This window comes from Terrapene carolina, unplaced genomic scaffold (genome assembly GCF_002925995.2).
Source record: "Terrapene carolina triunguis isolate 2854851 unplaced genomic scaffold, T_m_triunguis-2.0 Scaffold68, whole genome shotgun sequence".
Lineage (NCBI taxonomy): Eukaryota > Metazoa > Chordata > Testudines > Emydidae > Terrapene > Terrapene triunguis.
The window spans coordinates 42,030,816-42,102,904 of record NW_020664419.1 but is presented as its reverse complement, the minus strand read 5'-3'; the positions used below and the strand labels follow the sequence as shown (position 1 = coordinate 42,102,904).

Here is a 72,089-nt window from a genome sequence, read left to right as displayed (position 1 = left end):
ATATGAAATAAACTACTTACAAGAAAATGACTAACACTGCATGAGTTTTCACTGATAGAGGGATGTGTATAAGACATCGACATAAAAAATAAATCAGCTTTGACTTCAATTATTAAGCGCTAAAAGTAGCATTCTCTGATAGAAAAGGGTGGGTTTCCTGCTTTTTAATGATAAATATGTATGAAAAGAGAAATGTCACCATGGAAACCAAGTCTTGCCATAGTTTTTCATACAGGCAAATGTTATAATGGAAACCTGTGATCACTGCAAAAACAAACAACTAGAAACTACATTGGAAGTGGTATTACAGCTTTGTCAACTTCTTTAACTCTAGCCCTCTTTGCAGTTCATTTTCTTTTATGCATGTCAATGGGTATTTCCCATCTGGATTGCGCTATCATGCCTCAAACTCCATTCTAAGGTGAAGAGTTTAATTTTTTAAAAAGTTTTAATAAAGATGAAAGGAAACTATGTATCTAAAATCTCTTCTCCTCACCTGTATTTAATCACAATGAAGAAAACTTCTGAATTCAGTTTTAAATATTAAACAGTAAAAATAGGAAATTAAGGCCCTCAACTTGAAAAAAACTTACATGTGTGAGTAACTTTACATGTTTGAGTAGTGTCTTTGTGGTCAATGGGACTAGTTGTGTGCATAAAGTTCTCACATAAGTAAAAGTTCACAGACTCAGGGCCTAAGTGTATGAAAAAAGGAAAATCATATATATGTTAAATGCAAAAATGTGGGTTTATCTAACATCAGACTCCACTCCAGCAAACATTTAAGTATGTGTGTAAATGGCACTGCTAAGATATATAAGTTATGCACATCTATAAACGTCTGCAGGACCAGGGCTACAGTTTGATGCACTTGTTGCATTTAAGAAAAACTGTCTATTAGGTAAGTATGGATTTTGGAACATGTGCTAATTTAGAGGAGGCATACTGGAGTGGCTGTATTTTAAAAGGTCAGCATTTGCCAATGCTTATCACATAATCACTACAATTGGAGAGTGCTATTCTGCAAATCCTTAATCAATTGGAGCTAGATCAGGAACCCTTTACCTACACAGGAGAACCGTTACTCATACAAGGAGTCTCTTCTACTTTAAAGGGACTATCTGTGTACCTGCTGAGCAATGTGAGTGATGGGTTCATAATCTGGTCTTTGAGCAATCCTTATGAAAGCCAACAGGATTATTTGTGTGACTGAGGACCACTGCATGAGTAAAGGTTGTAGTACAAGGCATTTATTCCCTATTTAAGTATCTGGCTCTACTCTGGTATGTCCAGGTATCTCTATGTGATATGTGATAACTGTTGGCAAATGCTGAATTTTTACTGTCAACTACTGTAGTTAGCTTGTTGCCAACTTTCTAATCGCACAAAACTGAACACGCTTGCCCCACCCCTGCCACACCCCTTCCCCGAGGCCCCGCCCCTTCTCCGAGGCCCTACCCCCGCTCACTCCATCCCTCTCCCTCTGTCGCTTGCTCTCCCCCACCCTCACTCACTCGTTCATTTTCACCGGGCTGGGGCATGAGGTTGGGGTGTGGGTAGGGGTGAGGGCTCCGGCTGGGGGTGCGGGCTCTTGGGTGGGGCCAGGGATGAGGGGTTTGGGGTGCAGTCAGGGGCTCCAGGCTGGGACTGAGGGGTTTGGAATGCGGGAGGGGGTTCCAAGCTGGGGCAAAGGATTAGGGCACAGGAGGGGGTGCAGGTTCTGGGGTGAGGGTGCAGGCTCTGGAGTGGGGCCAGAAATAAGGGGTTCAGGGTGGGGGAAGGGGTCCGGGCAGGGGCAGGTGGTTGGGATGTGGAGGGAGGTGAGGGCTCTGGCTGGGGGTGCGGGCTCTGGGGTGGGGCCAGAGATGAGGGGTTTGGGGTACAGGAGGGGGCTCAGGACTGGGAAATGGGGTTGGGGTGCAGGAGGGGGTGCAGGCTCTGGGAAGGAGCTTGGGTGCGGGAGGGGGTTTGGGGCAGGGGGATGGAATACAGGAGGGGGTTTGGGTGTGGGAGGGGACTCAGGGCTAGGTCAGGGGGTTGGGGGGGTTGCGGGTGTGGGCTGCAGGAGGTGCTTACCTCAGGTGGCTCTGAGGAAGCTGCAGGCATATCCCTAGGCAGAGGCGCAGCCAGGCGGCTCTGCACACTGCCTCTGCCTGTAGGTGCCAGCCCTGCAGCTCTCATTGGCCGCGGTTCCCAGGCAATAGGAGCTGCGGATCCGGCACTCAGGGTGGGGGCAGCACACAGAGTCCCCCTGGTAGCGCCTCTGCCTAGGAGCCACAGGGACATATCCCCGCTTCTGAGGAGTCATGCGGAGCCAGGTTGGGAGCCTGCCAGCCCCATGCCAACTGGACTTTTAATGGCCTGGTCTGTGGCTGTGTGTGTGTGAACATGACCAGTTAATTATTTTTTTTTATCATAGAATTTCAAACTACCCTTGAATATCCGTCTGCCTTTTGAAGACTAATGACCTGCAAAATTTCATTTAAAATATTTATTTAAAATTTCATAAGATAAAAAAAGCATTTAAAAATCACATCATTTCTATATTTTGCACTTATATGACTTAATAACACCCAAAACAAATTGTTTCCAATTTTCTCAAAATCATTTGCTTTTGATCAAAGACCCAGAAGATCAAGTTTCATCCCAAAGCAAACTTTGGCCCTGATCCTGCACAGACTTAGGCATGTCCTTAATTTTACACACTGGGAGGAGTCCCGCTGAGGCTAGTGGGATTACTCACACGAATAAGGCCTCAATCCTGCAAACATTACAAACATGCTTAATTTGACTACCGGGACTTCTTGCACTTGTAAAATTAAGAACATGTATAAGTGTTTCCAGGATTGGGGTCTAAGTCTTTGCAGGACCAGGCTCCTAAATGGCTCCTTCATAAAAATCTGAAATAAGGAGCTATAAATGAAAAATATGACATGAATGTAGCCGTAGTGGCACAAATGGCACCATCACAGTAATCATTTTGGAGACTTTCAGGGAGCAAAACAATATAAAATAATTCAAATCTTTCTACTGAGGAGAGAAAAAAAGTTAATTGAATACAGGACTTTAGAGGATTGTAGTCCACTTATGTTTTCATTTAAATACACATTAAGATTTTCTAAAAAGGCAAAAGATAGTTTTAGTAAAGCCACATATGGATGTCAGAAATGTATGTAAAATGAAGACAGAACAGTTCATTCTCATTAGGTTTAGTGACATATTTTTCTAGGTAAGATCAGCTGTAATAGTGCTATTTCATTGTGATTTTGAGCCATTTAATTTGATCAATAAAAAGTGCTGGATTTTTAATAAGTGGAAACCTCCAAGTATGTGTATGTTCATGGTCAAGTGCCAAGGCATGATTTAAAGGAGGCTATTGTAATTCTACTTATATTATTCCTTGTAGCCCACCATGGTTAAATTGTGTGTGGCCTACAAAGAAATCAGAAATTTTAGAAAGGATCCTTTACTAGGATGGCACATTTAATAACAAAAGAAAATCCTAGTTGTGAACAGCAAACACTCAAGGAAAGCATCTGTGCTACAATAATGTGGTCTTTATTGTCAGGAAGATAGCAGACTATTTATAATATAAAATCTGTTGCTGCTTTGCAATTTTCTCCTGGCTTTGTAATCAATGGTAATATTATTTTGTACATTAATGACAGCTTGTATCTGGCCCTACAGCTGGTTTGCAATGGAGGGAGGATTTAAGGAGCCGTCCCTGCCTGCTCTCCTCTCTGCACAAGAAGGCAAGGCACAACTGACTTGTGGCCAAGATCCCATCCCCTTCCACCAGAGCTACATTATCCTAAGGCGAAGCTACCGCATATGCACTCACACTGTGCATCAGTGAACTCTGGGAGGCAGTTTGTCTTGGGCACTGTCTGCAATGCCACCCAAAGCTGACTCCTTAGGGCACCTCTATGTTGCCTCCAAAGCAGTCTTTTCCCTTAAACGCACAATCTAGACCCACTTGAGAAATTCATCCCAACAGAGAAGGCTAGTTCACCACTAAAGCCCAATCCTAGGGGACAAAATAGCCAAGCTTATACACTCCCCACATACTGTGGAAGTTGGTGCAGTATAGGTTCAGAATAGGCTACTACTGAGGGATGTTTGGGAGTGAGTTGTTAATAGGGGCTCTGCCTCTCTCCTCCGCAGCATGAAACCCCTGGCTCCCCACTCCCATCCCCCAAATAAAAGAAAGGAGAATCGCAGCTTTCTATTTTTGTTCTTGTTTTCAAATATTTCTATTCTTTGTGAATCTGGCCTTGAAACCTAATCTGATGTAACACCATTCAAACCAATCGTTCAATTTACACCAGTTGAGAATCTGGCAAATCATCCAGATTCGAAAGGATGAAAGCTAGAAACTGAGAGGAATATTATGATCAGAATAAATAATTGGAAGGTACAGTGGTTTGAAAAATGAATGCAAGCTGAAAAATCTGTGTGCTTTAAATAATTTGTTTACGTTCATCTGACTTTAACAGAAAGTAACACTTAGGTCAGATTGGAGCGGGTGTAAATCTGTGTAGCTTCACTGGCTTCAATAAAACTATTCTGATTTACACAAGCTGGAGATCTAGTGCAACATATTGTCAAAGAACAAAACATTGTCAGTGTTTGTCTGATTACTCTGACCAATATGTTGGCTTCCTCACATATTCACAGTTGAAATATTTTCTTTTTTGAAAATTTCCAGAAACACAAAATGTAACTTGTAAATAATTTTGGCTTGGCAAGCTCTCCTGTGCACTAACAGTTTACATATTGTTCTGATTAGACAAGCCAAACATGGTACTAAATATGCAGACGTGTTTCAAGTCGTGATGACAGCTTGTGTATGATTTACAGTGCTGGCTGCTGAAGGCAATTGTTTTGATATTCCTATTTATTTATGCCACCATTTTGCTGTAAACAAAGCCATTTACTTTATGCATGAGCTACCGACAAAGAACTTTTTAAAGTTCAGCATGAACACACGCGCAGACACATAAGCACATAGGCACTTCAGAATTCATATAAATATATTGGCATTCCATATATCTTTTGTGTTGAAAGCTAACTAGGGAGGTTTCTACGCTAATTCAAGGATTGTTTTGGTGTGATTCTCTACTCTGATAAATGTAACCAGCTCCAACCAACCACACTGGTAATCTTCAAAACTGGAAACCAGGGCAAAAGTAGTAGATATAGGATCTCCTTAGAATAATTCAAATCAGGAAAGAGTTCATATCATAATATTTCTTTAAAGACAAAATGATTATTATGGCAAAATTTTGTTCCCTGAGTCTCACAGTAGAACTCAACTGCAACAGTCTGCTCTTACTACGTATATGCAGAGCTCTACTTAACCTGACTGGCGAATGGGGAGTCACCGTATAGCACGGATACTGCATGAGCTCAAAAGCCTTATCACTAGCTGTAAATCACTCTGTTATCAAACTCATTGGTGAAAATCCTAACCAACAGAACAGTAATACAGTATTTCAAAGGAAAACTGGGAACACTTTTAAGGCCTGCTCAGAAGGTCAATGGTGTAGGCTGCATAAGCAGAAAGTTTAGCCTTCTGTGGGGAAAAAAAAAAAAAAAAAACAGATCCTTTGAAGCAAGTTGTGAAGCTCCCTAAGGGGGTGGGGTAAAGAGCTGATGGAAATGAGCTCGCTTCCTGCCTCTTATGTTCCACAGTTCCTGACTCTTAGATTTATAGCACCTACACTTGGTCTATTTCACCTCACTCCTGCCATGCAAAGGAATTACTACCAACCTAGAGCTTTTCTCCTTTACGTGCTGGGAAAGGTGAAGGAGGAAGGAGATAACTGGAGAATGCCTGATTTGATATGGCACAGCCATGGGGGTCAGGGGAGTAGCAGGTAATCTCCCCTTCAAATAGGAAGTAGCCTAGGTTCAGAAAACACCTAACTCCATTGCAGGGCAGTTTGTTTGTATTAGTGCCTTTGGAAAAGATGTTTTCTGGCACCCTATCCTTCAAATCAGCCAAGAGACGGATCTTCTCTTTTCCTTCCTCATTTCCTAGGTTGCTTTTCTTTCCCCTACATTACTCTCCTTTAGCCTCTGGCCTCCAAATTTTTCTTCCTCCTCCTTGCTAAAGCAGGACTTGTCTCCTGGCCATCTTCCTTCCTTTCACAGCCTATGCTCCCTGGATGGAATTCCAGAGCCAGGAAGCCTTGTCTTATTATCCCTAGTTAAACAATGTTCTCCTCTAGCGCAGAAGCCCTCTCACGAGAAATCATCCTCCTGCAGTGGAATTCTTCCAAGAGATGGTGATGCCCCCGTGAAACATCCACCTTTGGTGGTCTCCTATCCAGCCAAAAGTCACCCCTCACTCTAGACTCTATAGTAAAGCCCATTAAATAAGTGATGTCAGCTATATTAAAGACCTGGTTGGCACAGTTATTAAAGATTTGTCACCCATAAAACCTCCCAAACTGGCAGCTTTTTTTTTTTTTTTTTTTGGTCCTAGTAAATGTTAAAAACAGTGCACATCACAGGAACAGGCTAACTGAAAACCCTAATGATTACTGACACCATGTGAAGGGTCTGAAGAACAAGGGCACATCCAGAGATAATAAAGCTCTCTCCCACTTTCCTAATTTATAGCATTAGCCTAATTAGAATCCAGTTAAAAATGTGGGGGCCATGGCTGTACCTTATGCAGCAATGAGGGGTGTGGTTAGCCCCTTATCAGTGGTTAAAGTAGATTGAAAGAGGAGTGGGGAATCTAACTGCAATAATAAGGATCAGGCGGAGTTGTAGGCAGGTACTGCTGCCCCAAACTAGGGGAAACAAGTGTGTGTGTGGCAGGGGGGGTCCCCTCTGCTTTTAGCTGAGAAGAGCTAAGTACCTTCCATACTATTTCCCCCCCTTCTCCCGCCCCCCTGGTCCCTCTTACTTTAGCCCCTGTCCTTGCTGCAGCATATTCTGGTCCTGCATTAAGCAAACCAGCCGTACAAATCATCCCACCTGCAAGAAGGCGGTGGGTGGTGCAAAGCTACTCAAAGGGGCCAACTTCAGTCTTAGTCTATGTCAGGCAGACAAGCAGGAGTCTACCCTCCACACTGACTCGGGAAGGCACTGGGCATGCTTTTTTCATGCCCCCAGAACAAAACCTCCACAGACCCTGTGAATGGCAGCATGGTCAGGGGGTAGGGCAGGAGATCTGAGTGTGACTACTTCACCTCTCTGAGGCTGTTTCCCCTCCCATCTTCTGTTTGTATTGTCTACTTACATATAAGCTTGTTGGGTCAGGGACTGTCTCTTACTTAGTGTTGCACGGAGCCTAACACAACGGGGCTATGATCTCAATTGGGGCCTCTCAGGGCTACTGTCATAATATAGAACACTACAAAGGATGAATAATAATCCTGGGCCTTCTCTCCCTTTCCTGGAACCATAGGGAGGACTGCAGCCCTGAGGCCACAATGGAATTGCTCAAGGAGGTGGAGAGATGGACTGAACAGGGTCCCTAACAGTGCTTCAAAATAAAATGGTCTCCTGATGCAAGAGGGGTGGATTAGGAAAGTTGCTATGTCCTCCTACCTTGATGGCCACACGATGGGAAGATTGATCTGCCAGGGTCCCAGCCTGCATACCTGTTAGCGCTCACAGGCAGGAGTTCTCTGTGGGCTGCACCTTCAGTCTCTCTGTCTGTCAGGCAAATGAGCAGGAGTTTACCCACCACATTAAAGCAGGGAGGCACTGGGTATGCTCAGGCCTCCTTCCATCACACACGCAGTCGTTCCTCTTTGCAAACTGCTACTCTGTATTCAGTAGGGTCACCAACAGCCCCAACAGCTCCCTTGCCCAGCTCCCAGGCTGCTGTCTCTGGCTTGCTGCTCCTGCTCTCAGGGAGAGTCTGACTCTAGGACACTACTTCCATTTCCTGTAGGAGCCCTCTACTGGCTGGCTGCTGAACTGGGTAACACAACTCCCTCCACTGATTGGATCCTTTCTCTGCAGCACTGCAGAAACAAAGCGAAGGTATCCTGTCTGGGGCCAGTGTGATATGACAGGATGTAGGTAGCCTCAGAATAAACGCAGGCCTGTGTGAGTGTGGAGTCCAGCAGGGATGTTCAGATCTGTGCCTGTCACTCTTTGGATGTGCCATGGTCCGAGATTTGGGCCATTATATATTTTAACAATAAAAATATCACTGAAAAATAATTACACTGCCCTGCAGTGCAAAGTGTGTACAAAATGCTGCAAAATCAGAATTGTAGCATCTTTACACCCATTTTGGAAAGATGGGAATGACATGGCAGTGGAAAGTCTGGCCCTTAAAAATCTTAAAGGAAGTATTTTCTGTAGTTCAGCATGATCCTGAACAAATACTTTGGCGTTATAAAAGATATGCAAAGAAGCCTTTGCTTTTTAAGCATCTGAGTGTGATCTCAATGGGTTGAAAATCAAAAGTATCTCCACTGAGACCATCCAGTTACACCAGTGTGAAAATGATATAAGAGATAGAATCAGGACCTATATAACCTTTTAGCAATCCCAATAAGATATTGTGGTGTGCATATATTTGCACAGTAACTGTACTTTCCAGTTAGTTACAGGAAATAGGCTTCTTCTTAAAATCTTTCAGCACAGCCTGAATTCTGTGGTTTTGGAATCATACACCCCTTAAAATGCTGTCTTGTTCAATTCACAACACTGTTACAGTGTATCTTCCTCCAGAACTTCATGACTTTTTCTTCTGATTTTGGCCAGGTTGTGTCATATTACTGCTATTCATTCAAATCTCTTTGTTTCCCCACACTGTTATACAATGCCTACCTCTGTGTTTAGCTGTGGAATCTGTTCACTTACACTGACTCTTCCTCCAGCATAACATTGGAATTGATTTGCTACAGTATGTCCTTCTTTGCCTCTTACATGCAACTCCCTGTGCTGAGAAAGATGCAACTGTCTCTCCACCTTTCTCCTCCACTGTCCTCAGAAATCTGAAAATTCTTTATACCCAATGAATATTTATATAGTCTTTCAGTTGATATCAGTGTGCTTTTCCATACTTTATTCAAACGTGGTTTGCATTGTTTATGGGGCGGGGGTTCTTTTTCATTTCTTTTCATTTTCTTCATCTCTTTTGTTTTTTAAGAATCACAATAATGCATCCCTATTTTAAGTTAGTTAATTGTTGTGTTTAAGTTGTTAATTGTTGTGTTTCATCCAGGTAGGAGGTTCCTTGGGGGCACCACCTACAAGAATTTTTTAAAAATGAAATATTGTATCTAAATAGTTTATAATCATTTATTATATTTCATAATGAGAATACAATGAAAAGAGAATCTCTCTAAGCTAATATTCCCATTTTCTAAAAAAGAATAGATGCAGGATTAGAAAGAGTAAAATACTAAACATTTAGGGCCAACTCAAGTGGGAAAACACACTTTCTTTTCTTCTAAAAAGAAATAGAAATATATGTGAAAGGGTTCATGCTTGCAATTATGGGATCTAAGTATATACCAGCTCCTAGGTGTCCTTAGGAGAGTTTGAAGTATCATGCTGCCTGTCTCTCAATGGTAAGGCACTTTTTACTGTAGCATATTGTTTTATCTGGTCAAATTTTCAACCTTTCGGAAGCCAAGGTGAAAGCTCAAACTTCTTTGCTAAAGTATATCCATTGTGTATTAAAATATCCAAGATGATTCATTCAGTCAACCCAACATCTACTCATCAGCAGGAGAACAAGCTAAGGAGGCATTATATCTTTCTCTAGCATAATACTTAAAGTGAGGCATTCCAATCTAAAAGGTAGAATTGTTCCTTTGAGTAAAATAATTAATGATCCCAGCAGAAGGAAAGCTGTTACGAGAGAGACCTCTAGTGGCATAAAATGTGTGTAACTAAAAACGGTTTTATTGTTTTTGCCTAGCTTGTACAGTCTTAACTTTGCTTTACTAAATGGTGAGCATATTGTTTTTGTTCCTTCTAAATTTGGATAATTAAGGGGACCAGTCGTCTCTCTAGATACACAAACCTTCCATTCATGATAATGAAAGTTACATCCAGGAAATTGAAGAATTACTGTAATGCTTAATTTACTGTGCATACAGTACACTATGATACAAAATCAGGGCTGATACGTGAAAATGGAGGCCCAGGGAGACAGATATTATGACAAGAAGGGTGAAATCTGGATAAAAGATGTATGTAAAGGTATAGGGCTATATGCTCAGTTAGAGCAAATTGGTGTAACTCCACTGATTTCAATGGAGCCATGCCAGGATCTAGCCCAAAGTTGTTAAGGGATATAACAATCTGACAAATTAAAATACTGCTACTGCTACATGCGAGTTTTTAAAAATAATATTTAATATTTCAAGCTACAGGGGCATTTAGTCTGAAAATCTTGTTTATTTTACAAAGGCCTGTTCATGGAGCCCTGACACAGATGAACACTCATGGAGGTGACTAATCCCACAGGGGAACCAAAGACTGGGACTGCTCATGTGAGTAAGTCACCAGCAATCCTGCTGCCTTTATCATTTAGTAAGGGTTTGCCAACTGCTATTATTCTTAATTTGTAATTATTTATTTATTTGTGTGTTTATTTGTACAACACCATCAAAGTGCCATTACTTAGCAGACAAAAATGACAGGTTCCTGCCTCAAGGAGTTTGCAGTTACAATTACTATTCAAAGCCTGAATCCTGCAACCCCTTCTTTCTTCCTGGGTATAATGCTATTATGAGTGGTCCCATTGGCATCATGGAAGTTAGCCCAAAGTGCTGTCCATGGGACAGTTCACAGTAACAAGCACTACACCCAGGGTTTACACAATCAGGCCCTGTGTGTGTGAAAACCAGCAAATTAATGATAATCATGATTTTTTATGAACAGGTACGAAATATGCAGAGACAGAGATATGGGACATGCAGTGTGTATCAAGGACAGGTTATCAAAAAGAAACTGTCTCTAGATTATGTACAGTTTCACTTGACTGAAGCTTCATGGAAGATTAAGCTTCTTTTGTTCTCTGTGCTATTTCACATAGATCAGTTGACGATGTGCAGAATAATTTTAACCACATATTAAACAGTGGTTAGTCTAAGCTAAGGATATGAGCAAATATGAATAGTAAATAGTGTTTATTAGTGTTAATGCTAATTAGAGGTGGAGTAAGCAGTTCATCAGAGATTTAAACCTTCAGAGTAGGAAGCCCTGCAAAAATTATTGGGCCCATTTACTGTAGTACTGTTTACCAGCTAGTCTCCTGTGTGGTACATAATTTAAAAAGGAATCTGTAATTCCTGTCTGAATTGTAAAGAATAATTTCATAATTATGACTTCTCTGGTGACTGACTTCTGGAACTGCTGAGACATGGGAAAAAATGGTCAGAAAGTGTTAAAACCCTAGGATATTGTATCAATGAGTTGCATGTAATTGAGTATGATTTTTAACAGGAGAGTGAGGTGGAGTTGTGCGGTTCTGTAGCACATAAAAATAACATTGTTTTGTCCTTAAATTATGGCATTTTCAAAATATCACACTTTAGACTTTTGTTGGCCCCAAAGGAATGCTTAAAGTGCCTTTTCTCTTGTTAAGATTTTATTGATCTCTTTTGAGACCAAGGGAGATCTAATATTTTGCAGATCTATTTTTATTTTCAGCTTCTGCCCTAATTTTTCCACTCACCTCTAATTTTCTTAATTTGCATTAATTAAACTCTCCTCAGACATGGGAGGATGATGGCATTTATAAAGTCTTTTCACCAGGCAAGTTATTCATATTTCTCCTAGGTCTTATACCAATAGTTCTCAGCTAATGATGAAGGGGAACTGACGGTTACCTAAGTCTGAGCATTTTCTAAAACTGGGCACTCTGATTCGGAGGATGGACACCTTGGGGTGGCAGCTGGTTTTGTGTGAAATAAATACCAGTAGGTCAAAATACCTGTACACGTAGCTTTGTTTTCTGGATGACAATGAGATCATTGGAGAAAGGAAAAATAGATTGTTATATTTAGAACCAATTAGATCAGTGGTGGGCAACCTGCAGCCCGCGGGCCGCACACTGCCCGCCAGGGTAATCCGCTGGCAGGCTGCGAGACAGTTTGTTTACATTGACCATCCGCAGGAACGGCGAACCACAGCCACTGGGAGCTGTGGGTGGCCATGCCTGTGGACGGTCAATGTAAACAAACTGTCTCGCGGCCCACCAGCAGATTACCCTGATGGGCCGCAGGTTGCCCACCACTGAACTAGATTATAAAAGTGGAGAATCAGGAAATGGAAAAGCTTCTTCCCAGAAGAGATCTAATTCCTTCTTTACAATTGTACTATTTTTTTCCTTCATGGAAGGCTATGGTAATGTACAGATTATATGACATATTCTCTCTGACCACCTACTTATTTTTGTGCTCCCATCAGGCTAATACAATTCTAGGATGCATCAGGTGAGGTACAGTATTTTCAGTAGAGATAGGGAAGTGTTATTGCCATTATACAAGGCACTGGTGAGACCTCATCTGGAATACTGTGTTCAGTTCTGGTTCCCCATGTTTAAGAAAGATGAATACAGAATTGAACAGGTGCAGAGAAAGGCTACTATGATGATCAGAGGAATGGAAAACCTACCTTACGAGAGGAGCTTGTCTTGGTTAGCCTAACCAAATGAAGGCAGAGTGGAGATACGCTTGTCTCTATAAATATATCAGGGGGATAAATACCAGGGAGGGAGAGGAGTTATTTAAGTTAAGGGCCAATGCTGGCACAAGAACAGATAGATATAAACTGGCCATCAACAAGTTTAGGCTTGAAATCAGACAAATGTTTCTAACCATCAGAGGAGTGAAGTTCTGGAACAGCCTTCCAAGGGGAGCAAAGAGGGCAAAAAACTTGACTGGCTTCAAGACTGAGCTTGATAAGTTTATGGAGGGGATGGTATGTGGCTCATCTGCCACTGCTAGCAGCAAAAATCCCCAATGACCAGAGCTGTGGCACTAGATGGGGCGGGTTCTGATTTATTACAGAAAATTCTTTCTCAGATGTCTGGCTGGTGGGTTTTGCCCACATGCTCAGGGTTCAACTGATTACCATATTTGGGGGTGTGAAGGAATTTTCCCCTAGGTCAGACTGGCAGAGACTGGGAGGTTTTCACCTTCCTCTGCAGCATGGGGCTTGGGTCGGAGGTCACTTGCTGGTTTAAACTAGAAGAAAGGGTGGATTCTCTGTAACTTGAAGTCTTTTAAATCATGATTCGAGGACTTCAGTAACTCAGCCAGAGGTTATAGGTCAATTACAGGAAGAGGTGGGTGAGGTTCGGTGGCCTGTGATGTGCAGGAGGTCAGGCTAGATTATCATAATGGTCCCATCTGGGCTTAAAGTCTAAGAGTATAGGAATGGAGAATAGGCACAGCAACATTATTTTTAACTTAATGTAAGTTACCATCTGTATCCTTTAGAGACAATTTACTGTGTTTTATTGTTTGTTTTTTGTTTTCCCTGGTGATATTTAATTACTGGTTTGGGTCAGATGGATTATGTCAAACTACTTCATACATGCCCATGTAAAACCCCCTTCTGTCCCCTTTCACCATCAAGAAACAACATGAGAAAGAATGGTAAGTGGTGGGACACAGGGATTTGTTATGTGAATATGTAGCCACAGATCAGAGATCTTAGAACAATGGTGCTGCTACAGACTATTTGCCCTGCCGTATTTCTTAGATTTACTCATATTACACTGCATGCTCAGATCTTGTTACCTCTAATGGGGATGTTTCTTTTATCTCCCCAGTTTTCTGTTCCCCACAAAACAAACAGCTTTGACCTTTGTACATTTCACTGTCTCTTTTTAAAAAAGCCCTGGTTTTACTACTTTTAAGGGCTTTAGTTAAACATCTGTGTAGCCAAACAAACTGCCCATATACCACTCACAAGCCAGGCATGTATTTAGAAGTGTATTTTCTACTTAGAGTCATTTGGGTTCCTTTGTAAACTTGATTTATAACTGGTATAGAAGGCCAGATTCTGAGCTCAGTTACCTGAATGTAAATCTGAAGCCACTGAATTTACATCAGTATAACTGCAAACCTAATCACCCAGTGTCTTAATCAAATGTCAGCTGTCTCAGATGTCTCTGTGCAATTAGTACTGTGGCCTTAAGAGGAAATTGCCAGCACCCTCTAGTTGTGAGCTATATAGGTGAGTAAATCAGAAGGTTCTGGAAGAACAGTCAGCTGAGAACAGTAAGCACTGGGACTTCTTGGTATTGATGAGGAAGACTTAACCAGCTTGTGATGTTACACCCTCATGCCAGCTTTCCTCAGGGCTCAGGTAAGAAACAAGACATTCTTCCCTTCCTTTGTTAACCTGTCACGGCCAACTAGATCAAAGGGTTATGGGGTCAAGGCAGTACTGGGATTCCAAAACAAGATAACGTTGTTCTGATGCATATCCACAGGCACAGTAGGCCACAAATATTGTAGAACCACAGAATTGCAGTTACACCTAAAAGGCATGCTGTTTATATTAATCCCTTGTATTCATTCTATATTCATTCATTCTATGTATTCTATATATTAACCGTCCGTAAAGCATAATACAATAGCTATTGTCATATGCTCTAAGCCAGGGCCCAAAGACTATGAGGGGAGTAAAAAAGTGTAACACAGACATGGGTGATAAAAACTAGAGCTGGAAGGAAACTACAAACACAAGTTTCACAAACATGCGTTCTGATTCTGAATAACTGTTTGTTTTGACCATATCTGTGCCCTGCATTAATTGTTATTCATCAACATCTGTATGAATAACTTTTTGTTCCTATGCTGGGAAGCGGCTGATTAATAACGTTCACTCATCCAATCAGAGAGCAGGAATGATACCACAAGATCTGGACCAACAGTCAAATCCTTCAAATAAGAAATGCCAAATAGCTTAGGCAAAAGTTTGTGAATACCCTATAGGCTGAAATATATTTTGAAACATTCTTCAATACTTGTACATAACAAATACATTTGTGGAAATCTATCAGGATTGGCAAAAATTCACAAAGGGCTAATGTCATCTGATAATATATTCATAACTAATCATTTGACTGGTTCTAATAAGTACTATCATTCTTCTAGGTCACTTTCAAGGTGTGAAAATCTGAATAAGATGACCCTATCAACAGCATATATTGCTCTAAAACAACCAATAACATTTGTTATGTGTTTAAATGTACCAAAACACCTCAGTAACAAAAAATGCCACAGAATTCCAATGATGCTGTGTGGTATCGTTTCCCAGGGGTTAACTGTTCTGGATGAGGGGCTTGAGGGTATATAAACTGAAAGTAGGAGAGAGAATAAAGAAAAGAGGTGTTGTGGATCTAGGCTGTCAAGCAGATTCCTAGCCCACAGCAGGTCTTGTTGGCTCTATGAGCTATTGCTGTCACCGTAATGCTTTATAAAGCAGGCTAACCCTGAATGGATTCTGTGTGCCAGAGAGCATATAGTCTGTGTTTTGGGCTATCAAAAGCTATTCTTTAAAAAGTGATAGAAAATATTTTCTTGTCCTTTACTAGAAAACAGAAATCCTTGGTGTCTTTTATTTCTACTGATTTTCTCCATTGATTGAAAATAGATAGTAGAACTATACATTGCTCATAAAGGCACATTTCTAAAACATCCATTTTTGTTTTATAAATTATAAACAATCTCTGAAGTAGCAGAAAATATTTTTTTCTATAAATATACATTATCCTATATAATTTCACTGAAAATTTGAACCCTTGATCATATATACTTGCTAATCCCTGTAGAATAAAATAAGCAAGGCTTTTGTGTGTTTTCTTAAATTTTCATGGAGAGATTATTATTAATTTCAGCCAGCCACATTTTCTGTAGAAATTTCTAAATCTAAATGTGCCTTGAAACTTCATAAATCCCCACACTGGATTGCACCTGGTGTAAATCAGGGCAGTATTTGGCCCCACAGTTTTGTTTATGCATCATAAGGCCCTTCATAATTTGTGATATTGCAGAAATTGCTAATCCCGCAATATTAGGCTTCCACCAGAATTTTAATTTTAATTAGCTTACTTTGCACAGCCCACAATTTTGCATACCTTTTGAAGTTTGTTACACACACTTTTTCCCCATTAGTACAGAAGAACTCCATTTATGCAAGCTGACAGTAGTGGGGCTCCGGCTGTCAGCTGCGGGGCAGCGGGGCTCCTGCTGTCAGCCTCACACATTAATGACTGCAATAGAGTTGCAGCAAAATGTCTGTTTATCAAAACAATTAGCAGGCATAACATAATACTTGAGTGTTTAGAGTGGTCCCACAATTTTTTCTTAAACAAATAGGGTCTTCTCTGGCTTTTCCAAATTTAGGTCCATTATTATTTTTCCAGTTTTACATGTCTTGTCCGCAACTCATCTGCAATTATTTGACAATCATCCCGCCATTCAAGTTGGGCCTCAATCATAAAGAAAATGATACAAAAAAATAAGGTCAGGGTGTGATCTGTTTAAAATCGGTCTTCCAGACTGACCCAAAACAGAGGAAGTTCTGCTCCAGGATGAGGAAAACTGCTACTTGCATATCATAAATACACAAGTATTTCATATTTTCCAGCAGTTATAGGCTTGTTTAAGATAGTCATGAGCTGTTTTGGCAGATACTTATTAATGCATTTTAAGCCTTTTGTTAGCTATAGTCTTCAGTCATTTTAGTACATTGAGAACTAATCTTCAACTCTGTCAGTCCCATTTTGCATTACAAATCATTTGTAGTTTTATAACTGTCATTTCCAAGGACATCTGGAAAAGATGGATTTATGAAAGGTTACCATGCATTCTAAGAAGGCCAGGAATTAGCATGACTTTGTAAAGGTTCTTGTAAATTGAGCAGCAGCCATCACTGGCAATAAGCTGTTTTCTGCTCTAGTCAAGTATCTTTATTTAAATATTAAGGGAGAGATATGACCTTTGACCTCAAAGATCACTATGATACAGCAATAGCACAATCTATTAGCTGTCAATGAAGTATTATGGCCCGGGCTCTCTCAAGACACCTATTTGCGGACAGTGTTATAATAACCCTTCCATTAGGCATCCCCAAGGCAAATAACCTTGGCTTTAACAGAGTCAGTTTAAAATTCCTTGGAGTAACATTAAGAGAATATCTGGTTTGTGTCAGTTTAGGATCAACTGCCGGCATTGGTCCCATTCTGTAAACTGTAAGTAGCTGCAGTTTTATTAGAATTATTTCATACATGACCACAGCTAAATATTAAATACAAAGAATGTAAAAACTCATATTGCTTTCTACTTCCTACATAGAATATATCTATAGTTTAATGGACACTTGACAGGTCTGAACATTTTAAAACACAACTCATTTTCTACTGTATACATTTCATTTCATTTGTTGATGGAAAATACACAATGTAATCAGAATTAAGTTCCACAAAAAAAGAATTTGCTAAATAAAATCCTGGGGCAATACACAGTAAATGTGATAAAAGGCAGTATAGATAACATTCCCATGAGCTGGCAGGTTATCCTATATAAATAGTGAGGTGCATCTACAATAAGATTAGTGTAAGAACTGTATAAAAAGCCTATAAATTTTCAAGTGCGGTGTCTCATTTGTCTCAAAGTTACATTTTCATACAATATGACCAAGACCAAAAGTTTAGGTCCACAAGTTTAGGTTTTTCAAAGTTGTGGGATGTTTAGAACAAGCCTTTTAGATTTTTTCAGGTAAGTAAATCTGCTCAGACAATACCAATCACACAGATTTTGAAACTACAACAGGTTCCCTAGATCTATAAAATAAATTGCAGTTGTTTTTGCTCCTTTTACAAGAGAAAAGCTCAAGTCTAAAGTCATTTTCCCTCAGCGGTAACAATCAAGGTCAAACTCCATTAAAATGCTTTGAAAAATCATAGCTGTCACTATCAACTACTAAGGATCCTATTAACATTTCAAATATTTTGGCCAGTATAGTGGGTTTAGTGTCTCTTCTGAATCTCACTTTGATTCCTTAATACACATGACTTTCATCATTGAAATATAGCAAACAATCAAATGCACTAACTGTCAGGAAATTATCACAACATAAAATTAAACATGGTCATTGAGGAGTTCTGGTGGCTTTGCAAGTGTAATTTGTGCCACACAATCCTACACATTATTTCCTAATGCTTTTAATAATTGAAGGCTAGCCATCCCTTATGCGGGACAAAACCAGCCATGGGATACAAAACTGCATGAGTTTCCGCACCTCCACACTGCTTCCCAGTCCGTCAGGCAGAACCCTCACTGCAGAATGGCTTTGTTGGAGCCAACATGCCAGGACATCCTCCTCCAGCTACTGCCCCCAGGACTGCCCCCAAAGGAGGGCTTACACACTGCAGAGGAAGAAAGCACCTGAATTAAAGCTAACACAGTCAGCACTAACTTGGGGAGTTTTCTCTGCAGAGTTGCGAAGAGTCCATTGCCCACCTCCTCACCATCTGCAGCTCTTGACCTTCTTACAGGGGGTTCTAGGTGACAGGTGACAAGAAGAAATGCTGCCAACCCTTCTGTGGTCCACCCTCAACTGGATTCACTAGGATTTGCCCTCTGCACCCACAAAACCAGAAGAAACAAATTCAGTTTGTTTCAGTTAGAGATATTCAAAACAACTGGCATATAAATCTGAATTAGATTATAACATCATCTCATCTGTTATCAGGATCTTCCATCATACTATGGTCCCTGCATGATGCCCCAGCATACAGGCGCCATGAAAGTCCCATCACCACTGGAGAGAGACTATTCCTGGTGCAGGCATTTTGTAGGGCCACCATAAGGGTCCTTCTGCTGACCCCCCACTAGCCCCAGCACAGGGACCACACCAGTGACAGCAAGTGGCAGGCCTGTACCCCATCTAGGGATGCTGGGCAGGAACTCCCGCAGAGGCAGGCAGCTATTACTTAGGGTATGTCTGCATTTCACCCTACATGTGCTTGCCAATGGTGTATGTGAGCTACATGCTGCAGTGAAAGACAAGCTATGTCCACACTGTAGTGAAAGGCTCTGGCATGGGGGAGGTAGCAGGTAAAATCTCTGGTAGTGGGATGCTAAAAAAGCAGCGTAGACAGGGGGAGGCACTGCTTGGGCATGTAATGAACTGTGTAGGGTATATACCCTAAGGTTCTGGCGTGTCTTTACTCACCTAAACACTGCCTCACCATCTACACTGCTATTTGTACCTGTGCTACAGGGCCATGCAGAGTATGTACTCTACACACAACTTATGAGTGTGCAGTGTAGATATACCCTTAACACAGCCCCCTATTTTAGCCCCTGGAACAGCTAGAGTTAGGACGGTACAAAGAGGTGCAGTCTCTCACCCAGAGTTACATAATCCTTGCAAGCTTATCTGGAAAACAAAATGTACTTCAGAAGCAAATAATTAAGTTGTGTATTATATTTATTTTTTTCAAGCTTACAGTTGCCTTATACCCTATCACGTGCGGTAACTTGCATCCTCAATAAAGGACACTTGACTTTTGGCTCATTCTGCCTTTAATGCTGCTCTTACAATCATATTGGATACAACCCATTTTGTTTCATAGGGCAATACATGGCAGAATATAGGATGTAATTTAAGGGGTTCTATTGATATAATAAATTACAAGAGGTCTGCTGAAGCAGTTTATGAATGGTAGTAAAAACCTGAAACTCAATTACATCATTAGAATCATGTACCACATACACGTATTATTATTTATAATACAGACTGAGGGTCCCAAGATGGGGAAGATGCCCTAGGACTTGGTGCTAAAAGCTGCTAAAACTTCCTCATCCCCCTTGCTCGCAGATGTGCCTCAGGAATGGAATAGGAGAACAATGCTTACAAATTTTCTGCCACAAAGGAGGAAAATATTACTGATATGCCTGTCATGTTTTATTTAGGGCTAGATCCTTATACTCTTATACATTTTGAAGAGCACCTTATTCCACATATAGACCCATTTGTGGACAAAGGCACTGCTCAGTGTGAATAAAGGAGGCAGAATCTGGCACTTAGATTTCAAAATACAGCCATGAAAAGAATCTGTCCCAAACTATAGGACCTGACCAGAGAATTTAAAGTACAATCAGAGACAAAAATAGCAAACCTATTGCTTTTTTCTTCACAAAACCAGCTCATCTACAACCCCCAACTTCTTTGCCCACAGTTCTCACCAAATTCTAGCCCTCCCTCCCCCCCCAAAAATAGCTCACATCCCCTATTCAGACCCCAAAACACCTGCCCAAATAAATGGGTTTTACGGAGGCAAAAGCCCAAAGAAAGGCAAAAGCATTTTGCTGCAAAATGTACTAGTTTGTTTGTATACTACATTTACAGAAATGTGAAATAAGGCAGTTAGCTACACAGAAAAACTTATTTTTACTGTCCTGCGGATAGGTACCAGACAGGAGCCAATTGCCTGGGGTGGTTAACATGACAATTTCTCTCCAGTCTATCTTTCCCTGCTCTTCCACTTTTTGAACCCTTCCAAGTGTCTGAGTGGGGGTACATGTACATTCAAATATGTGTATGTCCAACCATCTTGTTAATTTTATAAGGGCCAAATTCTCCTCTCCTTTACAACTTAGTTAATCTCAATAGAGTCAATATACATACTGCTAAGGATGAGATAATTGCTTTGCATAAAATAAGAACTGACCCTACTTCTTCCTGAATTGAGAATAAGGTTGAATGGTTTTTACCACAATACATTTTTTCATTTTCACATTCTTCTGCTCTACCTGTTGAATCTGAAAACTTGACTTTGCAAAACCTTACTGCAAGAGAAGGCGCCGTAAAGTCAATAGGGCAGCTCCCATAATCAGGGAATATGCGTGAGAATAAATTTATTCAATGACATCTAAGATGTCTGGAGCTAACATAATGGAGTCCTGGTCCATGACTGGGGCTGCTAAGCACTATGGTAATACAAATATATACAGGTCTGTCGCATCTTACGCGCATTTAACATGTGCAAATTCAGCTTTACGCGGTTGGCAAAAACAAAAACAAAAAAAAGAGAAAAATAACAATTTAAATACTGTTCCTGTAGTGCGGGCGATTGCTCAATGTAATTTTGACTATACGCGGTTTTCGCTTTATGCGCTGACCGTGGAACATAACCCCAGCGTAAGATGAGACAGACCTGTAATACTAATACAGTGGGTTTTTCAGAGGGCTAAGGGAGTGAGGTAGCCAATTCCCATTGGATCCCAGTAAAATTTGGGTACCCTGAGGACCCTTGGAAAATCACAGCTTTAAAGTGAGTGTGTGTGTGTGTGTGTGTGTGTGTGTGTGTGTGTGTGTGTGTATATATATATATATATATATATATATATATATATATATATATATATATATATATATATATATATATATATATAAATATAAATATAAAACTGTCTATGACATTTCATAAAAATGAGGGCCAGGATTAGTAAATAGCTCATCTTGATCTTTTAAAAATATGAATAATTATTATTCATGCAGTGGCACTAATTTACCTTTACTGGCCCCTGCTGACCCTCTCCGCCAGGCCCAGCTGGTACAGCAGCCCTCAAACAACTGCAAATGAGGGAAAGTGGGGAAAAGTACATCTTTACTCCCTCCATCTGGGAGCAGCTTCCCCCTGGGGAGGAGAGCCCAGACAGAACGGGGGGTGGGGGGGCAGAGAGAGAGACAGCAGAGGGGTGTCCGGGATCAAATGCACCTTCCTCCTCCAGGAATGCAGTTCTGTTTGAAAAGGGTAAGAGGAGAGACAGCTGTAGGGGTCTGGGAAGAAGCACTTGTAACCCCACCCTATGGAAGCTGAGGAAGTCCTGAGAGTAGAAGGAAATGAGCCCCCGTCTTTCTCTTTCAAAAAAAATGAAGACAAAAAGAACGTTGGATTGTGGATCCATTTTGGGAACCTGGTTACCAAGCCCAGCCATGAGCTCTCAGCTCTCTGTTCTTCCGATCTCTGTCTGATCGAGAGCTGCCATTGGCCCCTCAGTGCCCCTTTCCTAGCAGCCCTTTCAGTTGCCACTGAGCAAGGTATCCCCCCTCCCCTTTAAAGGTGCAACAGATTCCAATTTGGCAGTTGGGGGAACAAAAATGCACCTTCTTCCACACTCCTTGCCCTCAGATGTGTTGGGCTTTGTCTTCACTGATGCCAAGGTTTTTTGTTTGTTTGTTTTTTACACTGAGTTAACAAGCCCCGATAGTTATCGCACTGTAAAATCCTAAGTGTAGCCAAGGCATTTGTAGTGCATACTGTGAGGAAGCGAGGTGGGGTTTGCACTATACTCCCCGCCAGTTGTTGGCTGCGCCTAGCTTACCTCACAGCAAAACTAAGTGCCTTGTCTCTACTATGACTTTACAGTGGGATGGCTAATGTGTTAATTACCCCTCACAGCTTTTTTGTCAACACATTTGAATGGTGTTATTGCAGCTTTCTCAGGCGCCTGTTGCTGTCCCAGTTTACCACAGCCCTGCAGTGATGTAGGAATCTACCTAGGTGGGGCTTCTACTCACAGTCAGGAGGAAAAAAGCAAGACCATAAGAACAGCCATACAGGGTCAGACCAATGGTCCACCTAGCCCAGTATCCTGCCTTCCGACAATAGGGTGCCCTGATGTCCCGATTTTATAGAGACAGTCCCGATTTTTGCGTCTTTTTCTTATATAGGCTCCTATTACCCCCCACCCCTGTCCCGATTTTTCACACTTGCTGTCTGGTCACCCTATCCGACAATGGCCAATGCCAGGTGCCCCAGAAGGAATGAACAGAACAGGTAAACATCAAGTGATCCATCCGCTGTTGCCTGTCAGAATACATCTACACTGCAGTGTAAGCCCAGGGTTAGCAGAACTCAAGTTAGCAGACCCTGGGTTTGTTAACATAGAGCCTGAGCATCTACACTCATTTGTAACCCCAGGTTAGGAATTGTTTAACTCTGGGTCCCAATTTGGGGCTCCAGCATCTACACTGCATTATAGGTGCCCAAGTCCAACCACCCATATCCACTTCTTAGCGCCCTTCCAAAATGCGGCCGCTCTAGGCCCTTGTTCATGGTACAGTGTGGGTAAACTTCACTGTCCACCAAACCTGACAGTGCAGAGGACAAAAAGTCAGCCCATGGGATTGTGGGATACTTTTGGCGGACTCCCAGAGCACAAGTCCAGTGGGGCTGCATCTACACTGCAAAGCAATAGAGCTTGAACCCCTGACTCTGAGGTTGACCCCTCGGTTAGCATGATTTGTATGTAGAAGGAAGTGGGAGACGGATTGAGCCTGAGTTTGAACTCTGGGATTACATTGGAGTGTAGACATACCCATAGTGGCTCCTGAGGGTATGTCTACTCTGCAATTAAAACCTGTGGCTGGCCCATATCAGTAGGCTCAGGCTGCGAGGCTGTAGATGTCCAGGCTCTGGGACCCTCCCCCCTAATGGGGTCCCACAGCCTAGGCTTCAGCCCAAGCCAGGGGTGAAAGTAATTTAAAGGACTTATTGGTACGCTGGAGTCCTGAGTGGGGGCATGGCCTCAACCAGAACAGGTGTGGCCTCAACCAGAAGGGGCGGGGCCTTTCAAAATTTAAAGGCCTTGGGGCTCCGGCTTTGACTGGGAGCCCCAGGGCCTTTAAATCACCCCAGAGCTACCAGCTGCAGAGGCAGCTGGGAGCCCCAGGGCTCAGCGGCAAATTAAAGGGCCCAGGGCTCCGGCCACCACGGAGTTCCAGGCCCTTTAAATCACCTCGGGAGCCCTGCCGCTGCTACCCGGGGTGGCAGGGCTTGGGCAGAGATGTAAAGGGCCCAGTGCTCCTGTCACTGCAGGGAGCCCCGGGCCCTTTAAAGTGCTGCCGGAGCTCCGGGCCTTTTAAATCCCCGCCCGAGCCCGGCTGCCAGAGCTCCGGCGATGATTTAAAGGGCCCGGGGCTCCACGTAGCAGCGGGAGCCCTGGGCCCTTTAAATCACCCCCGGAGAAGCCGGTCCAGTCTGGCACGGCGTACCGGACCATACCGGCTTACTTTCACCTCTGGGCCAAGCCCAGATATCTACACTGCAATTTTATAGTTCTGCAGCCCAAGCCAAGTGTGCCCGAGTCAGCTGATGTGGGCCAGCTCTGCATGTTTAATTGAAATGTAGACATATTTAATATTTTTTTACATCTAGTGTAACAATAAGTAACAGTAAAAAAGACTAATGTTGGCCATTCACTCGCCCTGATGCTTAGTTTTATGGTCAGTTGTATCAGTGAGTTGTACCACACTTTCAAGCACATCTAGCTGGTATGGATAACGTGCTGAACCAAATCATCGGCCAAAAACCTCCTCTAAAGTACCCGCCACAATTGTGCTTCTTTGGTAGTTCCAATGCACTTTCCATTGGATCTACACTGTCACAAGCAAACAACTTTAGAGATTAAAGTGAATGCATAGTTGTAAACAAAATGACATCTGAATGATAGATAGCTAAACACCGTATAGCAACTCAGCCTATGCAGTGAATGGGAATGATGGTTTCATTCAGAGGAAGCATGACATTCTTATACCAAAACACGGAGCTGAAGAAAAGGTGGCATTAAAAGCCACTTACATCTTCTCTTCAATAGGCAGTTTATTGGCGTGCGTCCCCCAATCCATCTGATTCCACCAGACTCCTTGACTGGGACTCATTACACTTTTTGCTATAGAATAGGACTGGTGGAAACGTATCAATCAATTTCAGTGAAAAATTGGAAAGGAAATTAACATTTTTCATTTGCTTCAAATTTTGTGGCAATTTTCAATGAACGTTTTTTTAATTAAATGAAAATTTGTTTTGTTTAGTTTTGAATGTAAGAAATTTTTCATAACCATTGAAAATTACTAATTATTTCTTAAGATTTGGGACATTTTCCCCTCTCCTACAAACATAGAGTTACTCATCACATAGACAAGCATAGGAGTCTGCAACGTTGACTATAGTATTGTTTTCAGCAATCTGCCTTTTCCTAACATAGCCTCTTATTCCATTATAATGCTTGAATGATTCACAGGCAATGTTTCCAATCCACTTTTCCTAGCTCGTGAAACTTTTTAACGAAATGTTAGCATTAGCAGGCACCAGATGTTTTGACATAAGGAGAAGCAATATGTAAATTTTAATCCATGCTAGGAACAATAGCCCGCAGGCACCTTTTTCTTATTACATGAATCATATACTTAACCACAATGTGGTGGATTATATCAAAATCATCATCATCCGGAATATAGTACACTTGTCTTGTGGTTGCCAATTAATGAAACTGATATATATTTAACTTGATGGGTATCAGTGATTTAACCAATAAGCCTTAGCATACTTCACTATTGTACCTCCCCCCATATAATTAGATTTTTGGCCCTGCAACTGATTAGTATCAAAACTTCTGGGTTTTCCTTTAATCTCCCATCGGTTGTCAATACAAGTGATGCTTACATCGAACCTGATTGGCTATCATTTGCTAACATCACCATTTTTAATCAAGCAGTCTAACACAGTGTCTTTCCTAATCTTTTTAATAACTTCTGATTGGATTTCCTGATGCTATTTATTTAACCATTAGGAGCTTGATTCTGCAAGATGCCGAGCACCTCCATTCTTCAAATGGAATTGAGAGCTCTCAGCACTGCATAGAGAATCTTTCACAATCAGATTTGTGTATAATGTATGCACAAGCAAAGTTTCCTTCCTTTTGGCTAATCACAGAACTTTAGTATGCAAGTAATAATTAGCCTGTTCAGTTTTTAACATTAATTAGGGAAATCTTAATGAATGGACTAATGGAATAATAATAATAAAGATGACAATACTATCTTCATTTCAAATAAAATGTTTATCTAGTGCTGTATAAAACAACGAAAATCCTTATTTTCAAAGAAATAAACAAAAATGCTACCAAAATCCTAGAAATATATATTCCTGTTTAACAATATTTGTACTATTCATGTACATAAATGCCAGCTATATTCTTGAGATGGCACTTCTGATATTAGTAATTCAAAATGTTCAACCCAAATCCTAACCTAATTCAAAATGTTGCCTAATTATCAGCTTTAAAAATGTTTTACATCTTAAAACACAATATTCTGTTTATCCTAGGTTGTCTGGGGAACTTCTAGTATAGTAAAAGATTTTTGTAGAGCATCTTAGTGATTTAACAGATACCATCATGCCTGCTAGCAATTTTGCAACATTCTGAAAACAACTTTCCATAAATCAAAGCCTTAGCAGCAGGAATAAGCAGACGGCAGGAGAACATATTAAAGAATATATCAATTATATTCATTAATGGAAGGCTTCTGGATCATGATGTATCCTAATGGACTAAATGTTTAGCAGTTGTGAAGCCTAGTAGGTATCTCCTCGGATGCTCTTGGCTGATGTTATTATATTGTTTTGCAGTGGGTTCTTAGTGAGTCTGGACAGTGAGATTTCACAAGGGATATATAAAAAAAAGTTTTAATTTTAGTTCTTTAATTGTATTAATATAATAAACATAAAACACCAGGACATATCAAGTGTATTTTTTATAAAGATTGCATGTACAGTATGTAATAAAGTATATTCTGTCACATACATTTACTTAGAAAACAAGATACTGTATCGTTAACAACGAAAAATAGCAATTATTATAAAAATATTCTAGTCTCATGCTAGTAATGTAAATGCCTTTACTGATCTAACAGATTTAACATAATTTTAAATTACAATAATTTTACAACCTCCATTCATATATACAGCCCTATTAAAGTCAAAAGGTTTTATAATAACAATGTTCTTATTAAGATTAAATGACTGAATTATATTTAGTCCTTTACCCTATAAAGCAACTGCAGTTCTGTTTGTTAAAATGTTTGCACTTACTTTACCTTTTCAAACAGTATCCCCAGTGTAGATAGTGAAATAATTTAGGTCTTGTTTCTTAGTATAGTATCTATATCCATTTCATGAATTAAACAAGATGGTAATATTTCAACTCCCTTTCCTTTTGTATAATTATCAGTTCACTGGTTCATGTATACTGTAAGAATATGACAACCAGCTTTTAATACTGAAAATGGGCAAAAGCTCCTCATTTAACATATCTGTAAAAAATGAAGATAGTGGCAGGGGTGCTGGAACAATTTGTGTAGTGGGGGTGCAGAGAGCCATTGAACCAACCTGTAAACCCTGTATATGATGGAAACCACTTCAAGCCAGAGGGTGCTGCTGCACCCCCAGCACCCCTAGTTCCAGCACCTGTGGATAGTGGATATCCTAGAAGAATTGTAGAAGTTTTCTTTCTTCGGGCCTGAGTCATAGACACACTCCACACCTCTTGTATAAGACTTCAACAAACGAGGCTGTATTAGACATAATTTGGACATATTGCTCATGCACCAAAACCTGCAATCCCAATACATAATTTACTCATTGACATCAATAGTAGTTTTGCTTCAGGATTTGTCCCCATATTCATCAAATCCCTTTCCTCTGCACAGGCGTGCAATGAAGAAAGCATTGTGCCCTGGTTTAAAAAGTACTAAGCTTTAGTACCATCTCCCTAAAGCTGAGCTGACACAGAGAATTTGTTATTCTAGGAAGTTTTGGATAGTGAGACCAACACAGAGATAGCTCTGGCCATCTAGCCTTCTCTGAAGCTTCCTTAACTCAGTAGGGCACCTCTCCATTGCCTTTTTTGTAAGCATTAATGTGTTTGTATTAAAAGATCAAACCAGGAAACTATAGACTCTGCCACTAAGCAGCCAACTTAATTTTCTTTTTCCCTCAAAGATTCATCCCCTAGAAGATGGGTCGGAGAAGTATTTTCCACTCTATATCACTGATTTCAGGGGTGACACTATATCTTTTATTAAGTTGTAGTAATTCATGAAAACACTAATGATTATTTGAAATGATGAATTTCTACTGGAAAAATGATTTGATGGCATTGACACAGCATTATCATCATGTGCATTAACATAAGCATTTTCATGAATGACTACAGCTTGATGAGAGTGTAGTTGTTGTCAATATATTTATTTGCAGAGACAGCAGTCAGTATCTGGAAATAGAAGCACCGCCTGTTAGATTTCTCATGCAGAAAATACATCTGGTGTTTCATATTGAGGGCATTGTAAGATGAATAAAAATGAACTTTAAAAAAATTCATGGATGCACTGTAATACTTTTTTAGGGCAGCACTTGTAGAAGTGATTAAATTCAGGATCTTCCTTAAAGTCAATATGGTTCCTAGGTATGGTCTAAAAATTCAATGGGAAAATCATGTAACACATTCATATTTAATTTCTTTTTCTCCATTATGAGCAAACTCACATTGGTGTATTTAAAACTAATGTAGTAGAAACTACAGCACAAAGACAAATGAAAATACTTGACATTAGCCAACAATTCCCTCCCTTTGGCAGTTGAAATGGGCAATACACATCGTAAATTAGGAATCTGTGCATGAATGTTACTTTGGATATATCCTATTTTGTATTTGACTTTCACTACAAGCTAGTCCAGTGGTTCTCAACTTATTTATCATTGTGGGCTACATATGCGGCCCACAATGTGTTACCTGGGCTGCAGGGGCCAGGTGGCAGAGGACCGGCAGCCCAGACCCCGACCCCAGAAGCTCACGGGACTGGCTGGCTGCCCGACCCTCAGAGCTCACGGGACCAGCCGGTGCCCGACCCCAGAGCTCACAGGGCCAGGCGGCTGCCCCACCCCAGACCCCCAGAGCTTGTGGGGCTGGGCGGCAGCCGCAGACCCTGTCACTGCAGGCAGCCGGGAACCCAGATCCCGCCACATGGAGAAGAAGCCTTTAGCACACAGCTGAGCTAGGCCGCAGCTGTGTGCTAATTGGGCCGCATGCGGCCTGCGGGTTGAAAACCGCTGAGCTAGTCCCTGACAAAACTGTGAACTCTAGTGAAGTAGGCTCTTCTCCTGATGACCCTAGTTTACTGAGCTATTCTAATTAAAATGGCTCTTCTTCCTATATTCAATTACTTTTGGTTAATATCCCTTCATGCTCCCATTCCCGATGTTCTTTAAAAAAAATACTTAACATGTCAGTTGTTATTTATTATTTGCATTGTAGTAACAACTAGGGGCCTCAATCAAGGATCAGAGCCCCATTGTAATAGGCACTCATACACTCATATATCAAGAAGAGAGTCCCTGCCCCAAAGCACTTACAGTCTAAATCATTTGATTTATATGAGCTAATAGAACTCCTTGAGTTGACAGAAAAACTCAAATGTTTCCTTTAGACAGATAGAGATTGGTTTTACTACATGTCTGCAATGCTTTCTAGACCCTTGGATGCAATTATACAATTTATAAATCCATGTCTTAAACTCCTAGCAATGCACTGAAGTCAGTCCAAGTGAAATGGAATGAGAAGATAAAATTCCATCAAGAGTACACCAGATAAGGAAACTATAGACCTCAAACTGTTTGGATATGCTGTAGCACACTAGTCAGGCCTGGGCTATGGCCCCTGTAAAAGCATTTACCTAAGGGAACTATCCATTTAGCAAACTGAATGGATATTCCAGGAGGTCTCATTTGACTTCTGGGCACAATTTGTTTTTTTTAAAAGAAAATGAATCTATCAGGGTAAAGACTTATTCTTGGACAATAAATGTCCATTCACTCAACTAGCAGCCCAATTGACTCTCCCTTAGCTACTCCACTACCCATATCTATAAGATACCTTTTTTAGGCAGGCTGTGGCAGAGCAAAGTGGAACACAACACTTTTACTTTTGAAACATTTTTTGACTTGCACCAAGACCCCCACAATGCTCTTTTGACTCAGTTGAGGAAAGCTTTGAAGAACTTGGGCCAGCTCAATTTCCAGTGTATTCCTATTAGAATTAGAATGATTGCACATCATCTATTCCAAGTATATATATCACTCTCCAAAATCCCACTATGTACAAAAATCATGTGTCTTCTACCTGCCCTCCAACTGCCAAACCTCATGTTTTGTGAGTGCCCAGTACTAGCATGTTAGAAAGCAGTGGATCATATCAATAGGTATCAGGAATATCCCTTATGATTCCAAGGTCTGCCTACTTCATTTTTATAGTGAATCTAGAGACGAATTTAAAGTGAAATTCTCTCTGACAAAATGCATATAATGGGAATCCAATGCATTGCCTTCCATATCCAACTGGCTCATAGACGTAGGTATCAATTTAGATATAGTCAATTTAAAAAAACCTTATTATGCCATAACAGGAAACAAGGTACAATTCACATCTGGAAAAAGCTTTCTCAAGAAAAACAGTAGAGAGAAGAGTTTGCAACAAAGAGCTGGTGTTAGCCATATTAGCATTAATGGCTGTTTTTATTTGTACTAACTGTAACACTGAATATGTTAATTGTGTCTTGAACATACCTGCATTCTTAGTATGTTCTGTTGCCTGAACAGAATCTGCCTTGAAGCTGCTTAAACTTGCATCTGTTTCTGTCTGATTAATTCTTTTAAATCACTATCATTATGTTAGGTTTTTTTTCTTCTTCGGTTGCACTAAAGCGTTCGAAAATAAACATAAAATATTGGATACTTTTCTAAATGGGAATAAAACGGAAATTATAAGGATTCTAAAAACAACTTTATGGACTTTGTGGTTTCATTATAAAAAGAAAGAGATGCAGTTCATGAAGCGCTGAATTTATGCTGACTTTACTCTGACAAGAGCGCTGTGCTCCCTTTTTTTGATGTTTGTAACCTCTCTATTGCAGGAACATCACATTCAAACATTTCCTCAATGTTGTGTTGCAATTGTATTTATTGAAATTTCTCCTTTTCACTTAAAAAGAAATTAACAAATATTTCTGACTAAAACATCGTTAAATTTGAGAGAAGCGAGTGGTAGATTCAACAGAGCATTTGAATATGTTTTTGCAATGTGGGTGTTCATTTTCCTGGGAACCATCTTAATACTGCTGTGAGAATGCGGGGGGAAATGGCTAAAGGCTTCCCAGTGAATAAGGAAGGGTCTGTGCAAATGCTAGCTCTGAACAGATGTAGTCAATTTTGGGCAAAGAGATATGAATCCATGTCCATCTTTCGTCTTTCTGTGAAATATGCACTCACCTACATCCTACCCATGCAGCAGTTTATGTGCACAACAGTTCTCCACCTTCTTTGAACTGAGTACAAACATCACACTTAAATTCATAACACAATCTCTTAGCACCAGCAAATCATTATAAAAATTAATTATGCCCTTTCTAGTTTTAGAAATCCTCTCCATCATCTGTGCTAAAGCTACTTCTTCTGCTGCTCTCTTTTGATGCAGCAGGCGATATTGAAGACAAGAGTGGATCTGTTCCAAATGGTGATATTGTGTCATCCAGCAAGATTTCCTCCAACCTTTGTTCTTCTTTTGAAGCAGCGCTAAAAGACAAATCGGTGAAATGCGAGAGAGGATCAGAAAAGGCTGTTGATCCATCACAAAGGTCAGCACTTGGTCCATGTACCGGAACCAGTTGCTGAGAATAGTCTATGGAATTCTCCTCTGGATGTGTCTGTTGCTTGATGACCTGGGCAGCTACATCCACAGCACCGAGTGAAGACATGAGTGGTAGCCCATGTGCACGAGCCTGTATTTCTAGTTCCTATGGTTTCAAACAAAAAAGATTTAAATAATGATTTTGGAAGGGAACTTGATTTCTTTAGAACCACTGAAGGTTCTAAATATACATACATACTGTACATGCACATGCACTGTAATTTTTAATCCAGTTGTGGCAATATGTTTCAAAATACAATATATGGACAATCCATGATAAATAGCAATAAACAACATGGGCTGGTTTTCTTTTTAATTCTCAGCCTGTAGTTAAGTGGATGCCCTATGAGAATATAGGAGATATGACAGCCCCCATAATACCATTACCTACAGTACTGAACCACTTAAAAGTGATGGAAAAATGCTGCAGACATTTCTACTTATTAATTATCCACAAAAATTCAAGGCTGCTATCTGGAGAGATAGCAGGTACCTTACCTGATGATATATGTCTTTAAATCTTGCATTTCAAGCTATGGAGACCCAGATTCTGATACTTTATGTCACATGAACAGATGATGTGTGACTTAATATAACATGGCACAATGTACCCCAAGGCAATGCAATGCCGTGGAAATTTTACAAAGAGGAAAAGAAAATATGGAGGAGGATTTAGTGTTCAATATTGTTTTAGGGAAACAAATTAATTTTTTTCTGTAGTTATAATGTAGATATACTACATAAGAAGGCAACATTTCTTCAAAATATTGTATTAGTTCTCTATAGATATGTTACCTTGCATAAGGCCCAATTATCAAAGGATTTTTCTAGAAATCTAAAGAACTTGCATAGCAATAAATATGGACTCGTAAAATTATGTAAAATTGTACCATTCCTGCAATGGCCAATCCACTTTTAATAAATGGCATTTAGAAGAAAAAATGACATAGATGAATTAAATTTGATGATGGATAAGTAGTGAGAAATCTTTGTAGTTCATAGTGACATTCTTATACAAACCTGAATTCGAAGTAGAAGTCTTCTGTTAGTCTGCTCTAATTTCTTCTGTCTGTGTTCTAATTCTCTAGCTCTCTGTTGTTCTTTTTGTAGCCACTTGATGTACTCCACTGATGCTTTTAAAATAGTTCCTTTGTTCCAGCGCATATCACTGCAGAATGTAGAGATAACCTTTTCACAATTGTGCATGTCAGCAGAATTCATAAGAACTTACAAAATCTTTTACATTAATATGAAATAATGATTTACATGACTATTATTCACTCTTAGATATTATTGCTTCTGAATGGAAATTTTAATAGAATAGTTAAGAAGCCCTTATATAGTAAAATTAATCCCAGAATGAAAATAAGTGTCAAAAGAAAGTAATAAAGTGACTTTTTGTGGGAGAGCTAAAATGCAATATCATGATTCTACCATTACAGTTTTTATATTTTTAGTGAAAATTGCTTTTATTATTAACTCTAAGATTAAAATCTCTGTGCAGTATTTCTGCATTAATGAACTAGGAAAAATACATTACTGAGGACTTAAGCCTAAATTTTTAAAGATCATTTCAAATATACTACTCCTTTTACCTGACTTTCTAATGAGGTAGCTTTTATGCTTGTCGGGAAAAAAATGGTCTGGGCTGAATGCTGGTCCTCATTGATGGTGAAGCAGACAAATTATAGTTTAGCAATCACAATCAAACCCTTTGACCACACTTGAAACAATATATAGCTGGTTAAGCAGCACAAATAAAAATACATCCCAAATACTACTTCTCCAAGGATCAGACTGACTGTGGGAGTGATCAAACAAAGATCTTAAGCACATGCTTAATTGTAAGCACACAAGTAGTCCCATTAAAGTCAATGTGCTTAAAGTTAACATTGCACTCAAGGACTTTGTGGATCTGTGGCCTTGAAAAAAAAAAAAAAAAAAAAAAAAAAGATTTTATGAAGCATGCAGATTTTTTGATATAGTTCTAAATCTTATAATACAGGTATGGGTACAGCCTGCATGACAGATACAGAATGCAAGATTTTAGCAAATCCATGTCACCAATTTCAGACAGAATGCCTGTAGGAGTCCATACAGAGGAAAGAACTCACATGGCCCCGGGTCCTGTACATGTAATAGCTGATTGTGACAGATATGATAATTTCCTGTAATATTCTGAACAAACCTTATTGAATTAAGTTTTAGGAGCTCATTGTATTAAATATGCAAATGATTACATATTATTGTGGGATTGTATGTAACATTTCTAGTAGGGAAACATGGCTAATGTAAACCCTGGGAAGTATTATGAGCTTCCAAGGACTATTTGAAACAATGGACCAGACAAGTATGAACTTTTAAAGTGGGGTCTCCCACGAAATCTCTAAGGGGTGGTATATACTAATATACCTCTGGTTATGTAAGAACTCAGCCTTTTGAAGCATTGCCCAGCCCCTGAGATGGGGACCTTTGTCCGCTGATCACCTGTTACATGAGGACAAGATCAGAGGCCCAATCTGTATACAGGAGTGGCTCATACATTCATGAGTGTGCTCGTTCTGAGCCAAGGTGGTTATGAACTTGTAACTTGTATGAACCACAGAAAACCCCCTTGGTGGGGTTTGAAGGACTGTCTCCTACCAGAACCCTTGCTGAAGTTGCAATGAGCTCTGATAAGCATGTGTGTAGGTTTCTTTATTGTTTAAAAATATTTTCTCTATAATGTTTTCACCTTAAGAATAAATGGCTTGATTAGGAAAATGTGTGTAGTACCTTATAACTATGGGCAATTACACTGATTAAAGCCTATGAGGAGAAAAGCAAAGCAGGCCTGCTCAGGCAGTCTGACTTGCTGGGGAATTCACAGAGAAGGCAACGAACTGTGTCACCTGGAAATACCCTGGTCAAGAGGGAGTGAGATGCATGTATTTTCCCAAGAGACATGACAGTCAGGGAGTCACAAGCCTGAGAGTGAGTGCCTTTGGTGGACCAGAGAGGGGCAGTACTAGTGCTGTTGCCATGAACTCTGACACTGATTGGATGTAGTCAATTGGGATCTGAAGGTGGGGTAAGAGGTAACCCCCATATAGGCTGCTTTGCAGGATCAGGGCCATTAATGTATACTTGTATATGCTCTGTAAATGGTGAAAATGAAATATAAATTTTAAAACAAATCAATAATCAGTTCCCATTGATTTTTGGACTGTAGGCACCAAAAAAGCACAGAATGAGACTTCTTTCGACTATTTCAGAGACAGTCTTGGAAAACTGTACTCACCCACTAACTTGTGGTGACTAAAATATCATTTATATTTTCTCTATTTTCAAGGAAAAGAGTGAGTGACTAGATCTTGTGCCTGATTTGGTAAATTTTCATGGCAATTTTGCAAAGTGATACCAAAATAAGAATACTTATAGCATATTCTTCAGAGAAATACATCCAAAATGGGTTTTGCCAATCATCCTATCCACATAAGGTCAGCCTATCCTATCAAGGAACCAGAACAATACCATGTGACCACTCACAACCAACTGGCTCAGCTTGAAAATAAAGAATATAATGCTGCAAAATTAGGTGCCAAGATACTTCAATGTTCAACAAATTAGAAATGATTAAGATAGAGTCATCCTCACAGTGGGAAAATAATTCATACAAAACTCCAATATTTTTTTGCAACAGTTTCACACAAGTGTTGTTAGTCAAAAACAGGCAAATTTTGACAAAGTTTTTTCAGTGTATATTCCTCCTAGACATTATAATAAATCATGTGTTATAGACTGTGTTTTGAACCCACTAATCAACAACTGGAAATCTTTTTTTTTTTTTTACAGAATAATGTTCATAACCTTAATATCATGTTCTGAATATTATTTACATTTCCTAATTGTGCTGGCTGGACATTTCTACTGATATAATGGTGCTATTTTTATCTCTTTCTTTAAGTTAGATCTTCACTGAGAGTCTAATTGCTACATTCAGATTTACAATGGAAATAGTCAACTGCTACATGGCTCACAAGCATTAAGGCACAAATGCTAGACAGTTCATAAGGTGACGTTAACAAACTTGAGGGGCTTGCCCACCAGTGTGAACTCTGATGAAAAGCTTGCAGCCCTTCTGATATCACTTTAGTAAAGAAATTTGAATCCTTGCTTTTAAGTCTGGAAGTTCTGGACTGAACGACAGTCACAATTTCTTAAGTGTGATATCCAACAAGCGTATTATTCAATACCTGATAGTAAGTACAAAATTCCTCCTAATTGGCAAATATATGGTAGGATGTCTTATGAAATAAGAGTATTATAGCTAATCCTTCCAGTGCATGAAATAGAGACAGAAGTTCCCTCATATACTAGAACCTATGCAGGGAGGGGAAAGGCATGCAACAGCAAAGGATTGGTTTTGGATCAGCTGGTGTACGACAGCGCCATCTATAGGCCCTTTGCTCCATCCATACTTATTTATGTCAGCAGCAGAGGAGAGATGATGAAAATTTTGATACACCATTTGTATGCAAGGTTTTCCCTGTCATATAAGACAATAAATCTGCATGCTAGGATCTGTAAATCTGTATTTATTCATGCCATATATAAGCAAATAAAAAGATCATTTCCTGTAAGTTTATAGAAACTTTTTAATTTTAAGAATAACTGAAATGTACTAACATAAAGAAATTGAACTGTGCCCCAACATTAGGTGGACCAGTATTAAATAGTGTTACAGTAGGTGACAGCCTTAGAAGGTTAACCCTAGTCCAGTGTTTCTCAAGTAAGTCCCTCGGCCCGTACGCTTCCAGCAGCTCCCATTGGCCTGGAGCAGTGAACCTTGTCCCGTGGGAGCCACAATCAGCTGGACCTGCGGACGGGGCAGGTAAACAAGACGGCCCGGCCCGCTAGGGGCTTTCCCTACACAAGCAGCAACCTCAGTTTGAGAAACACTGCCCTAGTGTTTTAGTTCAAAAGGTCGCTTTTCTTGCCTTTGCCCACACAAACTGAAGCACAGCGTCAGAGAGATCCAAAGACTAGCCAATGGAATTTTCAAGTGATAAAATAGCAAGTAATGTCAATATCTTGTTGACCATCATCGATCGAAGATAAGTTTTAATGAGCCTGAGCTTTGAAAAGCTGTGCTCATCACTCGTGGCTGTGACTGGCAGCATGAGCAGAATCCTCAAAGCTATCCGCACAGTAGGAAAGGTGTCCTTCAGCTCTGCATCATGAATGAACTGGAGAACTTGGAGTGGAGAATGCTTCCCATGTGGCAAAATGTAACAGATGTTGTCTAATTCGATGTATAGGTCTTTATCATTGATGTCCGAACATTCCCCATGTGTCAGCGTCCGGTGAAGGTCAGTACAATTATTCAAGAGTGTTTTCCTGTCCACCAGCAGCTTACTAAGGTCATACAAAACCACCCAGGTCTTTTTGTGGTGCTTCATTTGTCCAAACCTTTCTTCCATGGACACTCCAGCGGTGTCAACAAGTGAGCAAAACTCCCTCTTCCTAGTTTCCCATCACCTCATCTCTGCCCTCATAGCCAAGCTGTCTCTTCTTCTGAGGAATACAAGTTTCCTTGAAGACACATTCAACTCCTAAGTTTTCTGCCATTTCTTTGGCAGCAGTGATGGTATCTTCAAATCCATTGTCTCTGTAGGCCACAACGAAAGCAAGGCAGCTTCTCATCAAAGTAGTAGCAGTCGCGATGTCCATCGACTGAGTTCGTAATACCTTGCTTATAATGTTTACTTAGAACAGGAGATCATGGCAAACCACAATTGAGACCAGAAATTTGAAATCAGTGTTCTAGTTTGCCAGGCAGTGCATCTCAGATTCCGGCCTTGGCTTTACTTGACTGTGCCAATTCCATCAGGGCTTCGTAAACCTCAGTCGCTTGGTACCTCACTGGCCTTATGCTGACAATAAAGCTCTCCCAGTGAGTGTCACTTAGTGGCTTCACAGTCAGATTTGTAACATTGTTCATGAGGATTTTCTACCTAATAGTTGATGCTGAAAACAGGAGGTATATCCTTTGCTGTAATCTGAAGATACTGAATCTAAAGAAGACAACACTGCATCTGACACAACCAGGGTGAGGGAATGGCATCCAAAAGGCATGAAGAAAGCTCTTGGATTCAGTGCAAGGGTCCTTGCCTGGACAACCCTGTTTCTTCCCTTCATTTTAGTGCCATTGTCGTAGCCTTGGCTGCAGCAGTTCGAAGCTTTATTTTACTCTCATTCAAAATGTTCATAAACAGTTCTGTTAGGCCTTTTCCAGTAGAGTTGTCCACAGACTGGAAACAGATAAAGTGTTTTTACTTGGATACAGCCATCCTCATTGTCAACAAATCTTACTGTAAATGACATCTTTTCACTGTGACTAATGTCACGAGTGCAGTCCATTATTATGGCACAGTACTTCGCTTTGCCAAGCTGCATCAATATGTTATCAAGCACCTTCCTTGCCATAAGGTCAATCAATTCATTTTGAATTGTTTTGCTGAAGTAATGGTCCATAGCTTTTTTACAAATTACTTGACGTAGGTGCTCATGCATGACGTTGTATTTCCATGGAGTTCTACCAAATTGAGGAAATTACCATTATGTTAAGTGGACAACTTACCTGATGAGCCCCAGAAAGCCAAACTATTAGTAACTACTTCACTGTTCAAGTCTTAAAACACAAGTACACTTTCACACTTACACAATAAAACAAGGTTCCCAATATCGCAGCTGGGCTTTCACTTCAGTTTGTTCTTATATCTCACTGACTGACTGGCAACACCCTGTCCCTTATTTACCCACGAGGGCATGGCTGACAACATTCTAGGAGGTTTGAGGAAAATATAGTTCTCAGAAAGTCTGGTAGGTGCCATGAGATTCTACAATGATCCAGAATGTTCTAGGAGGTTAGTGAAAAATGAATCCGCATACGGAATACCTGAAACATTTACTTCAAACATTCTAATTTTCCCTTTTGTCACTAACAACGAAAACCAGCACCCCAAGCCCGGTGCTTCCCAAGCCCAGCACCCCAGACGGTCACTTGGGTCACCTGCCCCTTAATCCAGCCCTACTGTGTCTTCCTATGTTAGTCCATCAAAGTGAAACCTCAGTACTGCCCATGGCATCTATGTGCTACTGTAACAATAATCTGACCCCAAACTATTATATTATGTGTATGGTTAAGATTTTGTCACTTTTATTTTTAGTAAAAGTTAGGCACAGGTTATGGGCAATAAACAAAAATTCACAGGAGTCTGTGATCTGTCCTTGACTTTTACTAAAAATAACGGTGACAAATTAGGGCTGACGGGGGGGATGAAAACCTGAGCCCTGCTGCCGCAGGGAAGGAGGGGCAGGAGTCCAGCACCTGCCGCTGCTGCGGCTCACAGCTTTGGGATAAGAAATATTCTTTCCATTTCTTCTTCAGTTTCACTGGAGATACCATGAGAGAGACAGTTAGTATTTTGGCACTTCCAGGTTCCAGCTGGAGCCTGGTTTAACCAATCAGAACTGGAACTTGGAAGTGCTGAGACACATGAAAAGGAAAATGGAAAAAATACATATATTTAAATGCACTGGTTTTGAATTTTCAGCAAAATATCAATGTTTGGTTGTGTTTTTATCCAGTTTTATTTTTAAATGCTTTTGCTTACCTGTTAATAGTTTTGCATTTTGAAAGTACCCATCACTTGGATATCTAAGCACTTAAAATTAAACTAAAAAGACAAAGTATTTTGTAACTTAAGAGACAACATTCCCACCTCAAGTTTTCTCCCACTGATAAAGCAAATTCAAAACATCTATTCCATTAAGCAACATAATCCATGCCCCTAAACTAAAAAGAAGAAAAGGGATTTCAGTGCAGTCAGAAGTGAGTCCCCCCTGAAGTTCAACTGGATCAAAACAAGTTCAGCAAAGACACAAGAAAATAGAAGTGAGATACAAACACTTCTAAGAAGCAAAATCTGCCCTGTAAAGGTAGATCATAGAATCATAGAAATGTAGAACTGGAAGGGACCTCCAAAGGTGATCTAGTCCAGCCCTCTGCACTGACTCAGGACCAAGTAAACCTAGACCATTCCCTGAAGGTGTTTGTCTAACCTATTCTTAAACACCTTCAGTGATGAGGATTCCACAATCTGTTTTGGAAGCCTATTCCAGTGCTTAGATATCCTTAGAGTTCAAAAGATGTTCCTAATGTCTAACCTAAATCTCCCTTGCTGCAGATTAAGCCCATTACTGCTTGTCCTACCTTCAGATGACATGAAGAACAATTGATCATAGTCCTCTGAATAACAGCCCTTAACATAGTTGAAGACTTATCAGCTCCCCCGCACACACACACGCTCTTCCCAGTCTTCTTTTCTCAAGACTAAAACATGCCCAGTTTTTTTAACCTTTCCTCATAGGGCAGGTTTGCTAAACCTTTCATCATTTTTGTTGCTGTCCTTTGGACTCTCTCCAATTTGGCCACATCTTTCCTACAGCATGGTGCCCAGAACGGACACAATACTCCAACTGATGCCTCAGTAGTGCTGATTAGAGTGAGACAATTACTTCCCATGTCTTACATATGACACTCCTGTTAATACACCCCAGAATATTAGCCTTTTTTGCAACTGTATCACACTTTTGGCTCATATTCAATTTATGATCCACTGTAACCCCCAGATCCTTTTCAACAGTACTTCCACCAAGCCTGTTATTCCCAATTTTGTAGCTATGCATCTGTTTTTTTTCCCCCTTTCTAAGTGTAGTACTTTGCACTTGTCTTTACTGACTTTCATCCTGTTGATTTCAGACCAGTCCTCCAATTTGTCAAGGTCATTTTGAATTCTAAACCTGTCCTCCAAAATGCTAGCAATCCCACCCAGCTTGGTGTCATCCACAAATTTTATAAGTATACAATCCACTCTATTATCCAAGACATTAATGAAAACATTGACTAGTACCAGACCCAGGACAGACCCTTGCAGAACCTCACTAGACATGTCCTCCTCATAAGAGGACTCTATAAATATCCTTTTTGATCCTGATTTTGAATGTGATCTTCTCAAAGGAAGCCATCCAGGATAGGCATGCTAATCACTCTGCCTCAGTTGCAGTAGCATTGTTCTTCCAATGCTAAGAATGATTTGCTTCACTGTTATTAGTCCAACTATCATCCAAGCTTTTCCCCTTGCAACCAAGTCCCCAGCGTCAGAAACATCTTTTAAAATTAGTAAATATGGTGACAATATTGAATTTGAGGAAAGTTACAGACTGATAGTATAAAGCAGTGTGTTTTAAAGGAAGAGGGCTGACTGGGAGAAGAGGAAGGTGGATGGTAGGCAGAACAAGAGCCTCAATAGAGGGTGTAGGGAGTTGGTGACGTACCATGCCAGGAAGCAGTAATTGATAGATGTGATGGGCTCAAGGCACAGGATAATTTGTGATTACAAATAAAGGGAACTTCATATACATTAATTCGTTGAAGCATTTTAATCTGACCAGACAGTAGTAAAGTTAGATTATGGCCTATATTTATATACATAATATATTATATTTGCTACATTTTCAAAAGTGATTGTGGATGCCTCAATTTTGGGATGCTTAACTAAGTTGAGACACTTTAAAGGGGCCTGATTTTCAGAAAGTACTGAGCACATGCCCTCTGAAAATCAGGCCCCTTCAAAGTGCCTCAACTTGGGAACTTAAAAATGGAGGCACCCAAATCCATTGGTCATTTTGTGACTGTCACGTCGTCTAACCAGGCAAGTACCGAAAGAAACAAAAATGTGACATGTTCATTATTTTTTCCCACAAAACTGTAAAGCAACATCACCAAAATACAGGTGCATACTCTCTAGGCTTCACTGAGTGACATGAGTTTAAATCCATCATGTGTTTGTGGAAGCACCACAACAGATTTAAGGCCAATGTGTGTGTTTTAACAGGAGATCAGTATAATGTATGAAATATCAAAACAAGACTTGAATCCAAACCAAAATATTCAACCGAAACACCCCTACATACTTTTGAAAAATGTTGATTCATATCTGGAGTTTGCAGCTCTCGCCCATTTCTAATCATAGTTCAAGACTTGCACTTCATAGCTGCAAACCAACAGTGCCATCCACTGTTTCTCAGAGTAATCTTTCCTCACAATTCTTTATTTAAATGGTCTAAAGTACTGTCCGATATAACACTAAAATTAAAACCAATATTACCAATGTGTCTATACAGGACATCTGATGTGAACAAAATCTTCTTTGGGGGCTTAGGGGTGGTCTTACTTTATCTGAATTGGTACACTCATCATTGTATTAGTAGCATCAACAACAACATGCCCATTTTATCCATTTTGGGTTGATGCCAGAGAACAAGCTGAGCTAGTGAAAATGTCATTCCCTAGAAAGGACTGTGACTGTGTTAACTTTCTCACTGGCGATTTCACTCAAAGTGGCTTGTCATGCCATGCTTATACTTATGTAAGTCTCACACAGCTTTATTAGTATTATAAAAATCCTTAATTTAATAAAAAAAACTTCTTAGCCCTGAGGAAAAAAGGCTGAAGTGTCAACAGAAAATTTTATTCTGAGCATCACAAAGCCGCAACTGACGAACAAATGAAACCCACAATATTTGTATAACCAATTATATCCAAGTCACAATCATACTGGTGCATACTCTTTAGGCTTCACTGAGTGACATGAAAAATCCAAAGCTAAAAGTCTAGGCTTTAAATAACTTACTGAATTGTTCTTGCTAATCCTGCAATAGGCTTTACTATGGTGTGTCTTCCCTCCTTCCATTTTGTTTACTGAAGAGTTTTGAAAGTTTCTATGTTAAAAGTGTTAAAGTCGACTGTTTTAATAGGCCACCCTGATTGCAAAGACTTTCCAAAAGCTAATCTTTAGATACTATCTATTAAACAGAACTGTTGACAACACAAACTATTTTCTTACAAATAAATTAAAAGGGATGATGAAAATATAAACATTAAGAGAATGCAGTAGGGTTTAGCAGCATAAAATTTGAGTTACCGTACATTTATTTATACATTGGTATAAAAATTATAGCCATTTTTGTATCAGTTCAAAGTATCTGATTTTCCCTTGCCTTTCAGCTTCTTTTTTCAGTGAATGTAGTTTTTTTATGAAAGGTGCCAAATCAACAGCCTTAGAGACTGAATTATTCTGTTTATCTAAAGAGCAGGTAGCAGCAGTGCACATGCTGCTTCATCCCATTAAAGGGACCATTTCTAGGGATGAGAAGGTAGTTCATTCTCCATTATCATTCTACCCAGGGCCTCTCTGGTGAGACTCCAAACAGGCATAGCAATTATTCCCAGATGTAATAGTAGTTTTTGAGGTGTGGAGACTTCTGTCTGAGGAAATGCAATAAGACCACCAACTCTTTTCATTACAGCCATCAGAGGTTAATGATTTTTGCTACCTATCTGACCAGCTGGGCTGGATTTGAACTAGTGACCTAGAAGTGAAAGTCTCTGTATCCTATTAGCCATTTTCATGGTTATCTTATTGCTCCTTCCCCTCTATATTTATACTATAGACATTATTATAGAAATGACTGTTGAACTCACGGATCATTAGATTTTGGAATAAGCGTGCCAAGCTCCTTGATTCGGTAATTAATATTATACCTTCTTCTTCTTTCAACTGTTTAAAAAAAAAAACAATTTACTATTTTCATTATGAAACATTCTTTGGAAAAGGCCTAATGAAACATTTTAATTAGTTAAAAACAGCAGACCAATATAAGGACCAGTGCAATACATTCTGATTTACAATGATAGAATTAATCCTGAAGTTAGCTTAGAAATAATAAGTTACCGAGTCAAATTCAAAACCTGTATAGCTCAACATCCCTTTGTCTACTTGTCTCAGGGTCTTAGTAATGTAGGTTTGCTTTGATTTTTAATGCAACTGACTTACCGCTGTGGTCCACAAGGGAGCAAATTCATATCCCTCCACCCACAGGGGCAGTTCTCCCTGCAGGGGCATTACTTCAGGGCAGATGGGGTTAAGGTTGCCACCATTTACTATGGCTGGGGTTCCATAGAAACCCCAGTATCACATGTACTAGGTGCCTGTGATTGTCCCCTGTCCACATCCATTCTCCTGCCTGTAATGGCCATTTCTAGTCCTCAAAGTAGCTGGTGCACTTGCCTCCACTGTGGGCCCACAATCCTAGGAATGAATTGGGCTCATATTGCTTATAAGGTCATACTTAACTTTTCATTTCTCAAATTCTTCCTATGTAGGACTCAATACTGAGAGCCATAGATTTTTGCCATTGACTTCAATAGGAACATTATGGGATCCCACAGTCCTTAATCAGCCAAAAACTCCCTTTATGGATTGTGACCAACAGCCCGACCAACTCTTGTTTCCTGGTAAGTGCTTCAGCTTCTCCCTTTGTGTTCACCTGCTGCAGACTGATAGCCATGTGAATCACTGGAAGAGGACATCTCTGACCATGCCCCTCAATAGAGACGGAGTAAAGGTTGCATTCCAGAAAGTTTTTACCCTTCAGCACCTCTCCTTAGTTATGTCTATAAAACTTACCCACACAACAGCAATCTTAAACCAAGATTTATCAGAAACAAAGAGAAGATTAAATGAAAACAAAACAAGCAGTTTGCTTAACATATCTAGATTTACACTACTCATAAGATGAGCTAGATAAGACATTCTCAGTTTAGTTACAGAGGGGAAAAAAAGAAAAGTAAACAGCTTTGATCCCTTAAAAGCTCTCCCCTCTCTCTGACTACTCAGATCCTTTCGTCCTCATAGCATTGCTGTCCAGCAAGATATATGAGAGTCTCCCTCAATCAACAGTCTTGTCACCCTTTCTCCTTCTTCTTTCCCTCCCTCCCCCCTCACCAATCTAGGGAATCCACCCTTGCTTTCCAAACCACTTTTCTCCAGTTACCTACACAATGAAGGCGTGTCTACCCAATGGGGTAATGTAATCTATGGGGGTATGATTTCTAAAGCACACTGTGTTGCACATTAATTGGTCCATGGACACCCTAGTGGTGAGCACTAAAGTTACCCTAGTGCACTTTAATATAGTGTCGTTTGAAACAATAAAGTGCACTAGCGGGGTCTATGTGCGCTAATTAATGAGCAATACCTTAGTGAGCTTTAGAAAACACTCCTGAATAAAGCATGTTAGCCCACTGTGTAGACAAGCCAACGGTACGGTTCTGGGGATGCCTGCCACCTTCTAAGAGATGAGACTCTGAAAATGCACCTGGCCGCTTAAGCCAAGTATCTGGGTCAAAGCATCAGGCAACTTACACTCCCTCACCCTATTAATTCTTTTGAAACAATAAGAAGACAGACATAAATAGGATGTCTAGTCTACTGGTTAATAATTTTACCCAGGAAAGGGTGTATTATCCCTTTTATGTGTTGCCATTGGGAGTGTGCATTACTGGGGAAACTAATTATATCATCAGCATGTCTGTATTATAAGGACAAGGAGATAGAGCATTTTGTTCCAAAGTGAACACATGGAATTTATTTTTGAGATAACTAAACAAAACACTGCATAAAGCTATCAACCACTACACCTTCCATTATGGCACCTGCTAAGATGTGACCGTTGATCTGGTGTAGCATGAAACACCTAACAAGCTTCAACATTTATTTTAAAAACAAACAAAGTTAAAAACCATAGGGACCCATCCAAAATCTTACAGTTTCATATAGGTTAGAGTTGATTTCTGAGATCCAAACCTATCTCCATGATTTTGGTTCCAGAAATTTATGCAGCCTATTTTTCCAGTTCCTCTTCAGATGTACTTGCAAAATTTTGATCATAATTACAAAATGTGAACTTTAATTGCGCCTGGTATCTGAATGCTAGTGTAGTTCAAATCCTCTTCAGACCATCTCTAAAAAATATGATCCTCATAAAAGAGCTTACTTTAAAGGGTTATTTTTTAAATCACACCAGCAAAACCTTTATATTCAATGCCTTAATATGTACAAGCAAACCGATAGTAGGGTTAGCCTCCAGATAGAGTCTAAGCTCTAAAGTGTACACACAGAACCAAAGCAATGTGAAACATGCCCCATGGCTGAATACTGTAGTCATGACATATAGCTAGGCTTCAACCCAGCCTCCAATATTGTGTACAATTAAATGCATCCTTCTCACCCACTGAGATGGCTAATTAGCTAATTTGCATGTGGTGATTATGGTCTAGCAGTCAGAGGGAGCAAACTAAGCAAAGACAAGATTTGGCACCCCTAATGTATGCTTGCTCCTCTCTTTCCTCCCTCTCATTAATCCAAACAACTCAGCAACACCTGGAGTTTCCTACCTGTGTCTTTTCCTCCTTCAGAAGGAACTCCATTTCTGGCCAATCATCTGAAACAGGCAGTGGCTGCTGCAGGGCTTCAAAAAGGATGCCACAGCTGCCATCAGAAAGATTTCCAGGGTGTGTTTGTAAGCCAAAGGCCCCATCCACAAACATCTGGGTGGAAACAAGGATACCTTCTGGAGGGAGGAGGCTAAGTGAGCAAAAAGTACTCTACAGCAAGTGAAGAGTAGCTTGCATGGGTGGGTGGGTGATACTACACTCCCAGTACCATGCCAGGAAGTATCCTGCTTAACCTATGTCAAAAGTTATCTGAGCAGATGGAGAGATAAGAACTCCTGAGATCTAATCCTAGTCTGATGCTGACCACAGAATTGGGAAGTCATTGAATAGTTGGGTCTCAGTTTCCTATTCTGTAAAATGGGGATAATAATACATACATAATTCACAGAAGTAAGGAAAGCAGTATGGTCTAGTGGACAGTGTATCATACTGGGAGTCGGCAGACCATGTTTCTCATTCCAGCTTTGTCACCAGCTCACTGTGTGACCTTGGGCAAGTCACTTTATCTCTGTGTCCCCTCCCACCCTTTGCCCGTCTTTGTTTGGACTGTAGGTTCTTTGAGGCCGGGACTATCACTTGCTATTTATTTGTACAGCGCCTAGAAAAATGGAGCCTCAATCTTGGTTGCCACCTTAAATCACTACTATAATATAATTTATTATAAGTTTTTATTTATAAGTATATGCTGTAAGAATTAACTCATGAAAATATGTAAAGTACATCAAAGGTTAAAAATGTTAAACAAGTGCATAGTATTATTTTATCGTCTCAGGGAAGAAAGCAATGTATTTGTGGAGTTCTTTTGTGTCTTCCCTCCAGAAACAGATCCTTTCTGTTAGTTTTGGACAACAGCAGATAACTGATAGCTGGCACACTCCATTTCTGTTCTCTCTGTACACAACATATAATGATATAGAAGTAGAACATATACTCACTGAGGTTGTGGTTGTCCTTTTTTTGCCTCTCCTTTGCCATTGCTCGTGTATCTGCTTATGACAGAAAGTAACATATATTAAAACAGCCTTGGGTCATAGTTCTACTACTTTCTCCCTGCTACAGGTCCTCTTTTCATTAAGACAACATTTATAGGCAACAACTTTAGCATTTTTATCAATTCCCACATTACTAAAGAAGACTGTGCATTTGACCAGTACTGGATTTTCAAGTGCATCTGACAGGTTTCTTAAGACTTTATTGAACATGCAATTTAATTAAAAAAATTAGAAGTGCCAAGAAAGAACATTACATTTAGTACTTTTTTTCTCCAATTTGCTGTACTTTACAGTAGGAGGAACTCCCACCCCCAACCTTTACAATAAACTAATGTGAATCTGGATTTGTATATCCCATAATGCAAGAGTTAATCAGATGTCTAAGATATTCATATTGAACAAACTCACTGTTTCTTTTGAGTGACACTAATAAACTGTACATGGTTGTTAGCATTCTTCGGATTAACTGAATGTAACTTTTAAAGTTCTTAATCCATTAATATAGATTCTCCTTGAATAGACTTATTGTAAGCTTTTAAAAGAGCCATTTGTTCAATCCTGGAACAAATTTAATGGGCAATAATTTATTTATGCTATTGATTAGGAGCCAAAATGTGGAAGAATCCTCTATGTTTCCTAAAATAATTAGGTTTACTAGAAGCATGATGTTCATAAAGATGACAGAGTACACATTGTTTCGGAGTTGCTAAAGTAGAGGACACAGTGTAAGCATTTCCCTTGCTCTTTGCTCAACTCCTTAAAGGAAAGAGCATACACTTTGCAAATTCTTAAGCAAAAAATACTATGTATTTCACAAATATTTTATTGGTAAGGTTCACTGAACTTTTAAAACAAACATCACTGCCTCCTAAATTATTACATGTCAAAATCCCAGAGCTATATTACCTGTGATTTCCCTTTTTACTGGTAGAGAAGATGGGCAGGAAGCATTTGTAAGACCCATATTAGAAGGTGACAATCCTTGATCCCTGTTGTATATATCCAAAATGCTACTGGACAGCTTAAGGAAACAAAGGAAAAAATAGGGGGGGGGGGAGAATCACAATATGTTACAAGCTTAAAAGGTAAAAAGCATATGTAAATGCTAAGAGCAAAATTCTCTGTCAGATGCATATTCATGTCTCATGTTCTTCAGTGTGAACTGCATATATGCATCTAAAGCAGAATTTGCATTATCTTGTATTAAATAAAATTAAAGGTTAAGGTCAAAGCCTGCCATTGTTCCACATGCAGAACTTTGATAGAAGCCAATGTGAGTTTTGTATATTGAGTGATGGCAGAATATGGCTCTTGGTGTCTGATTTTGAAATAATACTGTAGCCTATTTTCCAATAACAAGATTACTGCAGCTACACTTCAAACATGAGGTAAGTTGAAAGGGAAAAGAACTTTGCTGGTCTTTACCTAGTCCCCAGTGAAAATTTAACCACACCATTGAACTCAGAATTAATATTTCAGATTGTTTATGCTTTAACAATATAAAGAGGTTAAGGCCCGATTGCATTTAAAATAGGAGTGAACAGAGCACTGGAGAACATGCTTTTGTGGCAAATCTTGCAAAGTTACAAGGATAGACCAGAAACTCTAATGGCCTTGATTCAGCTCTACCATGTCTGGCTGTACATGATATTGTATTGTTCCTTCCTTTGTGAAATGTGATATGATACTTGAAAACAAAACAAAACATGTGTTAAAAGGGAGTGAAGGTTGAAAGAGTGTTTCTATGGATTCCTGCTAGCACCCCAAGATATTAACCTTTCTTTGAATAATTCTAAAACCTTTTAAAATAAAACCCAGTTCTGGAAATCTAGAAATGAACAGTTTAGACTCCAATCCCATATAATCAACCCTTCATCACTCACTATCCCTGCACCCGACTTACAATTAAACACTGTTGTGTATCCATGTGAAAAAAAACTGTGTACAGATGTGACTCAAACCAGCCCCACAGACAATAACACAGGGAAAACGAGAAGAAAAGATGCCAAGTATTGTATTCTGCCATTTTATGGCACACACAACTACTGTGCACAGCATTTCTCCACCTCTGGCCAATGTACAACGAACTAGGGCTGGGGCTTTTGTCAGTCTGGTCCAAAAAATTTTAAAAAGGTAGATGAAAAGAGCAAAGACAGTTTGTTTTAGTTGGGGGAAAAGTAAACTGTCCTTAATATACAAAGTCTCTTTTAAACTGTATAGACCTTCATTGTCCCAGTTCTTTCTTGCATCTTGACCAGGGGATTGGGCTGGGAAAACACTTCCAGTTCTTCTACCTCTTCCCCTCAGGATGTCTCCTCTAGATTTCCCTTGCCTTCCCTTTACGTTCCTGAGCCCCTAATTAACTATTTCTGTACCTTCCCTAGGGTTGGGCACATACCTCATTGCAAGATGCTTGGGACTAAGGTACTTTGGTAAAGATTTGTTTAATGCTTATCTGTCCCATGCTAGTGTTACTACATTCTTTCGTGAGTCATTTTATATATCTAATTACAAAGAAGCTTTATCTTCTAGGGGGAAGAAATCTCTTTAATTTTAAAGATTTTCCACTTGAGAGTCCAGTTCACTGCAAATTCTCCTAATAACCAGTGGTAGAATTAATCTACCATTGCACATGTTGCACACATACAAATAATACCACCTGTGTACTTCAAAGCACCTTATCAGAAGACTAACACTTCAGAGCACTGAACGTTCCTAAACACAGTTAGAAATCACCACGCCAAATCAGTTTTGAAAATCCGCTTAAATATTTGATCTCTCAATGCAAATAAATTTTAAAGAATGTTCGGAATTCACTTGAGTATTACTCAAGAACAAGCTACGTTTAATATGTAGGATTTGAAAGCTAAGCACATTCCCATCTTAAGCACCTTTATTTCATTCCTGAGTAGTGAACCAAAGAATACTGAAGTATTTATTATAGTTTTAAGTTTGCAATGTCTGTGTTGCAATCATACTATAACTGAACTATGACAGTGGATTTTGTATCAGCTCCAGGTGTATATTTAGGGACTCCTCTGAATTACATTACTGTAAATTAATGCAGAATTTGGCCTCCTGACACTAGATTAAATCAATAACTTCCAACAGCCTAATCCAAAATCTTCCAAATGGGAATGTTACCATTCACTTCAATGGGCTTTGGATCGGGATTAGTCTTATTGGGATTAGTTTTATTGTTTTAGTGAAATGACGGGGAGAAAATAACTATTAATAAAATAATAGTTTTCTTACATACAAATAGTCCAACAAATGAGATTTGTTCAAATAACTGCAGTAAAATTCTCATACACCTATGCATACATATTCAAAACCAGGTATTAATATCGTAGTAATGGTAAATACATTATAATTTGTAATGTTATGTAACAGAGTGCTGAGGGCTAGCACCAAGCCAGAACTCTGCTCACCATTGGTACTGATTAGGTTCTCCTGGAGAAGGCCTAATTAGAAGAGGTGCACCAGATTACCAGGCCAGATTGGGAATAGTCAATAAACCAATTAGCCCCTCTAACAGGGAAGCTATATAAAAGGTTACAGGAAGGAGTGCTCAGATGGAAAAGAGAAAGAGAGGAACAGAAGGCTAGGAAAGCCTGGCAAAGGGAGGGTGGAGGGCAGGGGGTTCCTCTGAGTAGAAACACCTTACCTCCCTCCCCTTTTGGAGACTGGGTCAGGAAGCTGAGATACAATGTGTAAGTGTGGAGACAATGCTATGTATTTGTGGAGGGATTAAAACTCTGTAAATAAACTACACGGTGGTGTTTACAAGCAAGAAGATCTCAGTGTAGTGTGTTCATGGAAGAGGTAGGGGTGCACCATGCTGCCCTATCACAACCTGGAGGCTTGTCTGGGATTGTGCCTGTATCTGTGTGGACTGGAAACCTGTAGAAGACCTGTAGAAGACACTGAAGGCCTTCCAACAATTGCACCACACAGAGAAATAGTCCTTGCTTGCCTGGCAGGCAGAGCAGCAAAAAAGCCGGCAGGAATTTATATGGGAGCAAATCCAGGTTCAGCAACAATTCCTGCAAAGTTTAAATTGCTGAGTCCTACAATGGAAAAGAGAAACTAGGCACAGGGGATAGGACTCGATAAGATGGAACAGGCAGACTACCCTGATGCATTTTTGATTACTTTTGAAAGGGTGACAGTGGGAGCCAGAACAATGTGGGACTTCTGGCTAGCAGCCTATTTAACTGAGGAAGCACAGGCAGCATATACAGCTTTCGGTGATGAGCATGCAAGAGACTATAACGTGGTTAAAGCAGCCATCTTGGATCTGGTGGGCCAGTCCGCAGATAAATATTGCAAGAAATGTAGCGTGGCAAGAGTAGTAGATGGAAACAGAGGCCCAGGAGTCAGAGGGGCAAGTATGACCGCCCACCACCAAAGAAGGTGTAAGTGGGGGTGGGAGGAGAGAACAGCTCAACAGGCTGCTCTTGGTTTGATGACCACAGGCAGAGACAGAATTATGGGGAGAACCCCCACCCACCAAATGTGATTTTTGTGGGTGCAGAATGGATAGCCCCTGTAATAGGATCCAAGATGAAGACTCTGAGGGCAAGGAGGGGCAGATGCCTGGTAGAACCCCCATTAAAGGTGGAAGAAACTAATGCTAGGGGGAAGAAACTAATGCTAATTAGGTTGCCCTGGAGAAGGCCTAATTGGGCAGAGGTGTACCTAATTACCAGGCCACATTGGAGTTAGAGAGTCAATGAGCCAATTAGCCCATTGACAGGGAAACTGTGTAAAAGGGCACAGCAAGTTGTGCTCAGGGGAAAAGAGAAGGAGAGAAACAGAAGGCTAGGAGAGCCTGACAAAGGAGTTCCTCTGAGCAGAGACACGTTTACCCCTTTTGGGGAAAGTTGAGATATAGTCTGTTAAGGTATTGTGGCACTGCTATTGGGGAGGAATTAAAACACTATATATAAACAATACGGTGGTGTTTACAAGCAAGAATGTCTCAGTGTGGTCTGTGTTCATGGAAGAGGCAGGAGTGCAGCACGCTGCCCCATCACAGATACCAGTGCCATTAAATAAGAATGTGTAGATGACAAAGAATGGGATGGATGATATGAACAGATGAGTTAAATTGAAGAACACATCTAAAACTCAAGAGTTAAGCCATCTGTCATATAGATATAATCAAATCTCCACCATCTAATCACAAAGGCATGAGTTATAATGACAAGGTCCAACTCTGAGAAAAAAGATCACAGGCATCTAACTAGATGCTGATGAAAAATGATGCATTAACCATGAATTGCACATGAGAGCCCAAGAGCAGATGGGGGTTCAAAAGTACCTCTGCAGTGACAATCACCTTAACAAAGGGTGGATAAACTCCCTGAGGGCATGTCTATACTACAAAATTAAGTTGACCTAACTTATGTCAGCATACAGCTGCACAGAAATTACATCACTTGTACATGTCTACACTTTGCTCCTTTTATAGATGGCACACGTCCTCACCAGGACTGCTTGCACGGATTGAACTGTCAGTGTGGGGCTTTGTGGAACAGCTTCTGAAAGCCAGCAAGAAGTTGATGTAAGCAACACAGTGTCTACACTGACACTGCGTCAACCTAACTACATTGACATTGACTCTACAGCTCTCATGGAGGTGGAGTTATTAAGTTGGTGTAGTGTGCGAATTACATCGGTTGGAGTGAAATTTTAGTGTAGATATTTACATAGTTAGAGTGACATAAGCTGCCGTGCATCAACCTAACTCTGTAGTGTAGACCAGGCCTGAGTCTCCACTACTGATATAAAAGGCCCAGAATCATTTCCCAACCCACTAACATCACCTTTGTCTCATAGAGATTAAACTTCAGACAGTTTTTCTCTCCTCTATGTTCCATTCTCAGTGAAGCACTGGGAAAGCAAAGCCACCACCCTATCTGTATGTGATAAAAATGAGATACAGAGCTGCATGTCATCCATAGACTGATGGCAGTGCAGTCCAAATAATCTCCCCATCTCCCCAAAGGCTCCATGTAGGTGTTAAAAAGGAGTGTCTAAAAGAAGTCTTGTGGAGAAACACCTTGGGAAGATGAACAATTGCCCCAAATCGCCCTCTAAAACCACTTGGAAAGATAAGAACAAAGCCATTAAAGAGAGAGACCACTGAAATCTGGTTCCCATTGAAGTCAATGGCAAAATTTCTATTGACTTTAGTGGAACCCGAATGTAACTTACCATTTTCCAGCCGAGGAACAAGGTGATTCTATGAAACCTTGTGGTCAATGGTATCAAAGACAGGGAATAGACCTAAAAGAATCAGCATAGACATCTGTCCTTTGTCAGTCGCTAGGAAATCATTGGATAAATAGCATTAGCCCAATCACTCTGCCATATTCAGGCAAAATAAACAACAAACAAACAGGACTGAAATGTTCAGACAGAGAGAAGAAAAAATAGTATCAAGAGGTGGCTTCTTGAGCAAGGGCCTAACCATCACTAAGATAATGGCACCCTAACCTCCCAAAAAAAGATGTTAACAATTCTGACTTATAATTGATCCCATAACTCCCTGCTTGAATTTATAAGCCCCGTGGGGCGAGGAGCCAACTTACAGGTCACAAGTAAAAGTTTCCCTAAAGCCGCCAGCATTTTAGGGAGCAAAAGTATCCTAAACTCAGTAAGAAAAGTCAGAGAAATCTGCACCCATGAAAGCAGTCAGACCAGTTCTATCAAATAGAAGTACTGTGAAGTGAATTGTTGTTTCCACACAATGCCCAAAGTCAGCAAACTAAAATGGCAGTAGATTAAGTGCCAGCTTTGTATTAAGCAAAAAGACATGAAGGTGGATGTTCCTGCGATGTAGGTAGGAAAATATTATTAGCCCTTTTGTACAGATAGCAAAACTATGTTTCAGGGACCTTGGAGCTCAAGCTCTAGGACATCCCCCCAGGGGGGTCACAGAGCCTGGGCTGCAGACAAAGCTTGATCATCTACACCGCAATGAAACTGCCCCATGGACTCACAGGGCTTGGGCTGAGTTAGCTGACATGGGCCAGCCATGGGCGTTTAATTGCAGTGTAGACATACCCAAAGTGATCTCGCTTGAAGACACTAGGTTTGATTCTGAATTACCCTGCACTTGATGTAGACATTTGCCTCAGCACAAAGTGGGTATAAAACACTAAGTCAGAATGATAACATTTGATATCCACTTTGCACTGATGTACGTGACTACACATGCTGCAAGGCAATAGAGACTGACATCCACTAGAGGGGTTAGGAGCATGCCTCAGCATCAAAAGTGCTGGGTTCTAATCCTAGTTTTGGCACTGACTTGCTGTGTGCCCATGTGCAAGTTGTTTGACCTCGCTGAGTGCCAATTTCCCCATCTGTAAAATGAGTATAAATATATTAATTTTCCTCACATACTGGTGTTATAGTGCCTGAATGAAATAATGTTGGTAAATGCTATATAAATACAAAATATTATCAAGCCTGTCAGTAACAAAGATGGGAGTAGAACTCCAGGGTTCAGGGCTCCCTTCCTCCATTCATACTCTAGATGCTTTCTTCTAGAGTGGGGGGTTCTGCTTCCTCCATCAGGATATATAGGCTACTAGAGATTTTAAACATCCTTACAAGCCTAGATTGCACAGTGCCCTCACAGTGTTTGAAGCTGCTTTATACAGAGCAGAAAAAAATAATAGCAAAGTTTAATGCAGTTATGTGTCCACAATACTACAAGGTATAGATGAAGCAAAACAAAACAACAAAAAAAACCTCAGGAAATCCTATTGTACATATCTTAAAAGGAAATTGTCAGTTTTCTTAGTATTAAAGCTTCGGAACTATTTTCCTTCAAATATGGCTTCTTGTTTAAATCACATTAGGATCTACAAAGCAAATTTGATGCCCTTTTGACATGTATACACATTTCTGTTTTTTTGGGAGTTTTTTTTCCCCCCATATGAAAATTCCACAATTTGTTAAAGGATTTTGCTGAAACTCTCTAAACAAATTCACCTCTGGCATGGTACCAAGGATGGAAAATTCTAGTACCAAACAAATAGGAGGTTAAAATAGAAATTTCATTGTAACCTCAAGTGGTCACTCTTGCTGTAATGAGAGATGATAAATTTTGTTTCCTGGTTAAATGTTATAGAAGTTAGTTTAAACGTGACCCAAAATGTGGGCATTTTGGAATTAAATATAAAAGAAAAAAATATACCCCAAAATATTGTACAAATTATTAGGCGTCATTCACATTATATCAGGCTACTTGCATATATATTAAGATGCTGTATGTCACAACAGGATTTCACGATGTTATATGATGTAGCACTGAAAGTTTATACACCATTGTGGCTTCAACCAAATATACTCCAAATCTGTATTTCAACCTCACAAAAACCTTTGTAACCTTACAAAAAAGCACAAATACTTTTGCAATGATATAATTATAAATTATGTGTATGGAAGTGACCTTACACTGATATAGCACCATTAAATGTGATGAATCCAAAGCACTTAAAAATTTCCTAATTGTACTAAATATACATGCTTGCTCTCAGTTTTGTGTCTGTGTGTACTTTGTAAATGACATGTATATCATATACCTGTACAAACACATATAATAATTTCACCCACTTAAAAAGTGCAGTCGGAGAAAGACAGCAACTGTTAACACAGGAAATGATTAACCAGGCACATCCAGTGACAGTGTATTACTGGAAGTGAATAATACTATATCTAACTGAAACTGCAAGGGGAATTAATGAAAGCAGAATGTAATTAACCAAATTAGAATTTGGCAAGGCTTCACGCTCTTGCTTTTATAAAGAAAAGTGTCACTGGATCTTCAGTGACTGTATCAGAATATTGGTTTTTCATCTCATCTGTAGATGGTGGTTCTCATATGTAGGGCTCAATCCTGAAAGGAGCTGAACAGTGCACTCCTGCCTAGACCAATAAGCACTTCAGTCCATGCTTAACTTTAACTGTGTGAATGAGTCTCTGGCTAGCACTCAGCAGCATTTTGCAAGATCAAGTCCATAGTGCCCCCAATAGCACTCTCTGCAGCTCCAGTACTTTTGCTAGGGCTCTCCCATCCAACTCCTGAACAGGCCTGACCCCAGGGGTGCTGGAAAAATTTTATAGTGGGGGTGCTGAGAGCAATTGAGCCAAACTGTAAACCCTCTATATATTGGAAACCACGTCAAGCTAGGGGGTGCAGCAGCACCCCCCTGCACCTGTAATTCCAGCACCTATGCCTGACCCTGAAGAATTTGTGCTATCTAATGAGATTACAGCTTGAATTAGTATGGCTGCAGACATGAATGTTATAAAAATGTAGTTTGTGGTTGCTATTGAAGAGCTGGCAGTTACCACAATTCAGTATCTGAAATACCATAGTTCCTTTTCTAAGGAAAATATAATGCTGCTAAACAAACTAATTTCCCAACGTAGGGAAATACTGTGGTATTCCAGATATCACAGCATGGTAACTGTTGGTACATGTCTTTTTAGTGGAGACCACATATATGAAACATATAATATATCAATATTACACACACACATACATAATCTTTGTTAAAAGAATATTAAGGTTGCAAAGCCAAGCACCCAAAACTTAGAAAATCCAAGAATTAAGATTGCCTTAATTTGGCCCCCTTGTACATATGCATTATCATAGAATCATAGAATATCAGGGTTGGAAGGGACCTCAGGAGGTCATCTAGTCCAACCCCCTGCTCAAAGCAGGATCAATCCCCAACTAAATCATCCCAGCCAGGACTTTGTCAAGCCTGACCTTAAAAACCTCTAAGGAAGGAGATTCCACCACCTCCCTAGGTAACCCATTCCAGTGCTTCACCACCCTCCTAGTGAAAACATTTTTCCTAATATCCAATCTAACCATCTCCCACTGCAACTTGAGACCATTACTCCTTGTTCTGTCATCTGCCACCACTGAGAACAGTCTAGATCCATCCTCTTTGGAACCCCCTTTCAGGTAGTTGAAAGCAGCTATCAAATCCCCCCTCATTCTTCTCTTCTGAAGACTAAACAATCCCAGTTCCCTCAGCCTCTCCTCATAAGTCATGTGCTCCAGACCCCTAATCATTTTTGTTGCCCTCCGCTGGACTCTTTCCAATTTTTCCACATCCTTCTTGTAGTGTAGGGCCCCAAACTGGACACAGTACTCCAGATGAGGCCTCACCAATGTTGAATTGAGGGGAATGATCACGTCCCTCGATCTGCTGGCAATGCCCCTACTTATACAGCCCAAAATGCTGTTAGCCTTCTTGGCAACAAGGACACACTGTCAACTCATATCCAGCTTCTCGTCCACTGTAACCCCTAGGTCCTTTTCTGCAGAACTGCGGCCTAGCAATTCGGTCCCTAGTCTGTAGCAGTGCCTGGGATTCTTCCGTCCTAAGTGCAGGACTCTGCACTTGAACCTCATCAGATTTCTTTTGGCCCAATCCTCTAATTTGTCTAGGTGCCTCTGTATCCTATCCCTACCCTCCAGCATATCTACCACTCCTCCCAGTTTAGTGTCATCTGCAAACTTGCTGAGGGTGCAGTCCACGCTATCCTCCAGATCATTAATGAAGATATTGAACAAAACCGGCCCCAGGACCGACCCTTGGGGCACTCTGCTTGATACTGGCTGCCAACTAGACATGGAGCCATTGATCACTACCTGTTGAGCCCGACGATCTAGCCAGCTTTCTATCCACCTTATAGTCCAGTCATCCAGCCCATACTTCTTTAACTTGCTGGCAAGAATACTGTGGGAGACCGTATCAAAAGCTTTGCTAAAGTCAAGGAATAACACATCCACTGCTTTCCCCTCATCCACAGAGCCAGTTATCTCGTCATAGAAGGCAATTAGGTTAGTCAGGCATGACTTGCCCTTGGTGAATCCATGCTGACTGTTCCAGATCACTTTCCTCTCCTCTAAGTGCCTCAGAATTGATTCCTTGAGGACCTGCTCCATGATTTTTCCAGGGACTGAGGTGAGGCTGACTGGCCTGTAGTTCCCTGGATCCTCCTTCTTCCCTTTTTTAAAGATGGGCACTACATTAGCCTTTTTCCAGTCATCCAGGACTTCCCCCGATCGCCATGAGTTTTCAAAGATAATGGCCAATAGCTCTGCAAACACATCCACCAACTCCTTTAGCACCCTTGGATGCTGCACATCTGGCCTCATGGACTTGTGCTTGTCCAGCTTTTCTAAATAATCCTGAACCACTTCTTTTTCCACAAAGGGCTGGTCACCTCCTCCCCATGCTGTGCTGCCCGGCTCAGTATTCTGGGAACTGACCTTGTTTGTGAAGACAGAGGCAAAGAAAGCATTGAGTACATTAACTTTTTCCACATCCTCTGTCACTAGGTTGCTTCCCTCATTCAGTAAGGGGCCCACACTTTCCTTGACCTTCTTCTTGTTGCTAACATACCTGAAGAAGCCCTTCTTGTTAGTCTTAACATCTCTTGCTAGCTGCAACTCCAAGCCTTCCTGATTTCACTCCTGCATGACTGAGCAATATTTTTATACTCCTCCCTGATCATTTGTCCAATCTTCCACTTCTTGTAATGTAACCTTATGATTAACGTTAAGATTCTGTCATGGGTATTTTTAGTAAAAGTCAGGGAAAGGTCGCAGGCAATAAACAAAAATTCACAGAAGCCCGCAACTGTCCCTGACTTTTACTAAAAATACCCTTGGGGTTGGGGGAGAGTAAAAACCAGAGAACTGCCAGGGGCTGGCTTCTGGCAGCTGCTCCAACCCCAGCCGCTGCTTCAGCCCAGGGGCCGCTGGTCCAGCGGTCAGCCCACCAATCAGCTGCTCTGGCAGCCCCAGGGCTGACCCCTAGGGACTGCTGCTCTGGGGACCACAGCTCCAGCAGCCCCGGAGCTGGCCACGAGGTGCTGCCCCAGCCCCACCGCTGCTCCTGAAACAGGGGCAGACAGCCTTTGCTCCAGCCCTGCCTCAGAAGAAGTCACAGTGATCCCGGAAAGTCATAGAATCCATGACCTCCATGACAGAATTGTATCCTTAATTATGATACAGTCTTTAATTGCATGATCACATTACTATTTTTCCGGGTTACCTTTTTTTTTGCATTGCCGTAGCATCCAAAGTCTTCAGTGAGGATCAGGGCCTGATTCTACTAGGTCTTATACAAACACAAAGTAAATGGTAATTTCTTTTCCAAAATAAACTAGATTTTCTTGCATTTGTAAAGTCCTACTGAATGCAGTAAAGCCCAGCTCTAAATAGAGATTTAATTTCTTTATAAACTCTATTCCACTTTAGTCATCAGCACTGGTGTATTTCCACCCACATGAGTAGGCCAAAATCAATAATCCCTGATTTATCCTAAAATTAGCTGGCAAGAGGCACTCATATTGTGAGCAGCCATCATTGTTCCATTAGACCTTGAAATGCATGTCACCATCTATTGAGGAGGAGTCATACATGTTAAGAATAGATACCTTCCACAAACACATGTATCTCTAATAGCTATACTCGTTTGGTCCGTCTTCTTGAGGGTACAGTATCATAACAATACCTGCAATTGTAAAATTCCATTTCTGCTTGATAGAAATTAATACATCAGATGACATCTAAATTGCAGTGCTTGCATGTTAAATGTTAGGACATTCTGTCATTCACATTTACACCCTAACTATACACCTCTTAAATCATATTAATATTGGACCTTAAATTATAGCACAATTTTGTAAAATGATTCTTGTTGGTCTACCTTATTCAGGAAAAGTATGTTAGCACCTTTCTACTTAAAAACGGCATTTGCTAATTCTTTCTAATTATAACTATAGACGGGGCCTTAATAAAGCTTTTACACTGGTGTCACTTGTATCCTTTAAGTGGAAGGAAGTCTAAATTAGAACCATTTTGATTGTCCATTTCATGTATTATGTAAAATGTAATTTGTTTTATTCATTCAGATTCAAAAAGTAAAAACAAAGTATTTCATTCCTTATCGTTTACCTCTTGTTTGTTCAGTGTAACCAGGTGACACAGTTGGCTTTAATCTCTGGAGTATGGATATGAATTTCAAAACATGCATTGATTTTTTTCTGCACTTTAGTCCATAATTATCTAGTGACTGAATTGTTGCTCATACAATTACTATACAATAATATCTGAAATGTCAGAAATACTTCCTATTTTTAAATAGAGGGGGGAAATTGGGATATCTGAAATACCTCTCAGTATTTGGCTTAGTGTGTGCTAACTGCTCACACAATGGAAGGGATATATAGATGGGACATATAGTCTAGTGATCAGAACTGGAACAGGACTCTGAAGATCTGAGTCCAACGTCTGGTTTTGTCATAGAATTGCTGTGTCACCTGGGAAAACTCAGTATGTGTCTGTCTGTCTGTCTGTCTGTCTCTCTATATATATACATATACACACACACATATATATACATATATATATATACATACTCACTCTGTAAGATCACAGATAACAATACTCCCTTTGCCCAAATCTTTGTCTGTCTGGTCTATTTAGACCAGTGGTTCTTAACCTTTACTGCAGCCTTTTGCAGTTGGATGTTAAAGGTGCTCCAGTAATTAAACTTTTAAATAATTACTTATTAAAAATACTGACTTTTAAATGACAATCACTGTATATTGGGAAATAAACTTGCTTTGTTGCTAACTAATAAAAACTATACCTTTTCCTTTTTTCTTTATTTCCATATAAAACATCAAATTAGCAAGTGCTCCAAGTTTCAGTCCTCTGTACTTGCACCCAGCACAAATTCCAGCACCTTCTACATTTATCTTTAACCTGGTTAATAATTGTACACTGCTTGACCTGGTACTTAATGCTCAGATATATTATGTATGAAAACTGGCTATTTTTATCTTTGAATAATGAGCAGCAAGCTTGTTCATTATTCACAAGAGAAAAATGAACTAGTTTCAGATTCCCACATACAGTATATGCCCAGAAGAAATGTTAGTACCTACCATATACATAAATATCCATGGTCTAGCCAAAGGCTTGGCCAAAGAAGACCAGGGCCTCATGTATCCCGTACAGCTATGGAATTTGGTGTGGAATCAACTCCTTGATGTAGAGTTGTGTGCTGGACTATAAATTTAAATCCTTTTTTAAAATGTTCCTGGCCCTTCTGGGTGCAAAGATAACCTGAGAATGTGAATTCAAAGCAAACTAATGAAGTGATGTCTGATTACTGTGAGGTGGACCTGTGTCGCCTCGCCTGGACTACACCCATTTTAGTTTTTGTACTGGCCTCTGTAGAGCTGTTATAAAAACCTATTCTGTGGCAGGTTGGATACATAGGCATCCTTGCTTTGCCACTTCCTCAAAATAACCCCCATGCAGCCCTTATGAAGGGCTTGACTTGGACAGAGAGCTGTGTACCAGTCTTCCACACCATGAATGAGTTTCATCCACAGAGTCCTGCTTCAGACTGGTATAACTCATGAAAAACTGGTACTAAACATTTGTTTTGGCAGCTCGGTTACAAACAGAAGAGAATGTCCTCTCTGATATCAAGAGAGGTCTCCTCAAAGATTGCTGCAGTAAACAGTTCTGAGGCAATCTAAATTAACAAACTGCATTATTGGTTCTATACATATTAGACAGTTTCTAACCCAGTACTTTATCTTGTTTGTTCTAAGATTAGTATCTCATGATCCACATGCTTTATATATTTTTAAAGTCAAAATTAGTGGAGAAAGACAAAGAAAATATTTGCTCACCAGTTTTATTTTTGAAGAGTCTATTATTTCCACAATATCGATAGTTTGGTCTTTCTCCTTCATTTTTCTCTTTCATTAATCTTGTAAACAATATCCAGGAGAGCTATGCTGAAGCTTATGTACCAAGGTGAACTTTGATTCTTCCTTGGACTTTAAGACTAATCTGGTGTAGAATGTGATTGACAAAGCATTCACATCGATGTTATGCACTTTTTTCAAGTTACCCACAGTAAGCAAAGAGGGCTGTTAATATTTACTCTGGCCCTTTCTCTAGAATGGCTTTGAACCCTAGCAGTTTATGAAAATTGCCAATGACATCCGTGCTTACTGACTGAAAACTACCCATACAATATGCAGCACTGGGCTGCCTACGCCAGCATTATTTTGTGCACCTTTTAACAGAAAGGATACCTGCCTGAATGATCATCGTAGTTATTAAATAAAGTACTCAGAGAAATATCCTGATATTTTTTTCTGTGTGATTTCTAGCAAATGGGACAGACAGTAATTTTTTGTAATCCATTCAATTATCAAATTGTAACCATCAGTATTTGACAAATAATTAAATACAAATTATTAATGCCATGATGAGCAATTGTGACCTCAAAGACCTTGTGATAGCAATGGGATTTTGTAGATAGATAGCACTGTGCATTCATCATGGTTCAGAGAGATTTAATGAGAGCTTTTTATCCACTGCTGTTAACATAGTCATAAAAATTACAGATTGGTAAAGACCTATCAGGTCATCTAGTCCATACCCCGGTCAGGGTAAGATTATTCCCTATAGAACATTCCTATTGCTTTGCAGGTTATCAACATCACAAGGACTAGCCTGGATTGAGCCACTAGGCAACTGACAATTGCTTAATCAATTGTTTCCCTGTAAGGGCTACAAGGCTCATCTATGTATTTTCTTCCAGTGGTTGCAGGCCCCTGTGAGACTGCAGCTACCTCTCTCTTTAGCAAGGTGAAGCAATTTTTACCGGTGGCCTAATGGGTTGTTCCCTTGTAACACAGTAGCTCACTTTTGTGGGTTCTGTTGTTCTTTTCTGCACATGTGTATTATCCCCTTGTGAAAGGGTGTACCTAACCTTTGCAGCTCCCTACAGAAGGCATAGCAGTCCTCATAGACTCATAGACTTTAAGGTCAGAAGGGACCATTATGATCATGTAGTCTGACCTCCCGCATGATGCAGGCCACAAAAGCTGACCCACCCACTCCTGGAATAATTCTCTCCCTTGACTCTGCTGTTGAAGTCCCCAAATGATGATTTAAAGACTTCAAGTCGCAGAGAATCCTCCAGCCAGCGACCCCTTCCCCATGCTGCGGAGGAAGGCGAAAAACCTCCAGGGCCTCTGCCAATCTACCCTGGAGGAAAATTCCTTCCCGACCCCAAATATGGCAATCAGCAGAACCCCGAGCATGTGGGCAAGATTCTCCAGCCAGACCCGCATTGACCATTGACCTTCAATGGCACGTTATTGATCTATTGACTAAAATCCCGTTATCCCATCAAACCATCCCCTCCATAAACTTATCAAGCTTAATCTTAAAGCCAGAGAGGTTTCACCCCCACTGTTTCCCTCGGAAGGCTGTTCCAGAACTTCACCCCTCTTACGGTTAGAAACCGTCGTCTAATTTCAAGCCTAAACTTCCTGACGGCCAGTTTATATCCATTTGTTCTCGTGTCCACATTAGTACTTAGCTGAAATAATTCCTCTCCCTCCCTGGTATTTATCCCTCTGATATATTTAAAGAGAGCAATCATATCCCCCCTCAGCCTTCTTTTGGTTAGGGTAAACAAACCGAGCTCCTCGAGTCTCCTTTCATACGACAGGTTTTCCATTCCTCGGATCTAATACACCCCACTCAAGAAAGCAACAATATAGGAGAAAAGGTGCACAAAAAGTAAGACTGCCAGGCCTACCTAGAAGAGCCTCACTGGAACAGCCATCTTGAAACTACAGAGGCCTGGTCCTTCTAGGGCTAGAAGGGCTACCAACAGCCAATCAGAGCCCAGCAGGCTCAGATAAAAGGAGATGCAGGGCCCTAGTAGGCCAGTCCCTGGCCTACACCAGAGGATTAAAGAAGTATGCTTCTCTCTGGTTATAGGAGCATGAGGATTAGCCAAGGTTTATTGCTGACTGGGTTTGCGTAGAGAGAGAGGCGGCTGAGAACTTTGACCTTAAAGTAAGGGTGAAGATAAAGAGGCCTAGGGAAGTAGCAGCAGTAAGTTGAATTGAGAAGTATCTGTTTGTTGTTTATTGGGTTCTTGGGTCAGAACCTGGAGTAGTGGGTGGGCCCAGGATCCCCAAGAAGTGGACAGGGCTCACTTGGAAGCCCTAGAGAAAGATTAAATTTAAAGGACCCAAAGTTGAGGCTGAAGATCTTGGCGAGGGCAGATAGACCCTTAAGCCCCTATAGAGATTTTTGCCCATGAGTCTTATGGTATAACTGTAGAACTGATAGAATAACTCACAATGTTTGATGTATTAAACCTCTTTTTCATTCATGAATATTTTGGGCAAACACTTCTTGTAGATTTTATGAGAAGAGGTTGTTTTCAGTAATCAGTGAACAAGGTTAAATTTGTCTAGGTCACATGGTTTGTTTCTATTCCCTAAATGAATGAACATAATTCCTACAATCATGTTTCTGGTGCAAGTACTTATAATTACGAATTCAAAATGTGCTTTTCACCAGTATTCTCCAGTATTTTGCTTATAATTCATTGTTCTCAGGAAATATTACTGCTAGCAAACTAATTGACTAGAATATTCACAGAAAAAATGGACACAAAATAAAGCCATTTCAATTTGTGAAGGAATATTTTAAGGCTTTTGTTGGCTTTGCTCAGCACTAGAGGTGGTCAAAAAAATTGACAAGTTTTTTGCATCTAAAAAAGTCATTCTTTCTCTTTCTCAAGTTATTTTCTAGAGCTGACACTCAGGCCTGCCCATGAGGGGAGCAAAGGGGGCAATTTTCCAGAGGCCTGGGTGATTTAAAAGGGCTTGGGAGCCCCGGGCCTTTTTAAATCACCCGGGCAGGTTGCAGGGCTCCTAGGCGCGTGCAGGATGGTACCAGCGGAGCCGAAGGCAGCCAGGTGGGCATGTGGAAGCCCTGGCCGTGCCGGAAGAGCGCAGCCAGCAGCACAGCCGGCAGCACAGCCGGCAGCACAGCCGGCAGCAGCGGGCACGGCTTGTGTGTGTGTGCGTGCACCAGCCCCACATGTGGTCCAGCGGCACACGCATATGGTGACACCACACCGGGCCAGCAGCAGCACGGGGCCCGTCTCCAGCCTGCCCTGCATGATGCGCAGCAGCAGTGACTCCCCACCCCAGCGACCCTTTCTAGGGGGCCCATTGACTGTTCTGTCCTGGGGCCCGGAATTGCTGTTGGTGGGCCTGGAGACACTAATAACAGTCAGAATAACAGGTCTCTTCATACTGGATCCTCATGATTATGGAAAAAAGAGTCTTGATCATATTCTGTTTGACTTTTAATTTTGTCTTTCTAATTAAAGTTCTAGATTATATCAGCAAAATGGTGTTTCGGGTTTGTTATTCTTTCATTGCTGTAGTACTGCTGAAACAATGCTAGTCTTACATTTCCTTTGAGTAATAGATGATAGTAATAGATATGCTTTATTTGAAACCAATGTTTCATGGTCAGAGACAGAACTGGGGTCTACAAATACTTGCATAAGTATTGAGGCAGCTAGACTAAATGTTCTCTGTCCCCTTATCTTTCTTTGCATAAGTGATTTAAAAAGTTGGTGATGAAAGATACCCCTGATCTAAAGTAGACACTTAAGTGCAGAAGAAATACAGCTAGTGCATTCTCCACTCTGAGTAGTTCTTAATCAAGGGACCAGGTTTTCTGATACAATGAAATTTAGACCAAATTTCAGTAAAAGCCAGATGACCAGCTGCTTTAGCACAGGTGGAACTGCAATGAGCACCTACAGGAAGAAGATGGAAGAAGTATGTTCCTGTTTTCACTTTTCTGACCCTACTAATACCATAACTATAATTCATTAATTAAGGGGCAGATTATGAACCTCTGATCAATTATTTACATAAGTAGTCCCATAGACTTTAATGTGATCATTTAAGTGACATATGGATGCATCCAACTAAAACAAACATCAGTTTAGAAATACACACAATGAGCAGCAATACAAATTCCCCAACCACATCAACCATCCACTAAGAAAGATTAGGAAAGAAAATGGTCTATGGATTAGACGCTGTGAAGCCAAAATTCATTGAAAAGGTGAGCTTTACATGGTATGTGGAAACCTAACAAGCTGGGTTTTAGCAGAGTGTAAGAAGGAATGTGCTCCAGAACTGAGGAACAAATCATAGACAATGACATAGGAGCACAAATCTAAAGTGTGTCTCTAATGTTTCTGTAGATCTCAGCTGCCGCAGTGGAGTATAAGGAGAGGGGAGACCACTAAGTGAGCCAGGCCCATAATCACCGAGGGCCTGATTCTGATCCATCTGACAACAGTGTAAGAGTTATGTCAGGCCCTTGTGCAGAAGCACAGGGGAAGGCACAAGGATTCTCCCTTACTGCTCCTTGTGACACTGTGCACAACTGAAGTCCCTCTGCTTTGGGGCACAAAGATGATAGCTAGTGTGGGAGATACCTGCCTCTTCTGGGAAAGTGAAAATCCTGAGATTTTAATCCTGGCTGCTCCCTTCTCCCTGTCTCTGGGGCATCTTTTTATAACATGACCAAATATATAGAGATGTTTTAACTCAGGAAAACAATATATTCCTCTGCTTTATGTGATGCTGGACAATAGTGTATCTGAAGAACTCAAGAACTGTCATCTAACCACCCAAAGCGGGCAGGTAGGAGGCAGAGCCAGGTGCTCCATGGGGAGCGGGCTGTACTATCCTAAAAGACACACACCGGGCTGTTCAGAAAGAGGTTGTACCTTTCTGGTCTCCCAGCGTCTTCTCCAACAGGAGCCAGCTGCTAAATGGCATTGTTTGGCCCTGTGGAGTTGCAGCAGTGTCAAAACAGTGTAACTAAGAGAAAACTCGTCCATAGTGTTTGACAGATTAAAACCAAAATGCTGACTTGCACCTGCAAGAAGAGAGTAGCCACGTAGACAATGCACAGAGTAGACAATGCACAGAGAGTTTGTACTTCATGACTGAAGCTAAACATTAATGAGGCTGGAATTAGCATACCTAGTTAATGAAAAATCTTCAGTTTTAAAGAAAGATTCCAATCCTGCTTGAAAACCCACTTTTCATGGAGCCTTTTACAGGCTCACTGACCATCCCTCCATACCATCTTGCAACTGTAAGGCTCCCCCCGTTCATCAGACTGATCTGAGTTAGAGTATTAACTCTGCTCATCAAGCACCATCTGTAAAGTGTTCTGCATATTTACAACGTGCTATAAAAATAAGAATTTGAACTCTGTAACTGGCACAGAGCTGTTTGAACACTCACTCCAAGTTCTAATTGCCAATCTGGGCACTATCACTTTGAGGGTGAAGTCTGGAAATAAGGATCACAACATGAGTTGGGGCTGAGAGGAAAAAACAGATGACATCTTAAGTAAAGTTTGCACACTCAAATTATTTCCCCAAATACACAATGCTCTATGTTATTTACTACCCAAATTTTGTCCACTCTCCTTCCTCAAACTTGTAATATATCTGACAATGTAAACAGACTGTTCATCACATTTTCTAAAAATTGAGTCTATTGCTTTAATATTATTCTTCAACTGCTATTTTTTATACAAGGGATAGTATTCTTACCTCAGTGCTTATTATTATTCCATATGGGTGCTGTTTACCCTTGTTAGAGGGTCAGCCCAAGGGGCTCTGCAACAAATAGAGCTCACCCCACCTTCTCTCCCTTCAGAGTAGCGTGTAGGAGTAGCTGCTACACTGAGGATCTCTGAACTCCTTGCATGCTAGGGGGGGGGGGGGGGGAGACTTTATACTGGCTTTCATGGATCTATTTAGTCATAAAACCCCTGCATAGGGGTATTGAGGAGCTGAAGCTACTATTCCATCCCAGAATCTACAATAATAGCAATAGAGGAACTGTGCTGGAACCCTCTATCCTTATCCTGGCCACATCCTGGGGCTGTGGATTCCCTCAACCCCTATGGCATTTCCTGGCACAAAGACAAATAACTCAGGACAATGGGGAGGAAATTTCACCGCTTGAAAAAACTGCTTATTCCATCAAACTATAGTTTACAATTCAATTCTATATCACAAATCTATATTACTAGTAGCAGGATTAAAGTCCATAAAATACTTACAGTTCTTTGCATTAGTAGTGTAGCTTCGGAGCAACCTATCCCTTCGTCATTAAAACTTGATTCCATATTGATGATGTCATCAATAACCTCCTCCATCTAAGAAAATAATAGTTTTAAACTATTAATGACGATCCATATTTTTGATAATATGAAACTAAAGAGAAAATAAACTGCAATCAACAAAAGTGAATTAAAAACAAAGATCAAATTCTTAAGCCTCATACAAACTTTACTATCTGTGCAGGATTTTTATGTATATTAGTTCCCATGAGTAAAGTAAAAGTGGTTGTGGTTCACTACGTTACTTTCTTCCCTGAATACCAACAGCCCTCTACCCATTCCCCCTTTCTGAGCCTACCACATTGTCACACCAAGATCAGATGTTAGAAGGGTTGTGGGTAACTAGTAACCATCAATCCCAACCCCTCTCAAGTGTGTCACATCCGTAACACATTTGTCTACTGGTCCAGGAAGGCTGCCAGGAATCTGTGGTTGTTCAAGAATCCGGGTCACTCATACTGCAGCATATAATGCTGCTGCCAAAATTCAGCAGGTTGAGTAATGTGTTGTATGTTGAAGCACACAAGCTCATGATACCTCAGTTTAGATATTCATTCCAAAGATTGGACACATATCCAGAACAGCCTGTCTGGTCCTAAACCAGAATCAGAAACTGCTGAAACATGTGATATTGATGAATAATTAAACAGAAAAAAAAGTTAAAATACTTTTTGAAACCTCCATAAAAGTTCAGTTTGGGTTCAGTTTGAATTTTGAGTAACAGTCTGGTTTGGTTCACAGATGCCTTGTTTTCTTAACAAAGCAGCCCTGAAGAAGGCCTCATAGTCAAATACTGTTGCTAATTCTGTTGTCTATAGATAAGATTTACTCATGCTAGGAGGGTTTGTACAAGGGGAGCTTGTCCCTACACTGGGGTACTGGATTCCACTTCCCCAGCCCTTTCACACTCCACTGACATAGAACTCTACTACTCAGGACATATGTAGGTGGAAAGGATTTCACACTGTGGTAACAGCATATTTGTCAGTCTTTTTTGTTCTATTTAAATCCCATCATGGGATAAAGCTGCTCCCTTTCTTATGCCATTGGATGAATTCTCCTTTTGCTAGTATGCAACATCTCTTGAAATCTACTGAAGTACTGAAGACCAACATGATCTATATCTGACTGCATAAGATGTACGGGCCAGGTCCTCAGCTGGTGTAACTAGGTGTAGCTCCACTGAAGTCAATGGTAGTGCTGAAGTCAATGGAGCTACACAGATTTACACCAGCTGAAGATTGGGCCTATATAAAATACAGCAATTAACTGAAAAATTAATGAGTGGGTTGTTGCATCTACAATTTAGTCTGATCTGGTGTTTAACTTCATTATATATTTGAAATAATATTATTAGACAGAAATAACAAGGGTTTGTACGTACAGGTGCATATTCAAAAAACGGACAGTAATATACTACTGTCAGATTTTGCATTTGACATGCATTCTGAAAATACAAAATATCCAGGTATATACTGAAAGTTTAAGTGTCTGATCCTGCAAGCAGCTAGTCACACTGGCATTCAGAATCCACGCACTTCAATGGGACTGCTTGTGTAAGCAAAGAGTACTCAGGTGAACAAGGGCTGCAAAATAAGGCCATAAGAAAGGGAACACTGATGTGATGCAGGAAAGAACTGGTACACATACATTTAATTATTATTCACAAGTAGCACTAGGTGTGCAAGATAACCACCATTCTCCCATACTTGCCCTCAGCCCTGCCTGTATCTTAAACGTACATGCCATACCACATTTTCATGTTGTCCTCCAAGACCCAGTAACTTGGTAACTGGACTTTCTGGAGCGCCAATATCGCTGACAGGAGGCATATGTCCGTTTCTTGGAACGGGTGTAGCTCCTGCAGGCTGGACTGTATGGCAGTGGGACAGTGAGAGGGTTTGGCTGGAGAGCTTGGTGTCAAGTGTCAGGTATTGTTTCACTTGGTGTTTCTGGCTTTGCTGAATGTGATGTCTAGATTGATTTTCCAAGTGTGTTTGTACCTGTGGGGAAAAGGAAATAATTTTTGAAGTTTACATTTATCAATACAATTATTTATACATAATGTTGCTTTATAATCTAATTGTGGTAAAGAAGAACATAAAATGCCAGATCTTCAGTTGGAGTAAATAGATGCATTTACTTTAATGGAGCTACGCTGACTTAAACCAGGTGAAGATCTGGCCCTTATATCAGCATTGTAGAATCATTATAAATCTCAATCTTTGGTAGATTTCACTCCCTTATACATTAATTAGATACTTCACATACCATTATTCCCCTCTCCCTTCCTTAGGGCTACATAATTTGTTTACATGACCAGACGGGGGAAAGAGGGGAGAGAAATACAATCACTATACATAATCTTGAGAATACCGAGTAACTGTGGTACATTTCTTTCCTTTTTTCAAACTCATTGTTCATCTCTAATTGAAAACACTGACCATACCTGCAAAAAATGGCAGTCAAATGTTTAAACATGCATGCACAATAAAACATATTGTTTTATACGTGTCACAATGAATAAACGGAATCTAAACCAACATGTAATCTAACTGTGTTTCAGTAATTAAACAGCAGCATTCATTCATCAAATCTCATAGTATATTTGATTGGCTCACCTTGTAGTAAGAACAGTCTGTTAAATGAGGCATTTTTGTATTTTTGCAAAAGGAAAATTTCAGATACAATCCTAGATGGCTACTAACCAACCCCAAACCAAACCGTCTTCTACAGGCTCCACTTGAAGAATGACAATTTTTGAAGACGATGGGATTTTATAAACTAAGTGGTCATGCCAAAAGAGCTAATTGAGTAAGACTTTGGGCCATCCTTTAATTGCACAGATTGACAATTACTACTTCAAACGGGTCCCATTTCAGATCAATGTCACATTCCTACAATTCAACCACCACAAACTGTACTGTCATTTCAGCCCTGTGGCTCTCTTTCTATGCCACGGTATGACTAGTCACAAATTTCTTGTAATCAATTTTCCTCAAGTGGCCTTTGTGCAGGCATGTTTAATATTTCTTACACAGTAGTAAATCTTGCTTTACAGCCCTTATTTTCTCCATTTTTTCACTCTACTTAAATAAACTTCTTTTTAATTCCCCTAACATATATCAGCACAGACAAATAGCCCATAAAAAGTGTTTTGCATTTAAATTAGCTGTATTTTGGTACAATATTGCAGCATTTATTTTATTTTAATAGTGTTATGCTGGTACTTTGCAAATTATTTTAATTGTGGCTCCCATAAACTAATTTTTTCAGTCATATAAAAAGATTAAGATTTGCAATAACAAATATACATCTACATTGCTATAGTGTACGTGATATAGGCTTTAAAGACATTAAATTGCATTTCAGTAGAACATCGCTGTAAAATTTTAAGAATGCTGTTTAGACGATCCTATAATTTTAAGTTATGAATATATACATCCTATGAATAGCTGTTGTATATTCATATATATTTTGGAGTCATTTAATTCACAAGAAATATTCATAGATTCCAAAGCCAAAAGGGATCATCGTGATCATCAAGTCCAGGGGTCGGCAACGTTTGGCACGCGGCACGCCAGGGTAAGCACCCTAGCGGGCCGGGCCAGTTTATTTATCTGCTGACGCGGCAGGTTCGGCCGATCGCGGCCCCCACTCGCCGCGGTTTGCCGTCCCGGGCCAATGGGGGCGGCGAGAAGCGGCGCGGGCGAGGGATGTGCTTGCTGCGGCTTCCCGCCGCCCCCATTGGCCCGGAACAGCGAACCGCGGCCAGTGGGGGCCGTGATCGGCCGAACCTGCCACGTCAGCAGGTAAATAAACTGGCCCGGCCCGCCAGGGTGCTTACCCTTGCGAGCCGCGTGCCAAACGTTGCCGACCCCTGATCTAGTCTGACCTCCTGTAAAACACAAGCTATAAAACTTTCCCCAAAACATTCAATCTTGATTTAAAAATTGTCACTGATGGACAATCCACCACACCCCTTGGTAAATTATTCCAATGGTTAATTACACTCACCATTA

The 72,089-nt window shown here is 40.4% G+C and overlaps 1 protein-coding gene across 1 annotated transcript; it reads right to left on the bottom strand.

Moving 5' to 3' along the window:
* Window positions 1-31,269: 31,269 nt before the first annotated feature.
* TFEC (transcription factor EC) lies at window positions 31,270-70,721 on the bottom strand. Its single transcript, XM_024207065.1, has 8 exons — window positions 70,689-70,721; window positions 69,819-70,070; window positions 68,008-68,103; window positions 47,847-47,961; window positions 46,884-46,937; window positions 43,135-43,210; window positions 32,565-32,712; window positions 31,270-31,650 (listed from the first exon to the last, which is right to left on the bottom strand). The coding sequence occupies exons 1-8, from the start codon at window positions 70,719-70,721 to the stop codon at window positions 31,270-31,272; spliced, it is 1,155 nt and encodes a 384-aa protein (XP_024062833.1).
* Between the last annotated feature and the right edge of the window lie 1,368 nt (window positions 70,722-72,089).

Coding starts and splice junctions, on each gene's coding strand:
- TFEC (XM_024207065.1), bottom strand. CDS start 70,721: ATGCCTCATTTAACAGACTGTTCTTACTACAAG. Junction 46,938..47,846: donor AGTAAAAAGGGAAATCACAG/GTAATATAGCTC, acceptor TTCTGTCATAAG/CAGATACACGAGCAATGGCA. Junction 32,713..43,134: donor ATTCCAAAATCTAATGATCC/GTGAGTTCAACA, acceptor TACATTCTGCAG/TGATATGCGCTGGAACAAAG.